This window comes from Mercenaria mercenaria, unplaced genomic scaffold, assembly GCF_021730395.1.
Source record: "Mercenaria mercenaria strain notata unplaced genomic scaffold, MADL_Memer_1 contig_2195, whole genome shotgun sequence".
Lineage (NCBI taxonomy): Eukaryota > Metazoa > Mollusca > Bivalvia > Venerida > Veneridae > Mercenaria > Mercenaria mercenaria.
In genome coordinates, this window is record NW_026460237.1 from 364 (window position 1) to 72,452 (window position 72,089).

Below are 72,089 nucleotides of genomic sequence, written 5' to 3' on the forward strand. Positions count from 1 at the left end.
TAATCTTATTCACAGTGTTTAGACTCTCTGTACACCGGAACGAAAGTCGCCTAAATCGGCATTCACTTTCGTTTTTCAAATTTTTGCGAGCAGTCGGTAGTAAGTATTTTTATGTTCATAATGTTGTCTTTCTCTGGCTAGTTGAATTAAATATTCTTGCTGTATATATTTGTCAGTGTATGATTAATGTTTTTTGCATATCGGACTGGCGTTTCCGGTTATTTTACCCATGCCGGCAAAACCTATCTGGCACCCCCATGCCAGATGACTCTCGTGCTGTTAATCACAACTACTGGTTCATACACTAATAATATATTGTTTATGTAAAGAACGAAAAAGGCAGGTACCTTGATAGTTTCTCTCCGTTCCTTATAGTATATTTCTCGATTCAAAATACGTTAGTTTACCATAAAAACATAACGTTACGCTACAAACATCAAAACTAAAGTGGAACTTTGTTATTGTGTGTAACGCAAAACATCATGACGTCACTTCTGCTTACAGACGTTAATTTCTCGCGCTTTGTGTTCATTCTCCACTATAAGAAAGAGTGCTAAAAAGAAACTATTTCTACCTTTTGTAAAATACGGTATGCAAGAAAAAACGTCTGCCAGAATAAAATGCTAACATGTATACGATATGCAAGAAAAAATATCAGTCATGTGTTTACGAATCGGATGGAAATATCCGTCCCTCGGCCACCTGCGCATGGGCGGTAATTCGGCAAGCCTCATTACCGCCCAATGCGCAGGTGCCCTCGGGACGGATATTTCTATCCGATTCGTAAACACATGACAGATATTATTAATCTGCAACACACAGTAGTTAAATAGACATTAACGCTGTAAATTAAAATTTATTTTCACCAAAAACACAGATGAAAAAGCAAAAGACGAAGCATTCAGTCTAGAAATGCCGTTTTATTTTGGAATTGCGAAGGACGTTCGTGTCAGAACCGCTTCTAAATGTTTCATTATCAATTAATGCACAGGCGTTTATACCTACAGATGTGCATTTACAATCCTGAATAGTTGAAATATTGTTTAATTTAACATGCATCTGAATTACGCACTGGCCGCCTAGTCGCAAAACTTGATTTAAAACTGTTTCATTTTTTTCGCAAAAACACTGCGCGCCTATTCAGTAAATAAATAATGAAGTGCTTGGGCTTATAGGCGCCATACACTGGACTCATTGAATTATTAAAAGTAAGTTTTGTATTCAATTTGTATTTTACTTGCGACAATCAAACATTATTTATTGATCTATTTCACCAACGATGTCCTCATCTTTTAAAAGAAATAGGATGTCTATGCGTGTTTCCGCTAACACACGAGAAAAGTATATATTTATTCCGCTCAGTGTGACAAGACACTTTGTTTTTCTTTTTTTTTTTCTTTGTATTTTTAGATCCACTATATTGCCGGAGAATAGGGGTGCTGGTCTACTCGACCCGGCTTCGGCGTCGGCTTTCTTGTTTAAAGTTTTCAACAACCTTTGTTTTCTGTCACATCTTTTTTACTTTCGCTTATACCTTACTGTAACTTCAAATTAACATTGTGCAGTATACAAACAAAGTTTTTTATGTAGGGGCCATTATACACAAGGTCAAGATCACACAAGGTGTTATACTTAGTGTTTGAAATTATTTTTTGTTTAAAAATCTAGGCTGTGCCTACAGACACATGCGCTGTCTACCTTATTACCTGGTGTAGTCAATGTTCAATTGAAACGAGTCCCGCTCACCTATTTTCCAAAGCGGTGGTAGCTTTATTCAAATTAGTTATGCATGTAGAACAGCTGATGTAATCACTAGGAGCCTTGTTCTGTATGATAATTATGTAAATACACCCTACAAAATGTATAAGTGTTGCACTAACTTGAATCCTTCGAAAAATGCTCACTTTTGCTGCCATGCATAGGGGTTACGCCATCAAATTTCTGTAATGGCTTTACAAATCATGAGAGTACGTGCAGAATACAACTTTTGGTCAATCCTGCTTAAGGCCAAGGTCATTTGATGACATTTAATATAAAATATTCGGATTTGTGAATTAGGTCAATATCTTCTTATAACTTAAACGAATTAAAATACCTTACACAAATGCAAGGGACAATGATTATTGTAAAAACAAGCTGGCCAATTAACTTCGTGACCTTAGAAATAACCTCTGACGTTGAAATTATTCTTTCCCAATAGAGGCGACTCAATGACTGAACGCGCTCCGCTGATTACATATTACTAAACCCGAGGATTGAAAGGTGGCTTTTTTAAACATGCCAAACATCTTATTTGTGACAAAGGTAAACATGCATCGTTACCTTCGAATGCATGGTCAATATGTGAAAACAAACCCCATTGCGACCCTCTAATTGTGCGCAACAAATTCACGCATCAAATGTACTCTTCAAGTGGACTGACCCGCTCAATGTTTATAGCCATTGTTTCTTAATTGCCGTATTTACTATGCCGTATTTACTCAACTGAAAGTGGTAACGGATTTACTTTGTTGTAGGATTTAGCAACTAATATATGTTAGCGTAAATACTTTGGAATAGACTTGACATTTCTGATAGTAAGAAACAACATAGTTCTTTTTTAAAGTTCTAGTTTGTGTATTTGGTACAGAAATAAACCCACCCTTGGTGCAAAATGTAACGCCCTGGGGGCAATTAAACGTGGGGATACGGAATGTCAATAAGGTAGAATGGTCTTGTCCTTGTGTCCGATCCTATGTTCCCCACACTGATGACCAGTATATTTTAAACAGCCATTACAACTAAAAATTTAGAAGCTGATCCTTATATATTTATAGAGATATGCCCTAGAACACTTACACTTACATTTACACTTACTTAAGTTTTTAAATCTAACAACAAAGTAAATTCGTTACCACTTTCAGTTGAGCGGCAATTAAGAAACACTGGCTGTACACATTGGCCCGGTCAGTCCATGTCCACATGTAGTGTAGCATTCGATGGGTAAATGTTTCGCATAATTAGAGATTCCCTATGGGGTTTGTTTTCAGATATTGTGCATGCTTTCGAAGGTAACGACGTATGTTAACTCTTGTGACAAGTAAGATGTTTGGCATCTTTCAACAAAGCCACTTTCCATCCTCCAGTTTAGTAATATGTAATCCGCGGAGGGCGTTCAGACGCCTCAATTAGGAAAAAATATTTTAACGTAAGAGGTTATTTCTAAGGTCACGGGGTTTGATTGGCCAGCTTGTAATTACAACAGCTTTCGAGGTCAGTTGTTCAGTCAAGTGTGATTTACCAATTTTAAGTGTTCCTTCTCAAGAGAAGGAACAGTAAATCTGTTCGAAGTAAGAATGTTTATGATTTACAATTGCCATAGTTCATATTGTGTACATATTAGAAGTAGCATTTCCTGGGTAATTTAAATGGAACTTCAGAATGTACATGGCAACATAACCTCTAAAAATGTTTGAACATTTGCAAAAACTGATACATCAAGAAAAGAGTGCAAACATATAATATAGAGATAGCAAGAGCAATGCGTTTTATATTGTTAATATTGTTATTATAAAGTATGTATTTGTTTATTAGATCAGACAAAATAGTCAGTGGTCAAGAATATCCAAGTAGCAAATAACTCATCGTCCTTGAATAAATAAAATGTGGAATGCTTTACTTTGTCAGTACACTACTGGCCAACTATTTAAAAGCTGCCACAATACAAGGAAATTATTTAATAATGATTAGTTGCCTTATGGAACACTTCTTCTATATAACATTTCGCAATTCATAAACAAGTCGCAGTAGAAGAAATCTTAGGTGTGCATACTTGTAGCAAACAAATAATCGGAACAGTGGAAAGGGGATATTTGTGATATTTCTAAGTATTGAAACGGATCTGCATATATCAAGTAAAAGCTACGTAGGTTTGGTAATTGATCATGCAATGTTCTTTTCAGGTTTATCGATTAATCGTTAAAAAATTGTGAGAGAGTTTAAGATAAATTTTCAATCTCGTTGCTCGTTAATTTAATTTCGAGGATTATTTATCATGATAATAAACTTTGCAGTGAATACATGGATTTACAGCCTGTTAAAGAATACATGAATGATACACCAGAATATGACCTACTGCAAAGTAATCGTAAGTATTTCTGTTACCAAGTTTTTAAATTTCACTTATTTCGTTTATAGTTTTAGATAAAAAAATCTTTCATTATCTGTATTTTGCATTAGAACTTGGAAAGCGTTTGCTTTCAGCTTTTGGAGAAACGCTTAACTCAACCGCATTTTTTATTGTGTATGGAACATAACAATCTCTACATTTATTTTGAATACACGATAAGAAGTGTTATGTTATAATCTATTTATGCCATATACTTATACATTCGCACTGAAAAGCGATTGTTTATGTTCAGGCTTCTTGGCTTAGTTTGATCCTGTCACAAGAAGGTAAAACAGTTTACATTTGAATGTCTTCTTCGTAATAAAGAAATGTTTTTGTTTCAGAATATGGTACAGCTCAGCTGCGAAGGTAAGGATTTCTTTTAAGCCTGTTGCGGTCAATGCTTACAAAAGGGTTTTTAATAGGTATGCCTAATCTCCACAACATAAGTCTTAAAGCTACTCACCCACAGTCCGGGTGAATTTATTTAAAAATAAGTATGTTCATTTCCACCAAGTGTGGTATAGTATGTAAATATGACTATTAAAATGACAAAATGTGTGTACACACACACGCGCGCACGTACGCTAGGAACAGACTTAGGGACCACCTTGGAACAGTCAGTGGCAGAACATTACTGGGGAGTTAAGTCATCGCCACAGTCGCAACTCAATATCAGTTCATATTTTCAGGCCGAGTATTTTTCTCTTGAAATTTACATTTAAGCCTTAAGGTAGTTCTGCACGTTTGAAAAACGGAAAGTGACTGCGTAACTTCATTAATCCGGAAAACGTAGAATAAAGCCTGGATTCGGCATACGGAAATGAAAATCAATTTATGAATGAATGAATCGAAACGTGTGAGTACATTTATAACAATGGCACTGTTGCTATATTTCTAAAGTCAGAATATGATATTAAAACATATGGCACGTTAACAAATCATATTAAAAATGTCTTAAAATTAACGTGAAATGGCCGGTTCCCTTTAATCATGGTCAAAAAATGTTTGAGTCTTGACAAAATTTAGTTATTTTTGGAATGCAATATGTATACGTAAAACTCCTACGATTTTTTTTTGTCGAAATTATTCCCAGTTATGGCATTAGAAACAAACAGACAACCCCATGTAAATTTAATTTAAAATGGTGTTTGTACATGCATTACTGACCACAGCTAGCTAGGTAAACCAGCACACAATGTGAATTTCAATGTCCTATAATATCACCTGTTTATATACATGTAAATTATGTGTGAACAGATAAAACAAATTGGATAAATTGATGGTGTAAGATAATTGTGTATAATTCAGTAACCAGGTGAAAGTTCAGACTATTTCCCTATACTACTTTGTTCAACACAGTCTACAATTGGCTGTAATTATTTTTACATGTATTGAATAATTATTGAGTTTGACTGTACGTAAAAATGCAAACTTTTGTCATTTTGGCCAGAAAAATATCAAGCAAAGGTATACTACAGGTAGTAAAATGCATATCTCTTTCCTTGCATATGTTCACATAGACATTTAAAACATAATTATGACACTTATTGACTTTTATTGTTCCCGCTTAGTCATCTATGTTTTTTATGAAAAGATGCAAATATAAGTTTGAGTAAATTGGCCATCACTATGGAGATACTTTAAACCTGTTTATGGTGCACCTAAGCTCGCTCTTACCCCCTCCGTTTTCCAAAATATCAACGCCATGTAAACACTGTCATATGCAATGGCAACAGAAAGTTGCATAAGAAATAAATCAAAGCCTTTATGTCTTTATGCTAAATAATAAGTTCTGCTTATTATATAATAAACTGGCGCTAAATGGTGTTTTGTACCTACTCATAATAAAGGCCGACAATATTTTTTCGCTTGGCTGCATCTTATACTTCTTATAGATTTTATAAAGACGATCAAGTCTGAACGGTACCGTATCCGTTCCCAGAAACGTTGTAACACGCCAGGTAACTAGTTCTCATTGGTGTTTTCGCTATTGACCGTTCCAAGGTGGTGTCTGCTGTGTTCTGTCTTCATATTTGTTTTTTATCATTTCATTTGTTTATCTAATTTTGTACATATACTCATCTGCTGTTACCGTATATTCATTAGCACGTGATCCTAATTCTATGTTGAGAGTTTATAGGCGATTTCGTTCTTTGAATTGGACTATGCAAAAAACATTTGCATAAAAATAAGAAGTGGAAATTTAGACATCATAAATAAGTACACAAGTAAATAAAAATAAAGTAGAACATTGTGTCATTGCAGCGTTAGATGCATGACTGTGATCAACTTGTTATTGACTTTAGCAGACCTTTGTGATGCTTGGGTATCGGTCACACAAGTGTCGAGAATTTTTAGTTTGTTTCCTTCTCAAAATTGGAGATAGGATCAGCTTTGTTCTAGCGCAAACCACGAGCGTCCTGTGAAAATGATTTCAATTGAAAAATTCATGCAGTCTGAAGTGAAATTATCTTTTTTCTATTATGTTTTGTTACAGTAGCAACCGTTGAAAAAAATAGACATTTTCATTTATGTCATGTCGGGCGATCTGTGGTTGTCCGCATTTTTATCTAAATAGCATCAAAAGGGTAAATCAATGTATCTTATAAGGATTTGGCTTTGCAATTTCCAGAATCAACTATTAATCAGAAACATATTTTATTTCCCATATATATTTAGCACTGTCTGGAGTCTTTAATTGTTAATACGTTATAGTTATACATTTCTTGGATGAATTCACCACTTTTTCTCATGATTTTCATCAACACAAATACAAAAAATCAGTACCGTCATGCCATCACTACATATTTTATTTTATATATAGTGTTGTCGTGAATCTTCCTGTGGTCCAAGTAGTTGGGCCGGTGGTCTAGTGGTAACACGCTTGATTGACAATCCAAAGGTCCGGGGATCGAAACCCGGTCCAGGCATTTAGAATTTCTGAAATGCTCTTGAGTGCCTCTCACCTAACTCAGAGTCCTGTACTGGTTATTCAAAGAAATGACAGATTTGCGTGTATCGATGCTATACACCGGGCACGTTTAAAAAACCAGACTGTCTGTTTGCCAAGAGCTAGGCTAAGTTAGCCGGTCAAGCCTTATTGTAAAAGGATTTCTCTCTATCTGTTCTGGGGGGCTTTATCTCACGTTGTCTCTCTGGCCATATCGCTCTGTCTCTGTACTTGTAGAGGATAAATTTCGCTGCGTTTGCTATATGTAATAGAAAAAGTGGAAACTCCGCAGGTCACTCAACACGACAAAAACAAAAATGTTGCATGCTCGGTTGGATGGTAGTGAAATGCAGGCTACCGTCCACGCCCTCTAGCCCCGGGTTGAGCAGAATTCAACATGCTACAAGTACAAAAATCAATTAAGAGACATCCGCAGATGTATTCATACGGCGGTGCACATGGAACCATCTATGATACACTAGCGTGTAATTCCATGAAAAGCGGCGTATGGTCCCAAATTGAAATAATGGGTTGCCCTAAACGAGATTAAAAAACTGGAATTTAGAAAGGGGATCTGAGGTTACAGAGCCTGCATATCACATGATCGGCCAAAAGATAAGATTAAAAAGCAGGCACCATATCCTAGGGGTGATTATACAATACCCTTAGCAATGAAAGCAGGAGTATTGGAACCAGCCCGGCCGAAATGTTCAAGCTGATAAACTAATGGTACCAATAACCCGACATAAAAGTATTGCTGAACGATCTCAGAAGATCAAACTATAACAGCCCTGATTGAGTGTACGGGGAGACTTTTTACGGCCGCTACACGAAGCGCCTTTTGAACGTGTTCATCATAAAAAGGGCGCAATGTAAATCTGGTATAATAATGATAATATTAGTTCTTTGTTTTTTAGAATTGTTTTTCTTACGTTATGATTATACCTTTCTTGGATGAATTCAACATTTGTTTCTAAATATTGTTCTTCTAAACAGATGCAAGAACTAGTACATTCATGTAATAATAGCATATTTATTTTCATGTGTTATTAGCTCACCTGTCACGTATTAACAAGGTAAGCTTTTGTGATCGCCCTTCGTCCGTCCGTCCACAATTTCTTGTGAACACGATACAGGCCACATTAAATCAAACTTGCACGCAATTTATATTGGCATAATATCTCGGTTATTTTCGAAAACTGGCCGTATCCCATCATAAGTTCCATAGTTATGGCCCCTTAAACGGCCAAAATTTGCTATTTTGACTTGTGAACACGATAGAGACCACATTTTGCAATCGATTTGAATCAAACTTGCACACAACTTGTATTGGCATAATATCTCAGCTCCTTTCGAAACATGGCTAGATCCAATCATAGGTTCCATAGCAAGCCTTTTGCAGCCAAATAGAGACTTCGTTTAGGGTTTGATTTGAAACAAACTCATATTCAGAATATCTTTAACAACAATATATATTGGATTCCTTGATAAATCCGTCCGATCAAGTCGTAGGTTACGTAGTTATGGTCCCTGATTGACCTCTGATAGAGTCAAAGCTTGTAAATTTTAATCTTGTGAACACGACAGAAGTGAACTTTTTCATTCGAATTTAACCACACCTGCAAACAACTAAAGTAAAGAAAAAAGATGTCGGTTCATTTCATGGGTTCAAGAGTTACTGTTCCTGAAATTTCCTATTTTGGCCCTTTCAGCCAAATAGAGGTTTATGCTTCGGTATGCGCCTAATCTCATGAGGCCAGGTTTGAAACTGGGTTATGTGGGGTCAAAAACTAGGTGAACACGTCAAATCAAAAGAAAAGCTTGTAAATACTGTAGATGCCATATTTATGACCCTGTATACAGGAAACTTAGACAGAATGTTTATCGCGATGATTCATGATTCCAATGTCAAGTTTAACAGACGAGCGATAAATGGTTATCATGACTTTCCTTATTTTCGACGTCCTGGAATATATTATAAACAATTATTGACAAATTGAATAAAATGTAAGATATAATTCTATTAACAATGGAGAAACATCTCGAAAACTTGACCCAAGTAGTCCCCGAAGTCTAATAACGTGTGTTTAAAAAGGTCTGGACGAGGATTTTTATCGCCATTTCAACTTTAAGAGATACAGTTGGAAAAACAGTTTATTGGTATTTTGTTTAAAACACTATATTTAAACAATATTTCATGTTACAACCGTTATATTGGAGATTTAAAAGCGTTCATTTAACTTCTGACACAAAATTAGTCATCAATTGTGACTAATATGTGTCGGGAATTGATGATTTTTATATCAATCTTTCATCACTTACCGCGTACGTCTAAGTCATATTTTCCCTTAACTAAAATTGTTTGGGGCATCCATGGATGAGTGGTTAAGGTCACTGACGTTGAATCACTTGTCCCGTACCAGTGTGGGTTCGAGACTTTCCCGAGGCGTTAAATTAATCACATGAGGAAGCCATCAGGCTAACTAACGGGAGATTGATGGTCCTACCAAGGTGCCCGCCCCTGATAAAATAATGCACAGAGGAGCACCTGGGTATACCCTTACCATTTATAGGTTAAAATCCGTCATATGACCTATAATTGTATCGTTGTGCCGTTAATACAATTATAAGAATATCCTTTGGAAACATAGATTGCAGCCAAGCAGAATAACAGCAGACCTGGTCTGACTGAGTTCATGAGAGATAATGGAAAGTGCAAAACCTCAACGCCGCAGCACCTGCTTAAGCGTAAATCTAGTACATAAATATTGAATGGACTCCATAATCCCAAAGGGTCAGAAAATGTGATCACACTGATTAAGTACGGGGAGACCACAAGGCACTTGAAGTTGTAATACTTATTAGAATTTGCAAGATCTTTTGGAAGCATGGAATGCAACAAAGTAGGACAGCACCAGACCCGGTCTGATTGAATATGTTTGAGGGAGGTAATGGAAATCCAACAAAATGCAGAACTGTTTATTAGAATTCTGAGTGATGTGAAGTGCCAATAAAAATTAAAGATATTACCAGCATGTTTTGTTCAGTGATTTTGCACTATGGCTCTTGTTTCTATTCTTATTTTGTTTTAGTAGAAAACATGAATGGGTTGTTTTTTTACTTCAGCGTAACTATCTGTAAATAATATATTTGTAGTGATGGCGACAATGCGATGGTTTCAAAGCAGATTCCTAACAATCACTCAGAACACACGTACCACAATACAGGTTTGTATCTTATCATGCGGAGTCTATCGATCCGTTATATCATCGCCTATAGTTAAAATGGGCTTTTCAAAACGTAGCTGAATGCAATAAATTATCAGAATAATTTTTATGTTTTCTAAAACAGATTGACTTGATAAATAGACTCTTAATGACAGATTTCGAGGCTTGATTTGCCATTTTCTTTTTCAATTTAATTTTCTGTAGATCTCTAATTCATTATCAGTTTCATTAATGCCCCACAAATGCATTTAGACCGCACTTTTGATACCCTTGTATCCACAGTAAAAATATTCGGCAAGCTTTGCCTTATGGACTCATGTTGAAGACTTTGAAATTTTAGATCATCCTGATTGATATTCATATGATTATATGAGTTTATTTTCCATCACGTTTTACAAGTAATTTCATTACCTCAATTAGAAGAGCGTTGGATTACCGTTCGGTAGAAATTTTACATCTCCTATTGCTCTCGGTGTTGGAATTATTTGACTTCCCTTGACATCAAACACCTATTTTCAAACAAGGACAAAAGTCCAACAGGAAAAGTCACATTCAAAGAACGCAACTGTCTATACAGGACACTCCACAGGGGAATATGGGTATACACGCACTCAATTGCAAAGAAATATTTTAAAAAGATACACAAATTCAAGATCTATTTCGGGCGTGAAGATGGGAAGGGTCGGGTATGGTTTATTTATAGTCTCTTTAGAATATATAAAAGTTTTTTAACTTTCATTAAACTTGTTATATTTCTTTTATTTCCGTGAATCGAACGGTTTGCTATTATTTGCATTCTTGTGCTTTTTACCTTAAACTGATATCTGAAAGATTTGATACAAATGTGATTATTCAGATCTGTTCAATGCAACACTCAATAAGACAACTGCATACAAGAAAACATACTTTAAAAAAGAAACAAAAATTATACGCCATGTATGAGAATCAAACCTACGACGTGGATTTTCCCATAGTATAATAATATAGATATTCCTTGTGCTCTACGCACTACACTTATGACAATTAGCATTTGTTGGATCATAACGTACCTGTTTTCTCCAAGATAGAAGTTGTATTGTGCTTTAGTATATTCACTATATTTTGCTTTGAAGACCTAAAATACGTTGCCATTAGAATTAAATTCATTCAAGATATGAAGTTATTTCATTTTCTTTAGCTCTGGGGCCGTATTCATAAAGCATCTTAAGTATAAGTATAAGAAATTGATTATTTACTTAAGTATTACTTAGGTTAGGAAATTATTTTACTTAAGTATATTTTTTATTCGTAAAACAACTTAATAAGTAATTCTTGTTTTTTTATTGTGGACGTAAACATTAAAAAAAACAACATTAATTTCAGACAGATACAACATGCACAATTATGTTTAAAGTGTTTTTATCTAAAAACAAAACTTTAATCGTACTCACCACGCTATTTTATTTTCTGACTTAAGTCATTTCTTACGTATCTTAAGTTTTTGCTGTTTTATGACTAGAACTTAAGTTTTTACTTAGACGTAAGTTGAAATCACCACAAACTTAAGTAAAATCTTAAACTTAAATCAAAACTTATACTTAAGATGCTTTATGAATACGGCCCCTGATGATTAAAGAGACAGGTCAAAATCATTTGAAAAATAAAATGGGAGAAGACTTTACAATAATGCTACAGACAAAGTTTCATGAAGGTCTCTCACGCGTTTCATGAGAGTTTTTTCTATTTCTATCTCTAGTGGCCCCAAGAAGGGGCGAAGTGGCACAATTTGAACAAGTTTTGGTAAGGACCTTACAATGACACCACAAGTTAAGTTTGATGAAGATCTGTGATAAAAGCAAACAATTATCTTCAGCAGGCAGATGTCGTAACTCTATGGACTTTTTCCATTAGAAGCTGTTTGCCGTTTTTCAGAAATAATCTAACGATGACATTTACTCAATTAGTGATTAAGGGAAGAGTTTGACGACTTGAATGCTACGAAAACCGGCATTTGATATGATATCGGAGAAATTAATTCCGGTGCAAGAGATACAATATCTAATATATCAATATATGTCTTGCTTTTGACGCAAGTCTATTTCTATTTTAGATAAGAAATTCGCCACGTACATATTTGTTACTTGCTTTCAAATACCTGGGTCAATGGCGCATTTGGTTGTGTCTTAGCTGTTCGATTAAGATGACCAAAATCTAATCCAACAGATGACCTTGGTTCTTTTTTTTCTAATTCTTTTTTTCACACCATTTCTTTTTTAAAGAATTTGATGAACTTAATTAATCTTTTAGGTAAATCTTGTTCAAGAATTATAAATTTTTTTGTTTTTATGTGTATAAACTAAGGACATATTCCAAAGCAATCTAGATACATGCTTAATTTGTTATGTCTGTGTACATTGTGTGTATCAGCTTATTGCGTTTTCATTCTTAAATTGAGATATTCTATGTGATTTTATATAAATCAAATGGGAGCATTTTAAAACAGAACGATTTTCAAGTGTCAAGTAGGAAAATATAAATCTAAATCTTACAAATTGATCAGTCGACCGACAACAATTTTGACACGCAGCATTCGCTATTATATACTGGTATTTTAGGACATGCATTCGTTTTTTCTTATATTATCTCGTGCGCACGACGACGTCTTATCTCGAGCGCTTTACATCTCATGTCGTGCGCACGACATCTTATATCATGCGCACGACATGTTATTTCGTGTGCTCGACATCTTATCTAGTGCACTCGACATCTTATTTGTGTACACGACATCTAATCACGAGCGCACGACATCTTACATCGGGCGCTAGAATCTTATCTCGTGCGCTCGACATCTTATCTCGTGCGCACGACATATCTCGAGCGCACGACATCTTATCTCGAGCGTACGACGTCTTATCTCATGCGCTTGACATCTTATTTCGTGCATACGACATTTTAGCATTTAGAGGTTAGCACGGCATACCTATGGCGTTCCATAGGCATACCTATGGCGTTAAAAAAAATCCAGTGTTATTTTTATCTGTCTATCAACATAAACCAACTCCCAAAACGACAAAAATGAAAGTAATTGTTAACAAATAACAATAATATATAGATGATGGCCTTGGTGGGTGATTTGTTCCATTTCGTTAGCTCGTTCTGTTACAGCGACACAATGACAAACGTCGTGATGGCGCCCCGCCAAATTTCACTCCGCCGAACGTGTTATGACGCCCCACTAAATGTGGCCCCGCTGAAAGGTCGCCCCGCCGAATGTCGCTTCACAAAATTTCGTCCCGCCGAATGTTGCCCCGACAAACGTCGCCCCGGAAAACGACACCCAAACAAGCGTTGTCTTTTTGCCTTCCAGAATGAATTGATTGTATAAAAATATGATTGGATATGAAAGGTGGTAATAGTTATGAATAATTATGGTATTTGTCAGTTTTCAACGAAGCGTTGCTTTATGTCACCCCACTATTCTTACCGACTCCCCCATCCTTAAATCCACCAATGAGTCCATCAGTGACACGGTATAGAACTTTTCATTACCCGACGCCAGCAGGCGGTGGGTTTCTTGATATGCTAAAAAAAAAACGCGTGTGGGACATTGAGGAAGTCACGTGACAGGTTTTCGATCCTGTACAGTTTTTTTTGTTCGTAGATGTGTGATACACTAATACTTTATTCAAATGATAATATATATATATATATATATATATATATATATATATATATATATATATATATATATATATATATATATATATATATATATATTATTATCTTTTTTAAAATTAAGAAAACAACTTGGGTCACGTGACACGTTTCGACCATCTTCGTAACACACCGTAAGTTACAACCATCTCGGATGACCGTGACCTAATGCACACGTTCCTTTTGTTTACATTTTTATTTCTACAATTTTCGCCTTGAATCATGTGGTAAATTTGACTTAGATACAAGAATTTTATCATTTGGTGGTGATGTAGGATTATCACGATTATCGTTATTCTGGTTAAGAAAATGTGGGTAATTTGCATAAACTATAGATATTAGATCTTTTAGTATATAATTTAATATATTTAGATTGCCATGACCTGCAGATGACCCCAATTATTTTTGAGATCATTAAAAGGGCATTCATTATCACTGATCTAAATATACATTTTTGGCGGCGGAAAAACTTTTGACTTGTAACCTATTATACTGGGCAATATGCCTACGTGCGTGCGTGCGTCCGTCCGTGTGAGCGTCCGTCCTTACGGTTAATTTTTGTCCGGATTATGAATTTGTCGTACATTTAGAAATTACTTTATGCTTTACTCAGTGAGATGAATTCGAGCAAACATAAGGTCCCAGTTGTTCGAAACTTTAACAGACTGTTAAACTAACCACTTGTTAAATTTCGATTCTTGGTGGAAAACATTAGTATGATGTTTTAATTTTACTGTAAAGACGTTTTAGTGTTTATAATCCTTAACTCGTACATTTGTTTCTCTAATCAAAATTTGTGTTGAAGTATAACTCTAAAAGTTAATCGACTGTTAGCTCAGTCTCTTGTTAAAGTTTTGAACAACTAGGTCAAGATATCTATCTGAAAGGTCAATGTCACACTTGACTGAGGGGGTTGGGCAAGGGTCATGCTCACAAGAATACAACTCACTGAGGCAAGCAAATAGTATTTTAAACGGTCGGATGACCGGGCAGGTGCATGCACACACGCATGCATATTGTCTTCTATCTGAAAATGACACTGATAGACTCACTGAAGGATTGAAGGTTGGGGTTGGGGTAAGGAATGAGGGTAAGAGTAAGCAACTTCCTCTGGTAACAATTCATCTGTCACTAACAAATGTATCATAACTATTATACCGTACTTGAAGACTGAATACTGCTTAAGCCGGTGCTAGGGGGCGTGGGCAGTGTTGCATTTTCCATTACTGCTCATGAACAGACTCAATCAAACCGAGTCTGCAATTTTCACTGTTTGCCTTGTTCTCGGTGCTTCCGAGAGATCTACTTTCCAGATTTTATTTACTTCATAACAGCGGGTGTTAAGTGTTGTGTGGCGGCCGTAAAAAGTCGCCCCGATTTCATCTCAGTGTTGTTATATTTTCTTGTCCTTCGGGATCATTGATTTCAACTCATTTAGATTTGAAGATTGAATACTGCTTAAGCCGGTGCTAGGGGGCGTGGGCAGTGTTGCATTTTCCATTACTGCTCATGAACAGACTCAATCAAACCGAGTCTGCAATTTTCACTGTTTGCCTTGTTCTCGGTGCTTCCGAGAGATCTACTTTCCAGATTTTATTTACTTCACAACAGCGGGTGTTAAGTGTTGTGTGGCGGCCGTAAAAAGTCGCCCCGATTTCATCTCAGTGTTGTTATATTTTCTTGTCCTTCGGGATCATTGATTTCAACTCATTTAGATTTGAAGATTGAATACTGCTTAAGCCGGTGCTAGGGGGCGTGGGCAGTGTTGCATTTTCCATTACTGCTCATGAACAGACTCAATCAAACCGAGTCTGCAATTTTCACTGTTTGCCTTGTTCTCGGTGCTTCCGAGGGATCTACTTTCCAGATTTTAATTACTTTCATTTCAAATTTAATTAATACCATGTCATTACGGAAAGCGAAAAGACGATGTTTGTCTGCGCGGCGTCCGGTGAGGCGAAGTTCAGATGTTGGCGACATTTGACGGTGCGACATTCGGCTTGTCGACGTTTGGTAGGGCGAGATGACGAGATAAGATGTCGTGCGCTCGAAAAAAGATGTCATGCGCACGAGATAAGACGTCGAGTGCACGAGAAAATATGTTGTACGCTCGAGACAAAATGTTGTGTGCTCGGGTTGTGATGTTGAGCGTGCGATATAAGATGTCGTGTGCACAATATAAGATGTCGTTAGTTCAAGTGCGCACGAGATAAAATTTCGAGCGCACGAGATAAAATGTCATGGTGTAAGATACCCCAGGTGCCCATTGGGGGATTATTTCAGGCACTAGAAATGATGTCGTGCACACGAGACAAGATTTCGAGTGCACGAGATAAGATGTCTAATGTTCAAGATAAGATGTCGTGTACTCGAGTTAAGACGTGATGCGCTCGAGAAAAGTTTCTACAATTTATTTGACTTCAAATCTATGTGTAACAATGCGAAACCTAAACTGTATAAACTCGTTTCTAAGTTCTTGGTAAATCGAAATCAAATGACCTTTATTGCAACATTGAATATTGATGTAAAGCAGAGTCAATACTTATATGTTTGAAGTAGTGGTGCTTCTTTAGGAAATATTTTGTGTAATATAGATGGTAACATGTTGACAATGAAAAAAAGTTTCTAGTCGCCATGGAATAACTGAGATTAGAATCAGTAACTATATAAAGCTTTGTATGATTTATAATTTTTAAAAAGGTAATCAAAACCCTTTATTAGTCCCCTACTGGCTGAAAACCAGTTTTTAGGACTATAGGAATGCGCTTTTACGTCATTATGTCCGTCTGTCCGTCCGTCCGTCCGCAATTTCGTATCCGGTCCATAACTCATCCTTGAAGGGATTTTAATATTACTTGGCACTAATGTTCCCCATGATGAGACGACGTGTCATGCTCTAAACCCGGACACCTAACTCAAAGGTCAAGATCACAACTGGAGGTCAAATGTCAAAAGTCTTTTTTCCTGTCCGGTCCAGAACTCTGTCATCCATCAAGTTATTACAATATTACTTGGCATAAATGTTCCCCATGATGAGACGACGTGTCTTGCGCAAATCCAGAACCTTAGCTTAAAGGTCAAGGTCACACTTGGAGATGAAATGTCAATAGAATTTTTTTCTTCTCCGGTCTATAAATTTGTCATGCAAAACAGGATTCAAATATCAGTTTGAAATGGATGAGACAACACGTCATGAACAAAACCCGGGCTCTAGGTCACACGTAGAGGCCAAAGGTCAGATACAAGTATAACTGTCCGGAGCATTACTTCTTCATGCATGGAGAGATTTTGATGTAACTTGGCACAAATGTTCACCATCATAAGACGGATTGTTATGCTTAAGAGCCAGTTCCCTAGATCTAAGGTCAAGGTCACACTTAGAGGTCAAATGTCAAATTCAAGAATGACTTTTTCTGGAGCATTTTTTCTTCATGCATGGAGGGATTTTGATGTTACTTGGCACAAATGTTCACCACCATGAGGCATCCTAGTTTTTAGAATAACGTCCCTTTGTTTTTATTATAAATAGATTATACTTTTTTTTTTTTATTATTGGCTGTAGGAAAAAATCGAGACCACTTCTCTATGGTACAACGTACATGTAACATCCAATTTTTGGGTGTATTTTGACCTATCTCTACCTGGTAAAGAGTTTCTTGTGGACTTATATTATATACATTTTTAGGATTTATTTCCCTTTGTTGTTACTATAAATAACGTACATTGTATATGATATTTTTTTCATAATCGGCAAAAAAATCCATATGAAAACAACAGTAGGTTTCGATATATGCACATTTTAAACCAAGTTATTTGTTATAACTTATTGTATATGTAGTACAATATTGTTTATACATCATTGGTAGATATCAGTGTATTATGTTATACTGCAGTAGAGAAAATTAGGTGCCTTCCAGTAGGGGACTTTGTATTACATGGCAATACTTCATTCACTTGTTGTTATAATAATAGATTGTACCACATATCACCGATAATAAGCCTTAAAATGAATAAAAGCAATATGTTTGAATTTGTAATGTTGAAATGTTTTTAATTGCAGTTTCTAACGCTCATATTCAATTTTTGAGTAATTCTTCTCTAGTTAGCTCGAGATAAGATGTCGTGTGCGCGAGAAAATTTAATTTAGATTCATGTCTTAAACATACCACCGTGGTATAATGTGAACTCATATTGATAAAATACTGCGAACCTTTCGTGTGTGTGTGTGTTTTCATGCGTGCGTGCGTGCGTACGTTAGAGGCGTAAATGCCACTTAATATTTGCGAAAATGTCATGAAAATGTAACATATGAATATCGTTCCCTAAGTGTTGAAATTGTTGATATATTCTAATTTATTTTTCACAGTTATTAAATATCGTATTTTTATTTTTTATCTTTTTTGCCATAACAATCAGTGAATCATTTTGTACAAAACTATATGAATGAGAATATTCGACTTTCCTGCAAACAACGAATATTTCTCTTAATACACAATAATAATGCAATGCAACATTAAATACGAATTGGCAGGTAGGCAAAACTATCCTTCTGGACCTCTTTCAGTTTGATTTTCTTACTTATTTTTTTTTACATCGTATAAAGCAATATTGTTTATTATTTTTCGGGATTTTCATAAATTTTGATAAAGTGGTCCACATGTTTGTTATTGTTCTTACATTGAGGATGTCGTGTGTAGATATTCAACAACTCTGTGCTTTATCAATATTTACCGATATCTTATATTTTTATCAGTTTGTTGTATATTTACAGTTGAAGAACAGCAACACGTTGATGATACAAAAGTTTATGAAAACCTGAAGTTATAAAAACGAAATAGACACTCCAGCAGATATGTTATTTTTAGATAAAAGGCATTCAATATTATGTCTTTATGTGTTTAACTGAGCAACAAACATTTGAATACTTAATGCCTTAAAACAATATTCTTCTGTTGTGCTGTACATTAAAACCATTCGCGTATGAAACTATCGTTTTAAAAGTACAAATAAGGTAATCTTCTAACATGACCGACTCGGTTAGATTGAGCCTTTTCATAGACGGCAGCATAAAACTATCGAAGAATATTGTTTATTACATGTATTTTATAGAATATAAATTTAACTTTATATAGTATAATTTCTCACATTATCAATATACGACAGTGCTTTACCCAACTTAAGCTTTAATAGAATTTTATACAGATTTTAAAAATAGTTTAAATGTGAGTCTATGTTAATGTAGCGTGCTTTGAAGAATGAAGTAGTTAATCTGGTACTTATACTCACTTCACTGACGATGCTAGCATTGGGAATTGTAGTTTGTAGATTGTTTGCTTAGTGTATTTATATTGTATTTTAATACTGTACTAGACTTTTGTTCGCAATACGATTCTCGAAATATTTCTGTATTGAGGTTTATGGGATTGAACTAGGTCACTAAAGTAAACGATAGAGATGTCAGAATGTTGCCTTTATAAAGTTAAGTTCGTTCAGCTTTCTAGGTTCACATGAAGATCCTTATATTAAATTAGAACAAACGACCTTGTTAATAATATAGATGCCAAGTTTTCTACTTGATCCTTATGAAACTTGGTCCTTATTAGATCTAGATCAAAGCTGACAATTTTAAAATTATCTAGGTATAAAAGCGATTTTACAAAGTCAAATTATTGAAAAGATTTTACTTTATGTAAACCGTTTTGTCTAACTTGTTCAAAACATGGTAAGTGTAGGATTGGCTTGACCCCAATGCCTTTAAACCCCAAGTTTTCTTCGTGTAGGTTACTGACCGTACCAAGACAGTGCTCCTATTTTCAACCTGCTTTGTGTCCGTTTCGTATAAAATTTTATACATGTATTATGTTATGTATATTTCCTTTTAAGTTGGTTGGGTTACTTCTCTTATTTCTCACCCCGTCCCCGCCCTCTTTTACATCCCAATTTCCTTTTTACTATGAGTGAGGTTATGAACCCCGTATTTACTGGACGGAGCTGATGATTTTGCCATCGCCCGTCCCTAATCGGTGTCTCACTGTGTCCCCTTCACCTTTTTTGTTCGTTTTTAGCCAGGTTTTTAAGAACAACTGGTTATTAGATTGCCGAATGTCGTCCGGGTTTCTGCTCATAAACTTGGGTTAGGAGTGACCGATTACAATAAAACTTGGTATATAGATAGCTTGCATAGAGACAGAGTGTGAGATTTCATATGAGGTTACTAGGTTTAAGGTCAAGGTCACTGTTGCTAAAATAGTAAAATAGTATCCGCTCAGGTGTGAAAATGCAAAACCTTAACTGCTTTTTAGCTTAGGTAAATCGAAATTAAATGACCTTTATTACTACATTGAATATTGATGTAACGCAGAGTCGATACTTATATGTTTGAAGTAGTGTTGCTTCTTTAGAGCGACTAAACTACACATTGTGGTGTGAGATTTTATAAAATCAAACGTTTCCTAGATTCACCTTTATGTTGCATATTTGATGTTCTAACAATTTATTTTTCATCGATTTCTGTTGAAAATTGTTGAATTCTTAATAAGGTAAAAATAGAAACATTCATCTACTGTTTCTGATAAGGGTTTCGCGGTTTATAAAAAACGGAATTCCGTTCAGCGAGATTCAAACATCACGTGACAGTGAGAACATGATAATCAATAGAGAGCAGAAGTATAGGTTTCGCGTAGTATTGTTGCGTTTTGAAAAAAATAACTTAAAAATGAATTTAAGTCAGTACACTACGTTTATGATGCAGTTAGCGATTCCTCGTTGGCCAAGCGGAAACGGTATTTGCAGTATACTTTTTCGTTGGGAGTTCGATTTCCAAACCCGTAAAAAGGTTGTTTTTAAAACTGTATATAATTTCTTATTTTCAATACGATTCAACGAAAGCAAAACAAGTTAGTTAATTTAGTTCTAACTTATATTTGTCAATATTGACACGTAGTTATGTTTAAATACACTGCGCTTTTAATATGATTCTATGTTTTTCAAGGTATCCTGTGATATTTTTAAGCTGTACGTGTTAGTTTTATACATTTTATATCAACCTTGTGAAGATCCTACCGATTTCATACGAAAAGAAGAAATAAAGCAATGAATTAGAAACCAGAGAAGAACAAACATACACAAAGTATGTAATGCCAAAAAGAAAAATGTTGGTCGAATGCAAGGTTCGATCCGTCAAAACTGTATCACTACAAAATGAGTATGTATCCATCCACTCAACCTACTTTTCCATCAAGCCAATTGTTGATTTCCATCGTATATCTTTATTTTATGTATATGTATTGCTTAAATTAAAAACGACATAATACTGTGAGCTACCTATAGATACGTGTGCGCTCTATTAATAGTGACGGAAACAAAACATACGTATGCGCAATTTTGATTTGCTGCCCACGTGCTTAAAATGACTTAAATTATTGTCGCGTCTCGTTCTATATTTATATCAATGTTTACAAAATAAAACGTTGCAACGGTTTATAAAATTGAATGAGAAAATCTGCGAAAACTCTAATGCTGGGAAGTAGAAACTAATCAACCATTAAGTTTCATATAAATATATGAAACAGTGGCGGCATTTTTCCTTTCGATCATTATTTTAAAAATCACAATCACAATATGTGGGTTAGTCGTTTTAACCCTTAGCTTGCTTAATTTCTAAAATGGACTGGTCAGTCTTTCAATTTAGGCATACCATTTATCATTCATATGGGTTTACAGACTGAATAGCAAACAGTGCAGACCAATGAGATGTGCAGGCTGATCTTGGTCTGCACTGGTCGCAAAGACAAAATCACTTGCCACCAGCTGGCTAAAGGTTAATAAATGTTTTGTATAGTATAGATGGTAACATGTTGACCATGAAAAGAATTTGCCAGTCGCCACGGAATAATTGAGGTTAGAAATCGTATTTTAAATCAGTGACTGTATAAATCTTTGTATGATTTATAATCATTAAAATGGTAATCAAAACCCTTCCTTGTTGAACAAAAAATGGTAGTACCACATATCACCGATTTTAAGCCTTAAAATCTGAATAAAAGCAATATGATTATATTTGTAATGTTGAAACGCTATTAACTGCAGTTTCTAACGCTCATATTTCTTATTTGAGTGATTCTTCTATAGTTTGCTTACCACAAGGTGAGATTTCTACATTAAATTACGATGGAACGCTGCTGATAATAAAGCATAAATAAGACAGTGATGAATGATCAATGTCAAGCGGTACAAGGATAACTGACAACTCACTATGATCAGAAATGTAGGTACGAACTGCTCGCTATATAAACAGTGCAAATATAACACATTATATAATAATTTGTCTGAGACCAGATATACGAAACGTGGTGAGAATGCTTGAATCTATAAAATTTAAATCAAGATTAAACTAGGTCAACCGGGGTTAGAAAGGAGGAGTTAAATCATTAACACAAAATTTTTAATGGCCGTATTTTCTGTCAGTCTACATGAAACCTAGGACAGAGATTTGACTAAATACTAGATTTTGGCAAAAGATGCTTTCTTTAAAATTGAAGTTTGCTCATATTATGAACATTAGAGTATGAGCTTTTGTTTAATATATATACCTTTTTAAAATGCTAAATCAAGAAAAGAACATGTCCGAGTCGGGAATCAACCCGGTTTGCTAAGGCAATAAAAACGTTTCTTCATTTACCAATGCACCATAGAGGAATTTGTACTCAAAGAGCTGGGGTGTAAGTCAAATATTAGAAGAAATATCAGCATGTTGTTAGATTAGTTTCAGAACTGACTGGAGGTAGGTCACTAGATCAAATGATAGAAAGAAATGTTAATACTTCCCATTGTCATTGTCAAGTTTTTGCATTAATGGGATCAAATCTATGTTAGACAAACGACATAACCCATAACTATGGCCATCTTGGTCAGCAAAGAAGACTTTGACATCCAGCAAGGTGAATCCTAACATTTTGAGCTTTCTTTTTTCTATCTGTTGTGAAAAATGTATAGATAATATATGTGAATGTATATCTAAATGTTGTTCTAATTTCTCTTATTGTGGTACTTACTAAATAAAAATAGAAATAATCGTTTATGTGAATGTTGTTTACATTTATACTACGTATACAACTAATACAAGTATTTTGATGGTATACAGTATCCTTCAAATATATTGTACAGACAAAATGGGACACATTTTATAAATGCATCGGTCAGAAGTACGAAATCTGAGAAATTTTCGATTGAAATTCATACCGTAACGGTAACAACTTTCAGAAATATTTTCTTAACACATCTGAATGCACACTGAAAACTGGCAGTAGTTAATAATTTCTTTTCTATGATATTATATTCTTATGTGATCTGTCCAATGCAGAACTACGAACTACCAAGTATTTTCTTATCATACTCATACCGTGATAACATATTTAAGATTTGAGCTATAACAGACTGTGGTTAAGTAATATTTATACTATGATGATATATTTGAATTAATTATTAAATAATGTCCCAATAACACACAAGAGACAAGTTTAAAGACTGATCTTGTGGCTTTGTACAGCGTACATCACTCGGTTTTATTGCGTGTTACCGTTTATTAGTACATTTTATGCTAGTTTTTCTGTCTTCTGTCCCGAACACCCCTCCTTCCCCCGGGTTGCCCGTCCCTCATACATAAACAAGAAATTATTGGAATGAAAAATGACTGAAATAAATGACAAAAAATACGTAAAGATGATTGAAAACCTCCGCCAGGTTATTTTGTAAGCCACAAGCGGTTCAGGCAATTTTCATCCTAGATTTCAGAATTTTGAGGCGGGTAACCAGCTGATGTCAGACATTTTCATTGTCAAAAATTCGGAAGCGGATGTTTCCACCAAAGAGATAGTTGTAATGCACAGGATATTAAGTTTCAGTATTGCCAAAAATTAGGACTTTTACGTTGTTATGTAGACAATTAAAAAACATTAATTTAGAACAGTGATTTTAGATAAGATTTATGTACAATAATTTTATTTCCTGTATATTCAAATAAATAAAACTTAGCAGGGGAGAATTATTACGCAGCAAAATTTCATCAAATTTCTTCAGACCGTTAATATCTAATAAGCATGCATCTTGCAATGTTAAGCTTACAAGTTTTCATTCAGAATATATATCATAAAACTTCAAACTACAACTGATGGTGTGATTTAGTCTTAATTATGTTTGGTTAAGGATCCCTCAAATGAAGAATTATGAATTAACATAACACGTATGCAAAAGTATATTGAAACTATGTTATATTTAGTTTCAAAAATGATATATTTTTCAATAATTGTTTACCAAGTTTGCAACATTTTCGTCTATGTCTTATTAGGCGACTTGTGGTTTTCCAGTTTTTTCTATGTTTTAATATTATAAACACTGTGGATTTTGCAGAACATACTTCAGATATTTTTCATTTCTATGTTAATTTTCATTCCCATGTCAATTTTGCCATATAATACAGGCCTTAACATGCCTTAAACAATCTTTATACTATGTGACGTAACTAATTGGTACTAATACAGTTTTCCTTAACTACACAATTTAAGGTTTGGTGTAACATTTATTTCCAACAACATTGTTTGAACAAATAAACTTGTTTAAAACTTTTATTTGATAAAACATTTGCCATCTAAGTAGTATAGCATTATAAGGCTATTAAGCCAATCTGACTCTAATTTGACCTTGTCTTGATTCTATAAGTGCACTTTGATCTTACCCTAAACTCAAACTGACCACTGCTAACCCAGTACCCTTGGTACTGTGAAAACCTTTAGTAAATTATGATTAAACACTTTTGCCAAATTTCTACCAAAATCCTGCCACGAAGGCAACAATGTGGCAGTTGCTGCCACCTTGGCAAACTTTTGGCAAAACTTTGACAGATTATTTTAATTGATAAAATGTAAAGGTATTTAAACTTATACTGAAAAGTAATTTATAATTGTTTGTTTATTTTTTCTTTGATTATGAATATTTAGTATTTTGTACAGTAAATCATAAAACGGTACATTGTTTTGTAACATTTTAATGAAAAATAAACAATAGATTATATTTTAACGACACCGGTGTCGTTTTTTTTTCAACAAGTTTATCAATCAATATCGTTTGTGAAGCGGCAAGTTTAAACAAATATCGGCTTAATGTAAAGTTTTGCGACACCGGTGTCGTTTTATTGATACTACAAAGTAAACATCACTGCGAAAAAAGGGTCAATATACAGGAGTGTACGGTCCCGTATATTTCGAAAATACGGGAGTATACGGGATGTATATTACAAATATACGGACCTAATATACGATCCCGTATTCGGAACATCTAGTATACGGGAAGTCCGTATATTTGTCATTTCCCGTATATATGCAATATACGAACTTTTAAAAAAAATCCCTAGAAATGGTGTTTATTCATGTCCTGCTTTAACATAAGTTTCATTTTCATGTATTCGAAGGGTCTTGAGATTTTTTTCCGTATACTTTCCGTATTTTAGAATATATGGAACACGTATACGAGCCTGTATATTCCGAATATACGTAGTATACGGATCCCGTATTTTTGTCATATACGGACTGTGATGGCATCTAATATACGGGGCATTATACGGACTTGTATTTTTCTAATATACGGGCTTCGGATTTTTCCGTATACGCATTATATACTAAGTATACGGATCCCGTACTTTTGTCATATACGGGGCATATACGAAACTGTACTTTTTGATATCGGGCTTCGGACTAGTCCCGATATGCATGGTATACGCATATACGGACCCCGTACTTGTGTCATATACGGGGAATATACGAAACTGTATTTTTTACTATACGGGCTACGGACTAGTCCCATATATGCATGGTATACGCAATATACGGATCCGTACTTTGTCATATACGGAATGTATACATCTGATATACGTGGATATACGAACCTGTAGTTTTTTATATACGGGCCAGATTTTTTCCCGTTTATGCAAGATATGCAGAGTATACAGATTCCATATTTGTGTCACATTTAGACTGAATTTGGTTTTCGTATTCGGGGAATTCACGGACCAGTATTTCTAAAAGATACATTTACCAGACTTTTCCCGTATATGCACTATGTGTAGTATACAAATCCCGTATTTTTCTTTTATGTGAACTGATTTCGTATATGGGCACACACTGAAAGATGACAAAATGAATGTCAGTCATACCTACAGCAGAAAACGGTATGTTAGAAAAAAGCAAGACAAAGACAGGGTATGAGAAAAAATTCATATTGTTATTAATTGGAGACATGTCAGATTAAATTAACATTTTATTCAACTTTTTAAATCAGTTTTTCAAACGATTATGAATCATTTTCATTTCTTGTCCAAATGAAATAAGCAGAATTAAAATGTGAGTAATCAATAACATCAAGCATTTCTTAATATGAGCCGCGCCTTGAGAAAACCAACATAGTGGTTGCGGAATATTCGATGATAATAATAATGTATCAGTGTATACTTGTCTAATCTGTGGTAAAATGAAAGAAATGGTACTAGTTTGATTGAATGTTTGAAGATCGAATTTACAGACATACTCGATTTCATTCCTAACAAATGACCACTCTGTTTTCAGAATGATTGGTTTTTGCACGAGCGAATGTCTATTCGTGCACGTGAACAGGCCTGGCTAGAGTAACAGAAAAACGGTAGACATGCAAAGATAGACCTTCCTACGAGATGTTTATTGTTCTCACAGTTTAATAGTCTTTAATAGTCCTTAATCAATAATCCTAAATGCACAGGATATACTTGACGATAAAATTCTACAAATGACATCTACGGAGTAAAATATTGAAAGGAGGTTCGATTAAAAAGCAGAATTATCAGTTCATCAAGGATACCTTTTAAGCTGTAGTTGTCAAATTATGAAACTTAAAATAGGAATTTTCGTTTCTATAAACTATTTAAAAATGTCATATATAGAAAAAAGATGGTCGCGCCGGGAATCGAACCCTGACCGCAGTGGCAATAAATACTTTTCCGCTGTCGTTACCAATAACGCAATTGAGGGTTTAGTGTTTAATGCACGTTAAATATACAAATTTTATCGTAAAAATTAGATAAAACATCTAATTCTCATGTGTTTCCGCAACACTATAGTCTGTCAGTATACGTAACATATACACCATTAATTTCCATATACATGTATCTAAAAAAAATATAATGCCGTGCCATGAGAAAACCAACATAGTGGGTTTGCGACCAGCATGGATCGAGACCAGCCTGCGCATCCGCGCAGTCTGGTCAGGATCCATGCTGTTCGCTTTCAAAGCCTATTGGAATTAGAGAAACTGTTAGCGAACAGCACGGATCCTTGCCAGACTGCGCGGGTGCGCAGGTTGGTCTCGATCCATGCTGGTCGAAAACAATATGTTGGTTTTCTCATGGCACGGCTCAATTATATATTTTTTGTTCTTGTTGGACGATCTGGAGGCCAGTGCCTTTTTTAAGTATGTGTTTAAAAATTGCGTCATTTCATAAATTTATTTTAGCCCCAAGATTGCATATTGTTACATTAAAAAAAAAAGAATTTAATTGTGTCAAATGTTTAATCACCCTTTAAATTTCATTGTGTATTACAATATTGCCTGGGGATAAGAAATATCCGGTCAGTGTTGTTTCAAGCTTGGTCATAAAAATATGTTAACCCACTTACTACAAGTGATAGGTACTTTTTATGGTTTTATGCTTTTTGCATTGTAATATACATATCACTTTTCTTCTTCTGTCCAAAGAGCTATAAAAATATATTTTATACTTCTTTGTTCTGTCTTTATATCGTCTTTTTTTTCTCTCGGGGATTTAGCTTTCATGATTTTTGCACTCATGTCATAAATCTTATGACAGACGGAGGAATCAGTACAAACTATTACCCAACCTTGGACATGTTAATAGAGTTGCATATACTGAGTGAATATCGAACAGTAAAGCTCCTGGCCCAAATTTCACGAAAACACTTAAGGTATCATTATTTTTACTGGGGTAGGGGAAGCACAATGGTAAATAGATCGAATTCTTAAATGGTGACAGCCCCCCCCCCCCGCCTCCCTCCCCCCCCCACCCCCACATTTTTCTCCTTTTTTATTTTTGGAATCGATAGTTCGATAGTGTATGAAATCATGTACGCTTTTTCAAAATTGTTAAAAAACAATCGGGCAGTTTCAATAAATACAGGCGTCTTTACGCAAAATTTTGGGTGAAACTCGACGTCAGTGTTTTGCGTTCAAAATCGTTTGCCTCCAGTATGACGTCTAATTAAACTTGACAAATTATATATCTTCGGAGAGATAATTTTAACACAACCAATTTTTGCCGTATTTTGTTGTATATAGAAACGCTACTTAGAAAACCTGTTAAGTACATCATTTTGCGCCCTGCTGAAAAAAAGACGTTTGTAGTCATATTTGAAGATTTTACAGCTGCAAAATGGAGTAAAACAAAGAACTGAAAAAATACCAGTCAATCGGAAATATCGTTAACTTTAGTTTGTGAAAATGCCATAATGGTCCGTTGAAAATCGATTTAAAATAACAGACTAAGCTGAGCAATTACTTATTGTTTGTACATGTATGGTCCTGAAAGTAAATGTTTGTTTTAGATGTATAATATGTAACGCTTTTTAAATATGTTAGATACAATATTCATATTACTAAATATTACTTTTATTTGACGATAAATAAAGTATTATATACATATTCGACTTGTTCCGCATTTCACTTTAATATTAATTCAAACTTCATTCAAGTACATCGTTTAGTAAACCGTTCGCCTGTTAATGCATAACATAAAGAATTATAATTTTAAATTCAACTAATAGCTTTGGTCATTATAATATAATGACCAAAGCTATTAGTTATCGATTCACCCCACCCCCAACCCGTGTTACTACAACAACAACACTTAGTACGGAAATCGACAAATTGGATTATTTGTTCTTAGGTAAAGCTCTCCCGCTTCATTGGTTTTAAATGTGTTACTAAAAGTTGGTAATGCAAAAGATCTGTAGTATGTATGTATTTTTAGGTCACTATAAAATTCTTAAAACTTTAAGATTAATAATCAAATTCTACATAATATGATTTTTTATTATTACCAACCTTGTTTTGATATAATACTTTGATACTAATAATCTGTAATAGTATTAATTTCTTCATACTGACACTGATATTTTCACAGAAAAACATTTTCTCTCTAGACAGAGGCAAGATGTTGTAATTTTTTTCAAAAGTGCCATCTAGAAAAAAGCGTTATTTTGTCAGATTACCGTTACTCATTTTCTAAATATAAAAGATTGTAATTATTAACTTCATTAATGCATTTCCGTGATTCCAGTTTTGATCGAATGAATGAATGTGCGTGCCGCCTTATTCATTCTTAAAGAAGTTAGCCTCGGCTACCTAGCTTCTACGAAATAAAACTTCTATCAGGAGTTGTTTTTGTCCTTGCAACTTTAATCTCGTTTAACCCCAATGGTATTAAAACTATTAATCAAATGATTTTTGCACGATATTTTTTATTTCAAAGAGTTTGCAACATGAACTTTTGGTGACTGACATCCTTGTAGACTATTGGATGAAAGAATGAATGAAATAATAGTTAAATGATGAGTTGTGAAAAAAATGAATGAATGAATGAATGAATGAACTATTTAACGGCTATTCTGAATTTCTTTCTTATATTAAAATTACAAAATTAAACTGACCTTTTCGTCGCTTCTGAATTTGTTAAAGCAATAAAAAGCAACCCGTGTTTCCGATTAATTGAAATATAATTCATGGTCTGGTTTGTCACAAAAAAAAATCAGTTTATTAAAAATTAAAACATATTAAATCAAATAAGTACTTACTCGTGAATTCCTTTCCCTCTGAAATATGCAATATACAGAGAATATTATCGCGTGCGATCACTTGAGCCAGATGTTATCGCCTCGGGACATGAACGCGCGAAGCGTGTTCTCAACTGATTGGACGGAGGAAATCATATATACCTAATATCTATGCATTTAAGATCCCACTTAATTTGCGCTAATTTGTGGCATTCATCGAGTTTCTGATATTGTCAATTTGCAGGTAGAAAAATGTTAGAAATTGTCAGACTGGATTACCAGGCTTAGGGTACATGGGCTATCTATCTGATTTAGTTATGCATACAATTATTATCAATTAATTGCAGTAAAACTGTTCGGCAGAAATTATATGTACAGTTTATTGTCGTGGAGATGGGTAAATCAGTGTAAATGCTTATATCGTTTGATTTAATGAAAGACACTCATTAATCTTTGCTAATATTTTTCGAGCGTTTTCGTTAATTTTAAGCAATATTTGTATTTTTTACTGTTAATCAGTGTCACGTCATCCACGTTACCACGGTTATCATTTCTTCTTTAATCTAAAGTAATGTGTTGTTATCGCTACCTGTTTTATATTTATGAATTTTAATTATTTTCTCTTAAAGTATTTATTTTCTAGTACACTACGCTTGTGACAGGTAATGTGTCTTTTTGTCTAGAATATTTTAAATAATCGACCTTTTTACAACGGGTGAATATGATAACTTTTAATAAATGGACCATAAATAACACGGTGCGTTTGACAAATAAGTGGAAAATTTGCAAATAAAATTTAGGGGAAAAGGTATGGCCAAAACGCTTTGCCGCTCAGCTACCTGCACATGCGACAGTATAATATCAACTAAGAATTATATATGTAATATTTGTATCGCTATTTATGTTTGGACATTGAAAATGAATTTACGGAAATATATGAAATATTCACATGTGCTAGGCCAATACTAAAGGACACTACATCCACGAGAAATAAAATAGTCTTGGAACAGTGTATACTGCGGTGGAATAGAGGGGACATTTTATTTATCACGTGCGCACGTGTTAGCACCACATTCGCACATGTTAAATACTACGTGCGAATGTGTTGATTAACACGTGCGCACGTAATAAATATCTTAGCTAACACGTTCGCATGTGATAGCTATCACGTCCGCAGTTGTTAGCTGACACGTGCGAACGTGAAAAATTACCAACGAAACTAATCGAGATATCAGCCTTTTTTCAAAAACAAGAAACACTTACTTCGTAAATTACAGCTAACTATAAATAACACTTCCTTATGAAAGACATCCATTTAGAAAAAATGCAGATCTTTCACGCTTTTCATTTATCAGCTAACGCGTGCGCACGTGTTAGTTATCACATGCGCACATGGTAGTATAACGTGCGAACGTGATAGCTGTCACTTGCGCACGTGATAGTTATCACCCGCGCACGTGTGAATTACCACATACGCACGTGGTAGCTAACACGTGCGCACAGAAAAAATAAAATATTTCCCATGTCCTCGCTATGCCACCGTACTATACATAGAACATCTGCAGAATTACTTCGGAACAAAAGTCAACGGATATGAAAATATTTTTCGCTTAATAATTTATAATTAAGTAACAGCTGAAAGTGAACATTGAACAAAAAGGTATAAAATACATATTTAAAATTTATAGCTCTTTGAATTATATTAAACTGAATGACTTCGCTTAATTATGTGCTTTCTTTATTACCAAAATGCTATGTTATCTACATGTTGGTTTAAAGGTCCGACCTACCCGCAGTGGGTCTCCGTGGCCGAGTGGTTTAGATCGATGACTTCAAACCAGTTGCCCATCACCGATGCGGGTTCAAGCCTAACTCAGAGTCTTGAATTCTCCATGTGAGGAAGACATTAAGCAGGTGCTCGCTTGTGATGAAATAATGCACGTTAGGGCACCTGGGGTATTCCTCCACCAAGAAAACTGGAAAGTCGCTAAAGGACCTATAAATGTGTTAGCGCAACGTTAATCTCAACAAAAAACACACAAAAAAACCAACCTACTCGGTCGGTAGCAGACGATACTGTATTAAATCGAACGAAAGGCGTTTGTTCGAATCTTTGGACGCAGACGCATTATATCGATTATTTTGCGTCTGTAAAATATTAGAATTGATTTCATAAGTAAAGTATCAATACATGTCTTATATACATTTTCATTCCAAAATATAAATGGATTAGTTCCTCTTTTTGTTCTATAAATATTTGCATTGTATGCACAAGCGTTGGAAAGGGGCAGAAAAAGAGTTAATTTATGCTTGCATTTGATTTTTACAATGGCGATGATCCGCGGATGTATTTATCACTACAAATAAATAGGGATGAATTGATTAATCTTTTTCTTTTCTCAATCGGCTATATAGATTAAATGTTAAAATAAACCGGGAACGCGCTATGCATATCGGTTAACTTTATGAATGAAAGTAAATACCACTCCTGTTTAAACTTCCTTGTTTTGTTTGATCTAAATCCGATACGTTTGCACTTTACTCTTTACAGTTGATTTAATATAAGTGTTTTATTAAATTTAAATACATGTAATATAAATGAGTTTACAGAATAAAATATATTGTTTGAAAGAAAGAAGATTTACTGAAAATATAAATCCTCATTATGTTACAGCAAAAAACGGGAAAAAATGATAATGGCTACCTGTTCATCTTGTGGAAGAATGAAATCAAAGTTTGTTAAAAGTACAGGGGGTAATTTAGATATTCATAAAGCAATGTTACCTTTATTACCTAAGAAAGATTAACACTCCCAGGCTACAGGTATTGTGGGCCCGGAAATTCTTTAGATAACGGACCTCCTGTCAATGAACTGGATGCAGTATGCAAAACCCATGATTTTTGCTACGGCAGTGATGTAAAAAAGAGTATATGTGATAAGCAAATGCTTTCCAACTTAAATAAAACTCAATCAAAAACATTTGGAGAAAAGATTGCAAAACATTTAGTTGTAAAACCTGCAATTAAAACGAAATACAAACTTGGGCTAGGACGTAAGTCCCCGAGAGCTAGAAGCTCACTCGGACGAAAACAAAAGTCAAAAAACGGAAAAAATGGGTAGAGTATTTACTCAAACAGACCCCTGAAATAACTGGAGTGATGAATTAGCAGAAGAATTCATAACCAAATTAACGAAAATTATAAAACGAAAGTGTCGTTAATGATATTGATGATACTTGGTCCCGCTGATTTAGTTGATATGCAAGCCTTTCAAAATATAATAAAGGAGTAAAATACTTGTTAACCGTTATTTATTATTCAGCAAATATGCATGGGTCATTCCATTAAAGAATAAAACTGGGAGATTCTGTTACAGAAGCATTTGAAAAAATAATTTTAAAAGGTAGAACACCAACAAATTTATGGGTAGATGAAGGAAAAGAATTTTATAATAAAATGTTTAAATCATTTTTGAATAAAAATAAGATTAACATGTATCATACATTTAATGAAGGAAAAGCTGTAGTAATCAAAAGATTTAATAGAACACTTAAACGAATAATGTGGAAATATTTTACAGGAAATAATACTTACACTTATTTAGATAATTTGCAGGAAATGGTTGATAAATATAACAAAACAAAACATTCTAGTATAAAAATGACACCAACTGAAGCCAGTAAAAACTTAAATAAATGTACTGTTTACTTTAATTTATATGGTAATTTAAAGATACCAAAGAGTAAACCAAAATTTAAAATTGGTGATTGAGTTCGCTTAAGCAAACTTAAAAGGCATTTTGAAAAAGGAAATAAACCAAACTGGACAGAGGATATATTTATAATTTTTGGAATTAATAATACAAATCCCAGAACATACACTATTAAAGATTTAAATAATGAAATAACTCAAGGTTCATTTTATGAGCAAGAACTTTTACCTTCTACACAAGAGGTTTTTAGAATAGAAAAAGTTATTAGACGAGACTATAACACTGCGAAAAAAGGGTCAATATACGGGAGTGTACGGTCCCGTATATTTTGAAAATACGGGAGTATACGGGATGTATATTACAAATATACGGACCTAATATGCGATCCCGTATTCGGAACATCTAGTATACGGGAAGTCCGTATATTTGTCATGCATATACGGGATCCCGTATACGCCGAATATACATAAATGTATATTTCCCGTATATATGCAATATACGAACTTTAAAAAAAAAATCCCTAGAAATGGTGTTTATTCGTGTCCTGCTTTAACATAAGTTTCATTTTCATGTATTCGAAGGGTCTTGAGACTTTTTTTCCCGTATACTTTCCGTATTTTAGAATATACGGAACACGTATACGAGCCTGTATATTCCGAATATACTTTAGTATAGGGACCCCGTTTTTTTTGGTCATATACACTGTGTTTGAAATTTTAATTACGGGGCATATAGGGCCCTTGTATTTTCTAATATACGGGCTTCGGATTTTTTTCCGTATACCATGTTAGGGTGGTAAAACGGATCCCGTATTTCTGTCATATACGGACGTATTGCATCTAATTACGGGGAAAATATACGGACTTGTTTTTTTTCTAATTTTTCGGGCTTGGGGTTTTTTTTCCTTTTTAACCGCTGATTTTAAAACCAAGTAAAAAACGGCCCCGTACTTTTGCAAATGGGGGGCATATACAAAAACTTACTTTTTGATATAGGGCAAACGGACTACCCCGTATATGAAAGGGTTAATACGAATTTTACGGACCCTTTCTTTTTGTCATTTTGGGGGAAAAATACGAAACTGTATTTTTTACTATAGGGTAAAAAACAAAGCCCCGGGTTTTATTGCAGGGTATATACAATTTTAGACCCCGTATTTTTGTGTCATATACGGAATGTTTTTGCATCTTTTTAACGGGGATATAAAAACCTGTTTTTTTTGTTAGGGGCCCCGGGTTTTTTCCCCCCTTTTTGAAAGATTTTCAGAGTATAAAGTTTCCCCATTTGTGTCACATTTGACTGAATTTGGTTTTCATTTTGGGGGGGAATTCCGGACCGGGTATTTCTAAAAGTTCCCTTTTAACCAATTTTCCCGAATGTTTGGGGTAGTATCAAACCCCGTATTTTTCTTTTATTGAATTGATTTTGAATAGGGGCACACACTAAAGATGACAAAATGAATGTCGGTGATACCTCCCGCAGAATAGGGTTTTGGTTAGAAAAAACCCGGGAAAAAAAAAAGAGGGGTATGAAAAAAAAATCTATTGTTTTTAAATTTGGGAGAATGCCCAGTTTAAAATTAATTTTTTTATTCCCCTTAAAATACTTTTTAAATTTCATTTTTTTTAAAGGGGTTTTGAATCATTTTTCATTTCTTTTCCAAAATTTGAAATAAGCAGAATTAAAATGGGTAATCAATAAATCAACTTTTTTTAATTTATTTTGTTCTTTTTCAAATTGAAAAAAACCCAATTTCGCACATTTAATTCTGCGGGGTTTGGGATCAACAAAAAAAGTTTGAGTTTCACTTTTTTTTAACTATTGTCTGTACATGTTTTCGTTATTCCTTGAATACTGTTTACCGCTATGGGCTTTTCGATTTCCCGTCTTCTAAAAAAGCATACACCCCTCCAATTTCCGAAGATGTATTTTAAAAAAAGACGAAATTTTGGTTTTTTTTCTGTACTGGAAAAACGAATGTAAGCGGGTTACAAATGATAAAACCATTTGGGAAAATTTTTCATTTTCCCGATCTCAATAAGTAAAGTTTTTAAATCTGTTGTTACAAAAGGTCCCTAAAAAGGGAATGGTTAAATCCGGCTTTTGTCTGTTTCTTTTTAAATAAAATGTAAAAAATTTCACACATTGTATATTCTCTAGAAAATGAAAATAAATAGCCCGTCCCCTTTTTCTGTTTTAAGAAAACAACTCTTGTTAAACCTGGTTTAAAAAAAAAGAAACGCTTAAAATTAAAAAAATGGACTCTTGCAATTAAATAGATACTGATTATTATTCTTTTAAAAATGTGTGAAAATTATGGAATAAAAAGACATGTGGGCGGGGATGACGAAAATCATTAAGTTTTCAGAACGCCCATACTCATTTCTTTTTGGGGGAAAAAAAAATTAGTTCTTTAAAGGGGGCCCTGTTGAATTTAAATTAAAAGGGTTATCTATGTTGTTTTATTTGCATTTTAGGGGTTTTAAAACAAAAAAATTCTATCCCCCCCCAAAATTATTTTTAATAAAAAAAATGCAGGGGTTTCATAGTCCCGGGTCACACTTTTGGCCCCGGTCAATCCTCCCCTCATTTTGTTTGGTTTGTCTTAAAAAGGGACAAAAATAATAACAAAAAATACGGGAGAGCCCCTTTTTCAAGAGGGGTTTCCCGCCCAAAAAAACTTCAAAACTTAAGTGCGGTAATGGGACAAAAAACCCCCTTTCCCCCATTTTTTTTTCCCCTCCCAAAAAGGGAAAAAACTACAGCCCGGTTTAATTTAAACCAAGGCTGTTTTAAACGTAAACTATGCAAAATTTTGTGTTCCAAACCCTTTCCGCCTTACGAAATCCCCCGTGTTAAAACTTATTCAAAATGCAAAAAAATTTCTTTTGACGTTTGGATAAAATATATCAGAGTGACATAAAACTTTCCCCTCGCATCCCAGGGGTTTCTACCGGGGGTTCCCCCGGGATTTTGACGAAAAATCGGACTGAGGGAAAATTGCAAAACTGCGTTGTTAAGCTTTTTTTTTTAATTTAATTTTTCAAACATTCTTTAAATTTTTGTAAACGGGAAAACAAGTTCTGAACGATAAAATTTGGGCCTCAAAACGTTTAATTTTTGGGTTTTAAACAATTTTTGAAGAGTTTTCCAAAATTTTCCAATCTCGGGGTTTTCAGTATAAAAAACTTAACAAGTAAAATTTTTCATCTTTAAGTTCCATCTTTTTTATCATTTTAAAATTTTAAATAAAAATGCATCTGAAAATTTCTGGATTTAAAATTATCCAAATCTCAAAGTTTAAACCTAATTTAAATATAAAAAAATAATATCAGGGTACAATAAAATTTTACATTATTTCATATTAGAGTTGCCGAATTTTGGGGAAAATAATTATGAAACCGGTTTACAGGTTAATCTGTGGAAAAAATGAAAGAAAGGGGTTTTTGTTTGTTGAATGTTTAAAGATCGAATTTACGGACTCCCTCGTTTTCCCTTTCCTAAAAAATGACCATTTGTTTTCGAATGATTGGGTTTTTTGCCGAGCGAATGCCCTATTCTGCACGTGAAACCCTGGCAGAGTAACAGAAAAAGGGTAGACATGCAAAGATAGCCCTTCCCCGCGAGATGTTTATTGTTTCCCCCATTTTTTTTTTTTTTCAAAATATATAGCCCCCCGGAAAAACAGGCTTTAATTTTCCCTTTAAATTAATATTCCTTAAATGAAACAGGAAAGGGTTTGGGACGAAAAATTCTACAAAATAACATCTAGGGAGAAAAAATACTAAAAGGGAAAGTTCGATTAAAAACAAAATTTAAATCATTTCATAAAGGATTTTTTTAAGCTGAAGTTTGAAAATTTTTGAAATTTTAAAATGGGGAATATTTTTTTCAAAAAAACTTTTAAAAAAATGTCATATATAAAAAAAAAGATGGTCGCGGGGAAACGAACCCTGACCGCAGGGCAAAAAAAATTTTTCCCACTTCTTTTAAACCTTTTATAACCAAGGGGGGGTTTTTAGTTTTTAAATTGCGCTTTAAAATTTTATACAATTTTTATGGGAAAAATTTATTTAAAAAAAATTTTAATTCTCATTTTTTTCCGAAACCCTTTTATATTTGGTCAGTATACGTAACAAAATTTAAATAAAACCATTAATACCCAAATATATAAAAAAAAAATTTAAAATGCCGTCCATGAGAAAACCAAAATAGGGGGTTTTGCGACCAGAGGGGATCGGGGACCACCTTTGCGCATGTCCTGGTCTAGTGGGATCCATGCTGTTCGCTTTCAAAGCCTTTTGGGGAATTAAAAAAAACTGTTAGCGAACAGCAGGGATTGAGCAGACTGCGGGGAAATGGGGCGGGTTTGGGGCTCAAACCCACGGGTCAAAAAACCTAAACTATTTTGGTTTTCTCAGGGCCCGGCTCAATTATATAATTTTTTTTTGGTTCTTGTGGGCCGATTGGAGGCCAGTCCCCTTTTTTTATTTTATTTTTTTAAATTGCGTTATTTCTTAAATTTATTTTAAACCCCAAATTGCTTTACAGTTACATAAAAAAAATAAGATAATTTAATTGTGTAAAATTTTTTAATAAACCCTTTTAAAATTTTTTCATTGTTTTATTCCCTTTTGCCTGGGGATAAGAAATTTTCCCGTTCGTTTTTTTTAAACCTAGATCCCAAATTTTCCCAATTATTTAAATTTTTACTTTTTTTTTGACAAAAATTTAAAGTATTTTACATATTCGACTTGTTCCCATTTCATTTTAATTTTTTAAATTTAACTTCATTCAAGAAACATCTTTAGTAAACCTTTTGCCTGTAAATGCATCAAAAAAAATTTTTAAATAAGGGGACCAAAGCTATTATTTATCGTTTCCCACCCCCCCCCCCACCCCCGTGTTACAACAACAACACTTTTGTACGGAAATGCCCAAATTTGGGGATTTTTTTGTTCTCCCCCTTTAAATGGGTTTTTAAAAAGATTTTTACTAAAAATTGGTAAGCAAAAAAAACTTAGTAGTTTGAAATTTTAGGACACTATAAAATTCTTATAATTTTCAATTAAAAATTTAAAATTTTCTACATAATAAAATTTTTATTTTTCCCAAACCCTTTTTTTATAAAATTATTTTAAAAAATAAAAAATTTAGCATCACAACCGCTTACATAGACTAACAAAGCCCTTAGAGAAAAATAATCGGGAATAGTTTTAATTTTTTTCATACTGACACTGATTTTTTTCGAAAGAGAAAAACATTTTTCTTTTCTCCCAGAGGCCAAGAGATGTTGAAATTTTTTGCAAAAGTGCCATCTGAAAAAAAACGTTTTTTTTGTCAGATTACCGGGGAAACCCCTTTTCTAAAAATAAAAAAATTTTAATTATTTAAATTTATTAATGCTTTTCCGAGATTCCCCGTTTTTTAAACCCAATGTAAGAACTGCGTGCCCCCCTTATTTTTTCCCCTTAAAACCCAGCCTCGGGTACCTAGCTTTTTAAAAAATAAAACTTCTATCTGGAGTTTTTTTTTTGTCCTTTCAACTTTTTATCTGGTTTTAACCCCCAAAGGTTAACAAATGATTTTTTCACATATTTTTTTTTTTTTTCAAACACGGGGAACATCAACCCCTTTGGTTTCCGGGAAAAACCCTTTTAGACTATGGATGAAAGAAGAAAAAAATAATTTTTTAAATGATTAGTTGTGAAGAAATGAACAATCGAATGAATGTTTTAATGAACTAAAATTTAAAAGGCTTTTTTTCCCCCAAATTTCTTTTTTTTTTTTAAATTTAAAATTACAAAATTTAAAATGACCTTTTTGACGCTTCTGAATTTGTTTAAAAAAAATAAAAAAACAAAACCCCGGTTTCCCATTAAATTTTTAAATTAATTCATGGTCTGGTTTTCACAAAAAAAAATCAGTTTTAAAAAATTAAAAAAATTTTAAATCAAATAAACTTACTCGGGGACTTCCCTTTCCCTTTTGAAATATTCAATATACAGGGGTTTTCGCGTGCGGTCCTTGAGCCAATTGTTAAACGCTTTTTGGTTTTGAACGCGTGAAGCGTGGGCGAAAAACGTGTTTTCCCAACTGATTGGATACCCCAAAATCTATGCATTAAAGACCCCCAAATTTTTTGCGTAAAATTTTTGTTAATTGGGGATTCATCGAGTTTCCCGTTAAATTTTCAATTTGCAGTAAAAAAAATGTTTGAAATTGTCAGATGGATTACCAGGCCTTTTGGGGGAAATGGGTACTAACTGATTTTTGTTTAAATGCATACAATTATTATCAATTTAAAGTTGGCAGGTTTAAAATGTTTTGGGAGAAAATTTTATGTACATTTATTTTTTGGGAGTTTGGGGAAATCAGTGTAAATGCTTTTTATCATTTTTTTTTAAAAGAAAGACACTCATTAATCTTTTCCAAAATTTTTCGAGCGTTTTCGTTAATTTTAAGCAAAATTTGTATTTTTATTTCAGTCAATCAGGTCACGCCCCCCACTTACCACGGTTATCATTGCTTTAAAGTAAAGTAATGGGGATGTTTTTGCTACCTGTTTTATCCCTTTTTAAATTTTTTTTTTTCTCTTTAAAATTTTTATTTTATTGTACGTTTTGAAATGGTGATTGTCTTTTTTTTTGTCCCGAAAAATTTTTTTAAAAAAAATTTACTTTTGTACAACGGGGGGGAATTTTTGGGTAATTTTTTTAAAAAATGGACCTAAATTCCGAATTTCCCTTTTTTACAAATAAGTGGGAAAATTTGCAAATAAAAATTTTGGGGGGGAAAAAGGGATGGCCAAAACTCGAAAACCCCCCTACCCCGTTTTTGGCAACAAAAAGCTTTGGGCCCCCCAGTACCTGCACATGCGAAGTAAAAATATCAACTAAGAATTATATTTTAATATTTTGTATCGCATTTTTGTTGGACATTTAAAAAGAATTTAGGAAAATTTCGAAATATTCCCCATTGCTAGGTCAATACTAAAGGACCCCAAATCCACTGCCACAGTGTATAATACAGTGGAATAGAGGGGGCATTGGAAACATTTTTTTTTAAACACGTGCACACGGTTTAGCCCCACTTTTGCACATGTTAGTTTTCACGTGCGAATGTGTTGATTAAAAACGGCGCAGTAAAAGCTACCCCTTTGCTTAAAAACTTCCATTGGATAGCTATCACGTTCGCAGTTGTTAGCTGACACGTGCGAACGTGAAATACCCAAAAGAAACAAAACGAGATTTTCAGCCTTTTTTTTAAAAACAAAAAAACACTTTTCTTTGTAAATTACAGCTAAATATAAATAACCCCTTTCCCTTTTAAAAAACTCCATTTTAAAAAAATTTCGAAACTTTCACGCTTTTTTTTGATCGCTAAAAGCGTGCGCACGTGTTTTTTATCAATGGGGAAATGGGAGTTTAAAAGTGCTGTCCCCTTTTTTCACGTGATAGTTACACCCCCGCAAAGGGTGAATTACCACATAGCCCCGTGGTTTGCTAACACGTGCGAAAAAGAAAAAAAATAAAATATTTCCTTGTCCTCGCTTTGCCACCTACTAGACATAGAAAAAACTGCAAAAAATTACTTCGAAACAAAAGGGCCCCGGGTATGAAAATTTTTTTTTCGTTAATGATTTAATTTATAACAGTTGAAAGGAACTTGAACATAAAAATATAAAAACATATTTTATAAAACCCCCTTTGAATTAAAATTAAACTCAATGCTTTGGTAGTTAGGGGCTTTCTTTTTTACCAAAAAGGGTTTTCTACATGTTGGTTTAAAGAAATTTGACCCACCTGGGGTGGGTTTCCGGGGGTCCCCGTGGTTTAGACGATGACTTTAAAACCTTGCCCATCACCGATGCGGGTTCAAAACCCCCTCAAATGTGTTAAAATTTTCCGTGTGAAAGGAAAAACATTAAGCAGGGCTCGTCGCACGATGAAAAAAATGCACCCTTTTGGGGACCTGGGGGATTCCTCCACCCAAAAAAAAACAGGAAATTCGCTAAAGGGGCCAAAAAAATGTGTCAGCGCAAAGTTAAAACCCAACAAAAACACCAAAAAAAAAAAAGATTTCCCCGGTCGGTACAGACGATACTATTAAATCGAACGAAAGGCGTTTGTTCGAAATTTTTGGGCGCAACACCCTTTATCGATTATTTTTCGTCTGTAAAAAAAATTAAAATTGTTTTTATAATAAAGTAAACAATACATGTCTTATTTTAAATTTTTTAGTACACAAAATTTTTTGGATTTGTTTCCCCTTTTTTTCTATAAATTTTGCATTGTATGACAAACGTTGGAAAAAGTGCAAAAAAAAGTTAATTTATGCTTCAAATTTGTTTTTTTTCAATGGCGATGATTTTCCCGGAAGTATTTATCACTACAAAAAAAATAGAGATGAATTGATTAAATTTCCCTTTTTTTTTTCTCAATCGGCTATTTTGTTAAAAGTTTAAAAAAAAATCGGGAACGCGTAGATGAAATGATGGGGTTTTTCATGTTTTTTATTTTTAAAATTTTAACCCGTTTTTGGGCCGGAATGTTTTTTTTTAGTTCATGTCCCTTTTAGATTAAAAAATTTTTTTTTTCAAAATTGGCATTCCCTTCTACCCTCAGTAAAAAGTTCGAAAACGGGAAAAAAAATTTTGACCATTGAAAGGCCGGAGAATTAATTTTCATTTTAATATTGATTGCAAACCCGTATTTTTGAAAAAAAAAATAAATTAAATTTTAAACCCCCTTTTCCGGCATATACGGGAAAAATTTTTTGGGGTTGTATACCAAGCATATTTCGGACATATACGTCCCCTTTTTTTCGAAAAATACAAATTTTTTAAATCCCCTATTTCGGAAAATACGGGAAATATACGGAGTTGTAAAACGAAGAAATACGGGGAAAATTTTAAACCCCGTATTTTCAAAATTTTACAAACTTTCATACCCGGTATATCCAGAATAACGGGAAAAAATACGGAGTTGTTTACAAAGAATATAAGGGAAATATAAAGTCCCCTATTTTAAAATACAAAATTTTTTTAATCCCGTATTTCTGGCTATAGGGAAATAAACGGAGTTGTAACCAAGCAAAAAAGGGGAAAATACTGCCGTATTTTCGAAATAACAAATTATTAAATCCCGTATTTCCGGTAACGGGAAAAATACGGGTTGTATACGAAGAATAAAAAGGGAAAAATTTTTTCCCTGTATTTTTTGAAATATAAAACTATTGATATCCCCATATCCCGAATATACGGGGAAAAAATTTTCGGGGTTTTTATATGAAACATTTTGGGGCAAATACGTCCCCTATTTTCGAAATATACAAATTTTTTTAAAACCCTTTAATTTTCCCACCTAAAACGGGGAAAAATACGGAGGTTTTTATTTAAAGAATATACGGGAAATTTTTAACCCCGATTTTCGAAAAAAATACAAACTATACAAATCCCGTATATCCCCGAATATAGGGAAATATACGGGGGTTTATATGAAACATTTTACGGGAAATATTCGTCCCCCTATTTTTGTAAAAATTTGGATTTTGTATTCCCCTAAAACCAGACCCTATACGGGGAAAATACGGGGGTTTTAAAACGATCAGAATAACCCTTTTTAGAAATTTCCCCTTTTTAATAATATAAAGGGGTTCGTAAACTAAGAATTCCGTTTTTTCATAGTAACGGAAAACCGTTTTTTTATTATATACGGGCTTTTAAATATACAACCCCGACACGCCCTATTTTTTAGTTTTTTCCCCTATTTCTTTCCCCTTTTACGGGTAAAAATACGATCCCGTTTCACTCCCGAAAATTAAAATTTTTTTTTACGTGTAAGAAAAAACAAGCTTTATAAAGGGGAAGGGTTATTTGTGAAACATTTAATAGTTGGATTCCCGAATCTTCGATTCGTTAAAAAAACCAAAGGTTTAAATTTTTCCCTTTAGTGTAAATTTGGGAAAAAATTTAATTTAAAAAAAAATATATTAAAAAAAATGAGTAAAAAAATTTTAATTTCTAGTGGAATAGAAACAATAGATCAATTTAAATTTAAAACTTAACTAAACTTTCTGCTGCTTACAGAAAAGTTATTGTTTTGTGGGGAGAGTGAAAACAGGATTACAAATTTCGAGGTATTTTTTTTGTTCGGCTTTCATTAGAACAAAAAAAAAATATCAAAAAAGGGGAAAGCCAAGCACCCAAAAACGCAGCCCCCTTTGAGTTTGAAAAGAATAACAATCCCTAAGGATGAAAAATAACAACATTGATTGAAGGCCCCCCTTGTTCCAGCTATTCCCATATTTTTTAGCAGTTGCGGCGCTGTTCCCCTCAGTAATTTGTATATTTATTAATAGACTAAAAGTTTTAAGACAAAAAAGCTATTTTAAAAAATTTCATTTATCACAAAAAAAACAAATTATAAAAAAAGCACGTTTGGGGAAAAAAAAGAAAGAAGAAGAGAAAAAAGTTTTTCAAGATTTTTTACAATATGTTAGAATGCAGGAAGAAAAAAATATTAAATGCCTTTAAACGTATATAAGGAAATTTAAAACTTAATGGATTAGAAATAAAAAAGAAGAAGATTTGTTTAAAATTTAGATTGGTTTTTAAATTTTTTTTTTCTAAAAGTTTTTTATATAAATGAGAAAATTTATATCAGTTATGGAATATTGCATCGGAAAAAGTACGTTTTAGATATTTTAAAAGAATATTCCAAATTTTAATATAATTCCAAAACCCAAAGGTCCCAAAATCAATTGCCCGGGCCGCGGGCTACCAGAAATTTTCGTCGGGCTACCAAAAAAATACCGGGGAAGCCGCCGGGCAACCAAAAAATTTGAATTTGATCCTTATTTTTAAAAAAAAAAAAAATTTATTTGAGGGGATTGGGGTTGTTTAATTTGGAAACGAGAAAAATTACCCTCAGGTATTTTAAAACCTTGTTTTTAAATTTTATGTGTTTGCCCCAGCCCAAAATAATCATCGAAACAACCCAAAAAGAGTTATTGCAACCAATTGGATACTAAAAAAGAAAAAATATATAGAAGCTTTTAGCAGCATCTAAATTATTCTTCTGGGTTAATAAAAAAAGTGCTGTGATAGAAAAAAAAGAGTAAGAAATGGGGAAAAAACGAAAACTAAGGGGGGAAAATTTAAAATTTAGATTTTTATTTTTCTTAAATTTTCTTTTTTGTTTTTTGCTTAAAAGAATTTTTTTCTAAATATAAATATAGATGGCTGTCGGAAATTTAGGATCTTTTAAAAAATATATTTAAAAAGTTTGAAATTAAGGTTTAATTAGACAAGATCAAAAATCAAATTTATTTAACTATAGAAAACTCATTTGGGGATTTTAAAAAGAACTTAAAACTTTAAAAAGGTAAAAAAAATGTTGTTTAAAAAAAAAACTTTCGCGAAAATTTTGTAAACAGAACAATATTTTAAAACACCCTTTTTTTCAAACAAAGGCTTTAATTATTTTTAAAATAAATAAATAAAAACACTTTACGTCAAACCCTTTTATGAAAAATAAATAGAATTGGTAATTTGGGTTTTAGAAAAAATGGCTGGAAATGAATCGTTGATGCCCATTAATAAAACAAAAAATTTTAAATATACCCCTGGGGTGCTTTAGTTTTTTAGAATTACCAAAACTTACAAAATCAAAAAAAGGGTTAATAAATTTTAAAAAATGATATAAGAAAGTTTTTAAAAAGGTGTCATTTTGGGTTACAAAAATTCCCGTAACAAAAATTCTGAAAAAGTTCAAAAAGCATATGAAAAAAATTAATTTAAAGGGGAAAAAAATTTCCCGTTACTTAAAAACAAATACCTAAAATAGAGACTCGAAGATATTCATTTACGATATTTGGTTATGGAAAAAAACCACAGTATTTTACCATTGTACATATCAAAATACCAATATGAAGAACACTGTACTGTTGTTTTTTTAAAAGACAAAATAACTGATGACGACTGAAATGGGCTAAAGCCCCGAGGGTTCCAAGGAAAAACCTCCTCAAAGGGCTGTGTTCAACATTTTTTTGGATTTAAAAACTTTAATTTTTTAAAATTTTTAAAAAAACAAAATGTAAAAATAAAAAATTTTTTAAAAATTTTGTTTTTCAATGTTTTTCTCAAGAAAGAATATTAAAAGAAAAATTCCAAATTTTTTTAGCTATTAATGGGTTCAAGCTATAAAAATGCCAAAAAAGGGAAGTAAAATACATTTTAAAAATTATCATAAAGGCTTAGCAGTACCTCTTGTAATTTATGCTGATTTTTAATCAATAACTAGAAAAGTATTTACTGTTTTACCATCACCTGAATTTTCATTTACTGAACCATATCAAAAACATGTAGACTGCGGTTACGGTTATAAAAATGTTTGTTGTTATGATGATAAATATACTAAATCAACAGAAGTTTACAGAGGTCCTAATGCAGTTTATAAGTTTATTAAGAAAATGCTTGAGGAAGAGGAATATTGTAAGGAAATATTTAAAGAACATTTTAACAAAGATTTGAGAATGTCTAAAAAAGACGAAATTGAATAAAATTATTTATAAAGCAGAAATCTTGTCACATTTGTGGAAAAGAATATAAGAAAACTGACATTCCAGTACGAGATGAAAAACAAAGTTTTCCGAAAGGACCAAAGGTCCGAGACCACTGTCATATAACAGGAAAATTTAGAGGAAGTGCTCACTCAGAATGTAATATTATTTTAGACTAACACACAAAATTCCTGTTATTTTTCATAATTTAAGAGGTTATGATGGTCATTTTATTATGCAACAAATAGGAAAATTTAAAAAAGAAATAGATGTTATTCCTAATAATATGGAAAGATATATGGCATTTATGGTAAGTGATTTGATTTTTATAGATAGTTTTCAATTTATGTCTCAACCATTAGGTAACTTAGTAAAAAATATTCCAGAATTTAAGTATACATCTCAAGAATTAAAAAATGAAAAAAAATCGAAGCTGGAACATTTAGTTGCACTTGAATTATTAAAAACAAAAGGTATTTATCCATACGATTACATGGATTCATTTAAAAAATCAAAGAAACAGAATTACCTCCTAAAAAAGAGTTTTATTCAATTTTAAATGAAACACACATATCTGACAACGAATATGAACATGTTAAAAATGTTTGGAATAAATTTAAAATTAGAACAATGGGAGAATATCATGATCTATATTTAAAAACTGACGTATTACTTTTAGCTGATACATTTGAAATTTTTAGAAAACTATGTTTGGAATATTATAAACTTGACCCTTGCCATTACTTTAGTAGTCCTGGGTTAGCTTGGGATGCAATGTTAAAAATGACTGGAATAAATCTGGATTTATTTACTGATACTGATATGTATCTTTTTATTGAAAAGGGATTGAGGAGAGGAATAAGTTATATAGCTAATCGTTACAGCAAAGCAAACAATAAATATATGAAATATTATGATCCTGAATTAGAAACTAAATACATTATGTACCTCGACGCCAATAACCTTTATGGTTGGGCCATGTGCCGACCTTTGCCCTCTGGAAATTTTAAATGGGTCACTTTAAAACAATATAAGAAGTTAATTGCAAAAGGTAAAACTAACGTTATAATTGAATGTGATCTTGAATATCCAAACGAATTACATAATCTTCACAATGATTATACTTTAGCTTCTGAAAAAAATAAAATACCAGACGAATGGCTTTCAAATTATAGTAAAAATATTAAAACAGAATTTGAAATAGGAAAAAGTAATGTAAAAAAATTAGTTCCAACTTTAATGAAAAAAAAAAATTATGTTGTTCATTTTAAAAATCTTGAACTTTATACACAATTAGGATTAAAAGTAACAAAAATACATAGAATATTAACTTTTGATGAAAGTCCTTGGTTAAAAATGTATATTGATTTTAATACTCAAAAAAGATCTAAAGCAAAAAAATCATTTGAAAAAGACCTTTTTAAACTCATGAACAACTCGGTATTCGGTAAGGCGATGGAGAATTTACGTAAAAGAATCAATAATAAATTAACACATAATGAAAATATTTTATTAAAATATATCGCAAAACCTTCATTTGTTAGTTCAACAATGTTGAATAAGAATTTGTTTGATATTCATAGAATAAAAGAAAGTTTGTTATTAAACAGACCTTGTTATGTTGGAATGTGCATTCTAGATTTATCAAAATATTTAATGTATGATTTTCATTATAATTACATTAAGGAAAAGTATGGAAGCTCAGCAAAGCTTTTATGTACTGACACTGATTCATTATGTGAAATAAATACTGAAGATGCATATGAGGATTTTTATAAGGACAAAGATTTTTTTGATAATAGTGATTATGATAGTAAGTCAAAATTTTATTTTGATTACAACAAAAAAGTAATTGGAAAATTCAAAGATGAAGCTGCCGGCATTCCCATTGCTGAATTTATTGGATTAAGAAGTAAAATGTATTCATATTTATTACAAAATGAAGTTAACATTAAAAAATGTAAAGGAATTAAAAAAACATGTTGTTAAGAAAACAATAGTTCATGAAAATTACAAAGATACTTTGTTTAATTCAACCCAAATTAACCATACATTTAAAGTTATTCGTTCTGATAAACACAATCTTTCCAGTTATGTTATTAATAAAACATCTTTATCATGTTATGACGATAAAAGATATATTCTTAATACGGGTATTAATACATTGGCCTATGGTAACAGAACCATAAATTGTTAACTAAATATTCTTCAGGTTTAAAGAATTAATATAAATTACATCATTTGTTTGAAATTGATTAGCATAATTAATAGAAATAGATTCATTTCTTCTTTTGGTTTTTGTATTATAACTTTGAAGAATTTTATTTTCTTTGTTTTTTAATTGGATACTCCCTTCTCCTGTATCTTTTTTAATTGCATCAATAAGAATAATTAATGTGCAATTTTGTTTAATTGTTACATTATTACCATTTAAACTAAACCAGGACTAGCATTTACAACTTTCCATTGAAATAATCCACTATCGGTATCTTCTGTTGCAGATGTTAAAAACAAAGGAGGTTTTCTTATTATTTGTTTTTCTGTTTTACTTCCTTTTTCATTTATATTATTGAATATTCCCATTATATAAAAAACAATGAAATAAATGGAAATTGATCAATTGACTAGGTAAAATCTTACATAACTTCCTGGTTCTACAGTATATGGATCACCTGGAGGCACAGGCACATCAATCAATGGAATAATGTCTTCATGAAAAAATGTAAAATACATTCCTTTGCTTAAATTAATTTTGTTTAATCTCAGGTGATATATACTCTTTTCCATTTGTCTGATCACCCCGCCAGTCAAAAATAAATTTAAAATTAAATTTTTCAGCAACATAGCGGACTACTATGTTTTTGATAATGTTTACTTCAATTGTGTAATCCCCATCTTGTTGGAATAGAAATACATTCTTTTCAACTCCATGAAAGATAACAAGTTTTTGATCTGTTTTAATAAACTTTTTATAATCTATAATCTTATTGGCTCGTATTCCAAATAGTGCAAAAAAAAAAAATCCGTATCTAATACCTTTTGTTATAACCGTTTATCTTCAATGTCATATCTTTTAGAACCAAGATATTGTTTTACATGTAGTTGTCTGCTATTGTAGTATTCAAAGAGAAACACTTCACGTCTTACTGTTTCTAGTTCTTCTTCCAAAGTATTATAATTTTCATTAAGTTTAAGAATTACTTTAGCCAAATCATCAACTCGTTTTGTTGTAGCAACTTCAGAAGCAGACAAATTGTCAACAGTATTTTTTGTTCTAGCTAATCGTGTTTCTTGTTTTAAAAATGCATTTTTTACTTTTGTAATTTCTTCTGCATTAGTGGTTATTGCTTCAGTATTAGAGGTAATTAACTTTCCTTGTTAAACTGATTTTTCAACTACAAAGTCCAGTTCATTTTTTTTTTTTTTTCAACTTTAGCATTAAGCTGCGCAGTATCTTTTTGTTATAAACCTGTAAGTGTATTTAAGTCTGCTTACTTTAAATTGTGACGTGTGTCGACATTACTAATCAAGATCCGAAGTTGTTTCTTAAAAATTTCTATGTTAGAATTAAGCTCTTTTTTAAGGTTATCTAATGCTGTGTCATGGTCATCACCTCTTTGTGAAGCTGCCTTTTCCAATTCAGATTTTTATTCTGCAAATTTACTTGAAAATGTATCGAGTAAATCTTGATTCTTTTTTACCATTTCAGTATTTAGTTTATTTATTTCTGTTCTGATTTCTAACTGATACATATTTTGTAACTTTTTCTCGGCTTCAATAATCTTGTTTTTTAGCTCTTCATGTTTAATCATACTATCTTTTAATTCCTGAACTTGATTGTATAACTTTTTAAAATTGGTTCTGATTTCTTTTTTATGTTGTCATCTGTCAAATCAGATTTCTCTTCAAGTTCTTTAATAGAATCAACCATAGCTTTCATTTCTTCTTCAAGTTTACCTTGTAATTGAACTACAAAAAATGTATTAATAATGAATTGTTTTTTAAGTCTTTTGTTAATTCTTCAATATTCTTTACTTCTGCTTCTAGTGTCTTTTTAATACTTTTATTATCTTCAAGATTATAGTCTTCTATTACACTTTGATTTTTTTTAAACACAAATCGTTTTGAAACTGCATCACTTGGTTTATCTGGATTTCCTAGGTTGATTATTTCATTACCTCCCATATCTAATGCTCTGTTCATTGTGTTATCAAGTTCCTTATTTTTATGAAGATATGAGTCCATGTCCTTTTTAAGCTTTTTGAATTGTTTTTTATTAACATAATCACTTCAATCAATATCAAATTTAACTTTACTTATACTGTCGGGCTCACTTATTTGTTCTATATTATTAAAAACTCCCATTGTATTATACCAGTAAAGTTTTTTCTTAAAAACTTCCTTGGTTTGTCAACATATAAGAAACCATATTTTTGTTTTGTTGCATTAGCAAACGAGTTGTTATCTATATTTTTTTCATTACAAATCATATCATTTTCTCTTTTACCCGGATTTTCAAACAAGATATAGTGTGAACAGTTAATTCGAATATCTTTTGGTGTTTTATAGTAAGACTGACTTAAATAAATAACAGAACAGGTTTTGTGACGTCCTTGAATAAAGTATTTTGTTATTTCATTTTGAACCTTTTTTTTCTTCACATATAAAATCATCAAATATTACTACTTTTTGTTTATCTGATTCAAGGTCATTAACATCAATTATTTGGCTGGGATCAGCCGAATATCCAAGTATTTCATTTGGATTTACTTTAATTCTTTTTGTAATTTTATTTAAGTGGTCTATTAAATCCTGATATTTAGATTGTTCTAGGTTTTTAGCATATTATAAGGTATAATTTATCATAATATATAAGAGGGTTTCGTAGCATATGCATTAGTGTATTTGTTTTTCCTGATCCAGAAGATCCACATATTAACATTCTAAAACATGAATCTGGCATAAAAGGATAAAATTGTTTGAAGTTATTAGATTTATCACTTTTTGTATCATAATTTGGAATTTCCATTATATAATAATATTACATTATCTTACATTATCATACATTATCTTACATTATCTTACATTATTATATAAATGCTAGCAAAACTTAAGAAATGAGAGAAATAAACAACCTAGTTGAACAAAAAGTAAGAGCTAAAAGAGAAGAAATAATGAGAGATAAAATAAGAAAAGCTACTAAGCAAGAGATGTAAAGTGAAATTTATAAACCAATTACTGAAGGAATAGAAAGCCAAAAAGAAGAATTGAGTCAGTTAAAAGCATTACCTGGGATTAAAGAGCAATTAGCGTTACTTCCAAAAAGGTTTGTTGATAAAATACAAGAAGTAGAACAACAACAAAATTTGGCATAGTTATTGGAAGAACCACCGCCCCCAGAACTACAACAACCATTATTACCACCATTTCCACAAAAACTAGACGACAAAGAGATTGATAAAATACTGAAAGATTGTGGCAGAGAAAAAGAATTTGATATATTAAAAGAAGATGAGTATGATACAACCGAAGAATCAAAAAAAGAAATGGGTGCAAGACCAAAAAAATTTAAAGTTTATCTTAACAAAGAAATTGATTTAGAACTTTTAGATAAAGATAAATATTGTGCACCACAAGAAGTGTTTGTCTTTTTTCACACCGAATCTGAAAATCCTGATGAAAAATAGACTACGGAAGAAGTAGAAGATATCATAGAAAATGTACCAAAGGATATTAAAAAATTGGATAGTAAATCTGGTGCAATAAGTAGAATTAAAAAAACCTCAGAAGATGATATAGAGAGAAAAAACAAAATTATAGCCAAGTCAAATAATTTAAAAAAATATAGAAAAACGCTCAATGATATCCTTAATTAAGGAAGATATATGGAAAAGGGAATAAATCATCACAATCCATATAAAGTTTCACCAAATGGGCAATATGGCAATTTATTGATTGATCTTAATAAACTTTATGGTCAAAACAAATTAATTGCAAAGGATCGAACAACTGGAAAAGAAGTAATTAACACTAAAGTAGATATTGATTTAATTGATCTGATTAATAAAAGATATAAAAATAATAAAAAACATTCAATACTTACTAGAAAATATTTAAAGAATTAACAGAAAAATCAGGATTACCTATCAATAAAAGATCCATGAAATTTAAAAAAGTAATAAGAAGACAAGGTTATGACGTTTGTCCATGAAATCCAGAAGAACTGGTTAATAACTTAGAACGTATTTGTGGTTCAATTGATGCTGGAAATAATAATGAAGAACTAAAAAATGAAGGTATTAGCATAATTGATAAACTATTAAAAATGAATAAATTGTTACCAAAAGAACATGAAATGTTATATAAAAAATATTTTTCTTTAATATAAATGGAACAAAAAATAGTGTTAAGTTCTGAAGCTGTTAAAAACGATAATAAAAATACTCCAAGCGATTTTACAGTTAGATTCAGTCGTTCTTTAATTTTAGATAAAAATAAAACATATGTTGTTGGTTTGGATAGTATTAACACTACGACTTACTCTTGGCATAATATTAGTGATGAATTTGACAATAAAAGAATTCGTTATAATAATGGTAAAGAATGGGAAGATATTATATTTATAAATGGTTCTTACAGTAATACGGACATTAATAATTATATAAGGGAAACATTAATAAGTAATGGTGATTTTGAATTTGATAAATCAGACATTGCTCCAATAAGTTTGGAACTTGATTTAAGTAGTTTTAAAATATTAAATTCAATTCATGATAATTTTATGTTGGATTTAAGAATGTCAAATTTTCATACATTGCTTGGATTTAAGAAAAAAGCTTTGAGAAATACTGAATGGGGAACTACAACACCAAATATAACTAACTCTGTGGATACAATTTACATTCATTGTGATCTTATTGATAATTCACTCGTTGATGGTAATTTTAGTAATATTATCTATGCTTTAAGTACTGCAGATTTAACAAGAGCTTATCCATTTACAAAAGAACCAAACAGAGTCGGATATTCTGAAATTAATAAAAAAAAATATAAATTCAATAAGAATATATATTACAGACGTATTTGGTAGAATAATTATTTTTAATGGGGTTGAAACAAGTTTTACACTAATTTTAAAAGAAATTAATTAATTATGAAATTATAAAATTTAGTTTTATATGAAATTATAAAATTTAGTTTTATATAATGTACAAGAAAGTTTATGATAAAAATGAAGGAATATGCTCAAACCGGAGAAGAAATTATACATGGTAGACCTGAGGTCTCCGGAGATTCCATCTCTGGTACAGGTATTTTTGACACTTTAACAAAATTGTTTTCATCTTCTGTTGCATCTTCAATTGGTAGTGATGGAAAAAAAGCTCTGGAAACTGCAGGAAAAACTGCACTTGAAAGTGGAACAAAAAAGATTGGAACGGAAGTCGGAAATTTAGCTGCTAATAAAATTACAGAAAAAAATCAAAATTTTTAAAAACCCTGTAACACCTGCTCCTCCGGTCAAGCCTCCGGCGAGCTCCGCTGCTGTTGGTAATTTAATTGCTAAGGAATTACAAAAAACAAATTCAAATAATAAAGAGGAGGATATTAATATAAGATTAAATAAATTATTGTCAGGATCTGGGGCTTCAGCTCAGCGTAAACGTATTAACAGATTAATTTATAAAAAAATAAAATAATGACAATTTGCTAAAGCCTAGAGCGAATACGTAAGCGATACGAGCTATGGCAGTGTTTCTTACGGTCTGATAAAATAAAATAAATCTGGGATAATACTGAACTGTTCTGTGAAGTAATTAAGTTCTAGTGATAAATAAACATAGTGTGCTGGATTATAGTGCATAAACTGTTAGTAAAGATGGATAAATCGAACAAAAATGAGCAAAACATAAACACTAGTGAAACAGATCAAACAAATATGGCGGACACACGTACACAAAATTATACACATGACATTCCCCTGGTATTCATGAAGGAAAGTGCCCTATTTGGTAACCGTACTCCAACCCAGGCCGAGTGGATTAAACATGTGGACTTATTTTGTGCAATCGGCCAAAAAATGATGAAAGTCACATAAAAGGGCTTCAACGTATACGAGGTATGTGGCGAATATATCTTGATAACATTGAAGATAAAGTCACCTTGATGGCCGAAGGGGTACCTTTAAGGGGAAAGATAGTCCCTGTACTAGGTACAAATCCTGACCGATTAGACGGAGAGAATACCATTCGCATCAGAATAAAGAATATACAACTTTCAGTGGATGATAGTGTAATAACAAGGCAGTTTACATTGGTTGACATTGATCCAATCTCGTGCTTTCGTGATAAATTGCGAGTACGAGGAAAACTCACAAATTGTGAAACGGGTGATAGAATCATAACTGTAAAGGCTTCTTCCCTGAAAGCGCCCCTTCCCAAATTTATGCGTTTTGGGAAGTTCACAGGTCGTGTGATTCATTTTGGACAACAACAACCTGAAAGCGTTAGGCCAAAGAAATGCACTAAATGTTTCGAGTCCGGTCATGTGTTCGCGGAGTGCAGCAATGACTGGGTGTGCTCAAAGTGTAGAATTAGTGGTCACAAACAAAGTGAATGTTTATTGAATGCTAGCGGCAGTGGAACCGATTCAGATTCGGATGATTCAGCTACAGAGGATCGGCCCTCTGAAACTGACGATAACAAGGAAAGCGGGGAGGACATGAACCAAACAATGAAATTTGTTCCCCAAACGTCCTCACCAAAACCCACTGAAGATGAACCGTCCGAGATTTCCGTGAATCACGAGCCATCTACCATGGCTAAAGTGCAACAGCATATGGATAAATTCCTGAATAAAACTGAAACGCCGAACAAGGGTAGACAGTTAAGCGTGACAGATAGATCACCCCCGACTCCCACTGAAACTCTACATGATAAACAGCAGAAAAAGAAAAAGAAAAGAAAATAATTGACTTTACAAATATTAAATGTTTCTTGAAAGTAAACTGAACATTGATGACGTTTTACGGACTATGAATACTGAATTATGGATATACTCTATGATTGAAAGAAACTTTAAAAACATGTATAGACATGTAAAACTGACACAAGGCTGTATTAAATACAGTATATATCTACAATATGTACACTTTGATACTTTTATTTGAAATGTATAATGGTGTATATTCTAATACTAAGCGTTTGGACAATCATTTGTTTGTACGCCTGTTCAAGACACTGTCTTCTCCTTCATGTTTTATAATGTTAAAGGAAAATAAGTTCCGTGTCCATTGGCGTATATTATGCAAATTTGCATATATTATTCTTTTTTTCATTTCGTAAGATGGATAGGTTGCAAAAATTTGCTGATTGTTCTGTATGCGCTTTTAAATATGGTTGTAAATGCACTCTCATCCAGAATCATACAAATGATTTTTTTGACTCTGCACACTAGTGTCGAAAAAAAAATAATTACGTTTATGACTCATATAAGAATACTGTATATGTGTAACAGTTGGTAACTGTATAAAGTGTATAAAGTATACGTACCCCTGTGTCGGACAAATAGTAACATTAATAGTAACAATTTACGCCTTCCACGAAGTTTTCGTGCGTTACATTATATTATTGGATATATTTAGTACACTCCCATTTTTCGTTGAAATATTTAAACATATAGTATTCGACAGGTCGTCAATTTAATAGTTCTTGCTGAAACTGTAAATAATGTCACAAGTATTTTTTTTTTGTACGTATGCTTTACGATGGCTATTATTTACTATATATGTATTGTTGTATACTTCAAGACATCCTTTTAAAATTAGTACTTGATATTAATGAGTGAATCAAAACTAAGTTTCTCAAACAATCACTTTATTTCTTTAAATGCACAAGGTTTAAACGATAGAAAAAAATTGTCAAGGATGCTGGCATGGTTAAAGCAACAAAAGGCACAAATAGTCTTTTTACAAGAAACTCATTTTTCACCAACTATTCGAAAAGATTTACTTTTACAAACTTCTGAATGGGATGTATTCCATTCGTTTGGAGCAACAAACAGTAGGGGATGTTCTATCTTTATTCTAAAACACATTAATTATAAACTCATTGATGAATTTTATGATGCATATGGTAGATACGTAATTTTAAACATTGAACTGAATAATAATACGTATACACTCGTAAATATTTATGCACCAAATGATAAAAAACTCAGAAATACATTCTTCAATAACTTAAGTGATCTAATTTCAGAGAGCTGTCAAGGACTTAAACTAATAGGTGGAGATTTTAATGATACTGAACAACAAATGATAGAGTATGTAGATCTCAAAAAGAAAATAACATTAAGAATATTCCAGTAGAAACTCTGACAAAATTGATTAAAGTTATTAATTTGATAGATATATGGAGGCAAACAAATGGAAAAATAGAACAATTTACTTGGCGTAGAAAAAATAGCATGGAAAGGAGTAGAATAGACTTTTGGTTAATTGATGAAAATATTGTACCCCTTATACTTTCAACTGATATTAGACCAGCCCAAATACAATACACTGATCACTAGCTATCTCTTTGAAATTGTAAGTACCTGACAAACGTGGACCAGGCTTCTGGAAATTTAACAATTCCTTATTAAATGATGAAAATTATATTTCGTACATTTCAGAAGTAATTAATTCCGTATTAGCTTCAAATATTAAAAATGAGCAGATAAAATGGGAAATTTGCAAGTTAGAAATTAGTGAGTCTTCTATTAATTTTTCAAAAAAAGTATCACGGGAAAGACATAACCAGTTATTCAAACTAGAAAAGGAACTTAAAAAGTGCATTCAAATACCTAATCCTGACATTAATCAAAAAAACAGAATACAAGAACTTGAAAAAGAAATTGAAAGTATATATAATCTCAAAACAATTGGAGCACAGGTTCGCTCTAGAGTATCCTTTCTTGAAGAAGGTGAAAGAAACTCTAAATATTTTTTCAGTTTAGAAAAGTCGCGACAATGTAGAAAAGTAATAAACTCTCTTGTTGTCAATAATAAAATAATAACAGATAAAAGTGAAATCTTAAATCAAGAAGTGTTATTTTATAAAAACTTATATAGCTCTGAAACAAGCGATATAAATTCACAATCATACCTTGATGCTAGTTACTTAGAAAACAAGTTAACTAATGAGCTTGCAAACAAATGTGAAGGTTTATTAACACATGAAGAATGCACTCTAGCTATTAACGAAATGAAACTAAACAAAAGTCCGGGGTTAGATGGCTTATCCGTTGAATTTTATGTAAAGTTTTGGAATTTGTTGGTAATTTAGTCGTTGATGCCCTAAACGAAGGTTTTAAAAATGGCGAAATGTCTAGATCTCAAAAACAAAGTGTTTTTTCCTTAATTTACAAAAAAGGCGATCCCGAAAACATTGAAAACTGGCGACCGATCTCGTTATTAAACATTGACTACAAAATAGCAGCTAGAGTTTTAGCTAAAAGACTTCAATATGTCCTTCCAAAAATAATTAGTCTTGACCAGCAAGGATACATAAAAAATCGATATGTTGGTTATAACATTCGTCAGATTCAAGATATTATCGATTACGCAGACCTTACTGAAATTAATGGTGCTATTCTATTTTTGGATTTTAAGAAAGCTTTTGACACAGTAAATTGGGCCTTCATGTTTCATGTCTTAAACAAATTTGGCTTTCAAGGATCCTTCATTAATTGGGTAAAGACATTATATAATAATATATCCTCATGCGTAATTAATAATGGGTGGAAATCTGATTTCTTTAAAATCTCACGAGGTATACAAGGATGTCCATTATCAGCTTTACTCTTCATTATTGTAGCCGAAATTATGGCAATTAAAATCCGTAAAAGTCAAGATATAAATGGAATTGCAATTAATGTTAAAGAAATTAGGCAATTGAAAATTACTCAACTAGCAGATGATACTACACTTTTCTTGAAAGACAAGTCAGAAATTCCTTTTGCAATTCAAATTATCGATGAATTTGGTGTATATTCTGGTTTAAAACTGAATAAATCAAAAACTGAAGGTTTATGGATTGGAAAACTGAAGAATAATGAAAGTACAAAAGAATTTGACATCAAATTTACAAATAAATCTGTCAAAGCACTAGGTGTAACCTTTGGAAATAACAGACAAGAATGTGATAAACTTAATTGGGAAAATAAAAATTGCAATGTCAATCATTTCTTAATAATTGGAGTAAAAGAAATTTGACAATTTATGGCAAAATTCTTGTAATCAAGTCTCTAGCGTTACCAAAATTTACATATCTAATACAAAATTTAGAAACTCCAAAATATGTTCTATGTAAGATTAATGCACACTTCTTCAAATTTCTTTGGGATGGTAAAAACGATAAAATCAGGCGAAACATTACTATTGGGCATAAATGTGATGGGGGACTCGACATGATAGATATAAATATATTCTCAAAAACAATGAAAATAAAATGGGTACACAATCTTTTATCACATGAAAACGCGAATTGGAAAGTTATACCACAGTTTTTCTTAAATCAATATGGAGAGAATCTTCTGATATTTTTCATGAACTTAGATTCCTATAAGTCACTACCACGTACTAAATACACAATTCCTAATTTTTATGAAACACTTATAGATGTATGGATTGAATTCAATAATAGCAAAATCGATACAATTAAATCAGAATCTTTTCAAGAAATACGTAAACAAATACTCTGGGGCAATCGTTTCATAAAATATAGCGGCAAATGTCTTATATTTAAGTCATGGATAGACTCCAAGATCATTTTCGTTAATGATATAATCTCAAATACTGGAGAAATTGATGTTAATAAAATATTAACTCTTCTCAAATCTAAGCATAACTGGATAGCTGAAACTCAAATCATTAAGAAGGCAATACCAAATTCATGGAAAACGAAACTAAAATCAAAAGATTCGTACTCAACAAGGGTAAAGACAGAATTAGCTTTATTTATTGAACCTAATAAACCTTTAAAATGAATGACAAATAAAATCATATATGATATACTTCTAAAAAGAAAATTTGAACGCCCATATATCCATAAATACTGGGAACAGCAGTTTGGTAAACACATTATGTGGAGTTCCTTCTATTATGTTTTAAATAAAGTCACTTTAGACAACAAAGTAAAACAGTTTAAGTACAAACTTATCCATCGTATTGTTGCTACAAATCTTAATTTATTTACTTGGAATATATTTGATAATCCGTTTTGTAAACACTGTAACTGTATTGAGGATTATTCGCATTTTTTCCTAGACTGCAGATATCTGATAAATTTCTGGACAATCATTTCTAACGTCTTCAAAAAATGTGGTTTTTCCAGATCGTTTAAAAACTTAGAAAGTATCGTCATTGGTTATAAAATTGAACTTAAAGAGTATCAAGGCGTAAATTTATTATTAAATACCATTTCGTATTGCATATATAAAACCTATTTTATTAGCGATAGACGAACTAAATATTTAAATATTAGTAATGTCCTGTACAATGATATTATTGTTCTAATAGACTATTTGGAAAAAAGAAATACAAGACTACCTATTTTGAAAACCTTTTTGAAATACATGTAATGTAACAAATGTTGAATAATACTTTGTCACACATTCTATACATTTATATTTTCTTTTATACTGCTTTTTATATTGTATATGTTAATTTGAAAAAATAAACGGGTCGTTCTACAGATGTAAGACGATTCCAAAAAGAAGAAAAAAGAAAATAATATAAAATATACATGTTTAGAACAAAACAGTATTGTGAAAGATACGAACTAACTCCTATTCAGTTAGATGCACCTTTAATTTCTGTCTTGGGAAATAATGTTAAACAACAAAAAAAGTGGATATCATTTTACAATTAATGATAGAAGTTCATATTTTGATTGGTTTAATGGCTATTTTGAAGTAAGTTTTAAAGTAAATAAACTTGCTGATGGTAATAATTATGCTTGTGGAGATCAAATTGCTTTAATTAATAATGTAGCTTCAATAATTGATCAGCTAATAGTTAAACAAAATGGAAAAATTGTTTATGATTGTAATAATTTATACAAGGTAATAAATGTTAAAAATTTAGGTTAACTATCTAAGGATTACGCAGAATCAACTGAAATAAATGAATTTATTTATTTAGATACTACTGCTACTGCTGCTGCTGATGATAATCCAGGTTTCAAATTTAGAAAGAAATTAATCCAGGGTGGTAATGAGGTGAATGCTAAAATTCCGTTAAATAATTATTCTTTTTTTCAGGGTTTGGAACAAAACATGTTACCCCCAAGTCAAATTCAAATAACATTACAATTAACAAATGATGATGAATTTATTTACAGAGCTAATGCTGCTGATGCAGGTAGGGTAATTGTAACTAGATTAATATTGTGGGTTCCACGTTTAATTTTTAATCCATATGGACTTAATTTAATTTCTGAAAGATATATGAAAGCAACAAGTTGGAAATATCTTCGTGAAATGTATTTGTATATTTACAACGACCTGACAAAAGAAATTCACAAGAACATAATCCACATTTATTAGATACATTTAAAATTAATGCAGCAAATAATAATTGCAAGCTAGAATCTTGCCGTCTTGAAGTTGGTAATGGTGTTTTTTATCCAGAAACTGAATATACAAGTATATCAAGAATTTATGATGATGTTCTTAATTATTATTATAAACAAAATAATAAAACCACTGGAAGTCTCTTAAATTTATTCAATTTTAAAGCTTTGTTTAGATTTGTTCATTTTAACTTAGAATTAAAAAAGAAAGGAATAACAGAAGATCCTAAGCACATTACATTAACAGCTAAATTAAATACTCCACCAGCAGCTAATATCCGTGTTTATGCAATTATATTGTATGAAGAAACAGTTGAAATAAATACTATTGGAAATGAACTTGCTATTGTGTAAATAAAATAAATTTTAAATATATAATGACATCAAATTATATTGAATATAAAGTAAATTGAACAGATGGACAAAAGAAAAATTTAGCACAAGCTTATAATAACAAAATTCCACATACTTTTAAATTAAAACATGAACAATTACGTGGAAACTTCCCTTTCCTTTTAACAAAAACACAAATTATTCAAATTAACAACTCTTTTAGGAATAAGAAGGGATTAGAAATTACAATTTCAAAAAAACAAATGTCCAGTCAAGGTCAAAATGGCGGTTTTTTAGGAGCTCTGGCTGGTTTGTTATGTCGAACAGTACTTCCGATAGCTGCAAAAATAGCTTCAAAAATATTAGGACCGTTAAGCGTCGGAGCTTTGACAGGACTTGCCAGTACTGGTGTAAGTAAAATACATGGAAATGGTATGATTTCGGTAGCTAATGATAAAAGAAACATAATATCACCATATCTTACACCTAATCAAAGAAAACAACTAGTGGGTTCTGGAGTAATTAAATTAACACAAAATCAAAAACAAGACGGCGGGTTCCTAGGTATGCTGGCTGCTAGTCTCGGAATACCTTTGATTACATCCCTATTAAGTGGTAAGGGAGGATCACAGTCCACGTGGGTTGCAAGCAACCGACAAGGTCAGGGTATACAGATCTATTCTCAACGGATACCTTACAGACGAATTCCTATAGTAAAAAAAAGTAAAATTTATAAACAAACCAATTTCTTACTTTGAAATTGAACAATGGGTAAAACATTGAAAATTAAAAACTTTAGGGGTGTATTTAGTAGAAGTAATTTACCAAAAACAAAAGAATCAATTGCTGAATGTGGAATAATCAATTTGGACGACTCTGTTGGGCCTGGAACACATTGGGTTTGTTATGTAAATAAAATATACTTTAATCAAACCAAGGGTTTTCTTCATAGTACTTTGTACTTTGACCGATTCGGACTTCCTCCACCAAAAGAAGTAATTAATTACATCCCGAATGTAAAATACAATAACATACAATATCAAGACAAAACAAGTGTATTATGCGGTTACTATTGTTTATTTTTCATTAAAATGTTACAAAACAAAGTACCGTTTTATGATTTACTGTACAAAATACTAAATATTCATAATCAAAGAATCAAAGGCCTGAAGGGCCTGAGAGTCGGCTAATGATTGATGTACTGGTAGTATAGTCTACCAGTTTCAGTTTGGTTTTAGTTTTTTTCCCCAACTGAACAGAGATTTTGTTACAATAGATGAAATGGACATTCAATCGATGCCTAGTAAAACTTTGATTGACATTATACAAGTATTTAAACCCAATATATTTCTCTAAAATTGAAGAGTGGTTCGCAAAAATAAAAATGTTGAAAGTACAAACTACAATTTGACAGGTGACACTAAGATACTGCCCATGACTATAAATATTTTCCAGTAAACATTTGCCTCCGGCATTACCAAAACAGGCAATTATCGGCTGGTATATATTCGCACATGATAAAATTTGAATATGAAAATTTATATATTGAAATTTTATAGCTCGGATTGCCACATACAATTTGTAACGGATGGACGAAAGAACTGTTCAGATATTTTACAGATAAGGGGCCTGGCAATAACCGTGTCACACGCTAGGTATTGTTCAATCATATTATAAGGGATATGAATTTAAAGTATACTTACTTTTGCGTTTAAAGATATGTAAATGTTGCTGAGTGTCAATATATAGTGTCATGAATGTTTACACTGACAGGAAAATTGCGCATTCGAAACTAAGAGAAGTTACTCGGACTTACTACCAATTTCGGAAAAGATAACTAATATTAATAAATGCAGTTCTTTTTTAGTTAAATCCATCATTTCTTCTATTTCAGACCTGTTAACCCCTTCAAAACCATGTCAGTAGTCCCCAAGTCTATGTACTTTCAATTATCCGTTTTGATTCATGTAGACAGACAGGCCCAGACTGGGCTGAAAAAATGTTTGAGCCATTTTTACGTGGTCGGTAGCAGGGTGGGTTTGGGGAGGGGTGTTCCTTCCCGCTTTGAACTGCAGTCAGATTTTGAAATGGGCATTGTGGCAGGTGGTAAAAGGGCAAATGTATCAAACTGTAAAGTGGCAATATGGGGGGAGGGTGTGGGAGGATACCCCCTCCTGCAATTAGGGGTTGGGGTATCACCACAAGGAAATTTTGAAAATGTAGACCCTTGATACAGCCTTTGGTGCGATTTCTAACTGAAAATTTTATGTTTCAATTTCTAAATATTACCTCTAGATTCTTTTTAGTATTACAATATTCAAAGTATGAATGACTGTCACTTCATATTTTTACTTTCAGGTCATGCACTAGAATATAAGTCTGATATTGATTCTATGTATGTATTATAAAAATAAATTCTAGAATCATTTCTGTTACAATAATATCTATCATGTCTGTTACTTTAATGTTTAAATTTCATAACACAGCTCGATATTTACCCAAAATATTATATCCGGATATGATTACACTTTCTTTTATACCGCCAAAATCTCCAGTTTCAACAATATGTTTTACAAATTGTGATGATATGAAGACAGTTTAGCAGCAATTGGCAGTATCTGACATTGAAGTTTACGGTGAAATTATTTAAATCATTTCATAAAAAAAATTGTTTCGTTTCGTCAAAGCACTCTAACATAGACGATCTACTTTCGATTTCAAAAACTACAAGAAAATACAATTTAATGTTTCGCCGATTTGTTTATTTCTCGAAAAAAAAGAAATAAAATCATTTTTAAAATCAGTAGTAATTAAACAAATCAGTAAGAGCTCTTTCTCGGGATAATTTATCCGCTTACTGACTGCAAAAATCAAGCCATGTGTCATCATGAAAAGCAGAATGGGTGACGGTTTCATTTTTTTGCGAACCAGAATCGTAAGCAAATTATCCAAACCAGTCAAAATTGTAGAAAGGTTACAATCTAGATTCTTTCTAGTATTACAATATCCAAAGTATGACTTCACTTCATCTTTTTACTTTCAGATCATGCCTCAGGACTAGAATACCAGTCTGACATAGATTATATGTAGGTGTAATAAAAATAAATTCTATAATCATTTCTGTTACAATAATATCTATCATGTATGTTACATGAATGTTAAAATTTCATAACACAGCTCGATATTTACCCAAAATATTATATCCGGATACGATTACACTTTACTCCATTTTCAACAATATATTTTACAAATTGTGATGATACGAAGACATTTAGCAGCAGTTGGCAGTATCTGACATTGAAGTTTACGGTTAAATTACCTCTTATTTAAATCTTTTCATAAAAAAGTTGTTCCGTTTCGTGAAAGCAGCCAAACATAGACGATCTACTTTCGATTTCAAAAACTGCAAGAAAATACAATTTAATGTTTCGCCGATTTGTTTATTTCTCGAAAAATAAGAATTAAAATCATTTTTAATATCTGTAGTAACTAAACAAACCAGTAAGAGCTTTTTCTTCCGATAATTTATCCGTTTACTGACTGCAAAATTCATGTGTGTGTGTAGAAACCCACGCAAAGTTTATAGAAATCATACGATGCGTGTATACGTTCAATGTGGGAGAATTAAGGCTGATCGGGATCGGCTATATTACCTAACGCATCCAGACGATTCAGATTTTGTTTTTAAAAAAGCATTGTGTGCATTTCTGTAATTCTATATACGTTTTTATACGCTTAGAAATTATTAGACATGCGTATTTGCATTATTTCCAACGTAATTTACGCTAATACGCATCTTATCTGGAGCCCTGTGGAACTATTTTTTGTCTTTCGCTGGATGTTACGCAAGTTTTGTAAGCCTGCGCAATTCATAAAATGCACATTTATGCTTAATGAGTTACATTCGAGTATTGCACAATTACAAGTCATAAATATGACAGATTACATCGTATATTGGTCATAGCAAAGGGAATTCACACAACTTAACTTCATTCATGCAGTGAACTGTTTGAAGTTTGAGAAATCTAATGGAACTACATCCCTTCACTGTGTTATTTGGTCCATTTAGACTTAGAGAATCGCTGGATAGCAAGGACTCGTCAAAACGATTTCATCGTTTAGCCGACTCAAAAAATGAACAAACAATTATAAATTACTTTTCAGTATAAGTTTAAATACCTTTACTTTTTATCAATTAAAACAATCTGTCAAAGTTTTGCCAAAAGTTTGCCAAGGTGGCAGCAACTGCCACATTCTTGCCTTCGTGGCAGGATTTTGGCAGAAATTTGGCAGAAAATGTTTAATCATAATTTACTAAAGGTTTTCACAGTACCAAGGGTACTGGGTTAGCAGTGGTCAGTTTGAGTTTAGGGTAAGATCAAAGTGCACTTAAAGAATCAGGACAAGGTCAACTTAGGGTCAGATTGGCTTAATAGCCTTATAATGCTATACTACTCATCTATTATTGTATATGGACAAAACAGGCACACTAGATTGTCACATACAATGTCATATGTCGCGTTGATTTATCAATAGCCTTAAGAGTAATATGCTTAAGCCACCAAAATACTGCCACTAACTAAGCAAGCATTTACCGTGCGTCCGCGTCCACGTCCCGATTTGGTTAAGTTTTTGTATGTAAGCTGGTATCTCAGTAACCACTTGTGGGAATAGATTGAAACTTCATACACTTATTCACTGTGATAAACTGACTTATATTGCACAGGTTCCATAACTCTATGATGCATTTTTACCAATTTATGCCCCTTTTTCGACTTAGAAATTTTTGGGTAAGGTTTTGTGTGTAAGCTGTTATCTCCTGGTATCTCAGTACTCACTAAAGGAAATGGATTGAAACTTCACACACTTGTTTGCTGTCATGATCTGACATGCACTAACATGCTACTTTGCATTGTTTCAAAATTATGCTCCTTTTTTGACTTAGCAGTTTTTGATTAAGTTTTTGTACGTAAGCTTGTATCTCAGTATCCGCTAATGGGAAATATTTAAAACTTCACACACTTGTTCATTGTCATGATTATGACATGCAGTGCAAAGGTTCAATTACCCTACTCTGCATTCTTACAAAATTATGCCCCTTTTTCAACTTAGCAGTTTTTGGTTAAATTCTTATATGTAAGCTGGTATCACAGTACCCACTAATGGGAATAGATTGAAACTTCACACACTTGTCCACTGTCATGAGCTGATAAGCATTATGCAGGTTCCATAACCATGTTTTGCATTTTTACAAAATTATTCCCCTTTTTCGACTTTCGTATTAATACATTTGACAAGGCTGTTGAATAGTCGAGCGTTGCTGTCCTCCGACAGCTCTTGTTTAGTTAGCCAATGATACTACATCTTTTGATATGTTAACGTTGCATTTATATTTCAATGTTTTTATCTCGAAAGAAGAGTTTTTTAAGCTTAAATATAGGGTTAACGCACGCTTTTTCGTGTAACAACAACTGCAGAAACTCGAGAAATTAGTTGGTGTGCTCGAGCCCGTAGGCATAAAACACAACTAAAGTCCTGGAAATATTGCCAAAAAAACAAAAAACAAGACTATTCAGCTGATATTTGCCGATCGGAGTCGGCCGTTTCAGGTTGTTATGGACACATGTTATACTTATAAGTATTATGATTTCCAGGGCATACAGAAACAGTGCATATTTTATACATGTCGAACGGACATTCTTGACATGTGGCAATTTCTCTAATAAAAGATATTTGTATAATAAGTATGATTCCCCCTTTTTCGATACATTGGTAACAAATTTCGCTTTACCTCGCATCCTGTCTTTACACAATTTGCAAGTGAGGTACAGAACAAAACACAATTCTGCTTAGTTTAAATTGATAGTCCCTTACGCCTTTTTAAATGTAATTATTTTCGTGTTATAGAAATCGGTATCAATACCCATATTCTTCATATCCTTAAAAAATGAAATCTGCCTACAACGTACAAAGCTTTGCTTTGCATCCCACCCCATTTCAGTCAAAGATTGATAAACACAAAACATTGAATTTTTCCAGCATCGATATAATCACCTAAGACTGGATTTATAAACTCAAACATGGTTGGTTAGATTTACATATAAATTACAAAATATATAATAAATACATTCTGTTCATCAAACGTTCATATTAATTATGGAAAAATCTTCAAACCTAATGCTTCGTGATGTTTATGCTTTACAACATCAATACATCAGTAGCATATCCAGCACTTTCACCAACAGCGCGTGCTTACGAAAATCTCCTTGTTTGTACACGTTTTTCCCTGTTTGTGCATGCCCGAAATCGGCAAAAAACAAAGGTTTTATGCAAGATTGGTGTTTCATTAGATCAGTAGTTATCCAGGTTGGACATTTCTAAATAAATTTATGGGGATTCTTTAGTGTTCCAATAGAACAAACATTTTTTTCCTGTTGTTTAAAGTTCAGTAAAAATATCAGATACGGAAAAGCCACTGCGATGTTCCATTGTATGTTTTCGGACCGGCACACAGCTTCATAAAATTTGAATATCACAAAGGGGGGGGGGGGGGTCCCAGTTAGGTGTCTGCGCAAAATGTTTTTTGATTTTTTTTTATATTTTATGACAATACACCTACATGTATTAAGTTTCATTCACAAGTGTTACTGTTATCAGTTTTGACTTACTTTTATAGAAATTCACATTTGAAGTGGGTGGGGTAATTTGACATGTAACCACCTAGGAACACAATCTCCGCCGCGTTTTTAAAAATGGTTCAAACTTTTTACCTGGAACTTTCGTGATAAAATAACTATGCAATGGACATTTACACACCATGTTGCGTTTTAAATTGTCTTGAATACTTTTTTCAACACAGAGCCACAAAGTGGCCTAATCAAATTTACTGATTTTCAATGGACGAACTTCACCAAAAATCTAAAACATTTTTTATTAGTTGAGATATTTAGGTGTTATTTTCAGCAGATATTGTAAACTAAATAAACATTAAAATGACACTATATCAGTACACTCTGATTAATATTGGAAGAGTGGTACACTCTCAAACTAGGGAAAAGTGGGTGGGGTAAATAAACATTCGAAGCTAAACATTCGAAGCAACACAACTATAGGAATAATAATTTTGCAGTTCAAGAAATGGCCTCAGATTATCTACTACTATCTTAATTATGCCCCTATGAGTGGTAGGGGCATATATATTTGGACTTGTCCGTGCATCTGAGCGTCCGACCGTCGCCGGAAGTTCTTGACGCACCTAGCTAAAACAGTATTTCATATAAATTGATGAAAAATTGCACGAGTCTTTATCGTGATATGTACTTGCGTACCTTCTATTTTTTGTCTGGCTCCGCCCCTTATTTCCAGAGTTATGGCCCCTGACATAGTCAAAAACACATATTTTCACCTTGTGACACGCCTAGATCAGAAAGTATTTGATATAGAATGTGTCTGTAGGACATATGGTGTGCCCCACCTGGTACATTTGTCACAAATAAGGGGCAATAAGTCAATGATTGATGTTTGCAGTTTTAAGGGGATATAGCCTCAACAAACATTTTATACAAAGGATTCATTATTCTAGGCCATATACCTCTTGAACTATGAGCATCGCAAACAAAACATCCACAATTTTGGCTATTTTAAGGGCAATAACTCTGTAATAAGCACTAAGGTTCTCAAGAAGAATGCCAAGTGTGCAAGGTAACATCATAATCAAGACTCATGCAGTGCTTCATGAATTTACATCAAACTTTCTGAGCTAGGCACGTCATTAGATGAAAATGTGCATTTTGAACCATTTCAGGGGCCATAACTCTGGAAATAGGGGACAGAGCCAGACGACAAATAGGAGGTGCACAAGTTCATATCATGATAAAGACTCATGCATGGTTTCATCAATTTATATGAAATACCTTCTGAGCTAGGCGCACAACAAGGTGAAAATTAGCATTTTTGACTATTTCAGGGGCCATAACTCTAGAAATAGGGGGAGGAGTCAGGCGAAAAAATAAGAGATGCTCAAGTTCATATCACAATAATGATTCATGCAAGGTTTCATCAATTTATATGAAATACTTTTTGCGCTATCCACATCACAACGTGAAAATGTGCATTTTTGACTATTTCAAGGGCCAAAACTCTGGAAAAAGGGTGTAGAAACCGTAGAAAAATAAAAGGTGCGCAAGTTCATATCATGGCTAAGATTCATGCAAGGTTTCATCAATCTATATCAAATACTTTCTGAGCTAGGCGTGTCACAAGGTGAAAATATGTGTTTTTGACTATGTCAGGGGCCATAATTCTTGAAATAAGGGGCGGAGCCAGACAAAAAATAGAAGGTACGCAAGTACATATCACGATACAGACTCATGCAATTTTTCATCAATTTATATCAAATACTTTTTGAGCTAGATGCGTCAAGAACTTCCGTAGACGGACGGACGCTCAGACACGAGGATGCACGGACTAGACCAAATATATATGCCCCCACCACTCATAGGGGCATAATTAAGATAGAAGTTGATAATCTGAGGCCATTTCTTGAACTGCAAAATTATTATTCCTATAGTTGTGTTGCTTCGAATGTTTAGCTTCGAATGTTTATTTACCCCACCCACTTTTTCCTAGTTTGAGAGTGTACCACTCTTCCAATATTAATCAGAGTGTACTGATATATTTGCATTTTGATGTTTATTTAGTTTACAATATCTGCTGAAAATAGCACCTGAATATCTCAACTAATAAAAACTGTTTTAGATTTTTGGTGAAGTTCGTCCATTGAAAATCAGTAAATTTGATTAGGCCACTTTGTGGCTCTGTGTTGAAAAAAGTATTCAAGACAATTTAAAACGCAACATGTTGTGTAAATGTCCATTGCATAATTATTTTATCACGAAAGTTCCAGGTAAAAAGTTTGAACCATTTTTAAAAACGCGGCGGAGATTGTGTTCTTGGCTGGTTACATGTCAAATTACCCCACCTACTTTAAATGTGAATTTCTATAAAAGTAAGTCAAAACTGATAACAGTAACACTTGTGAATGAAACTTAATACATGTAGGTATATTGTCATAAAATATAGAGAAAATCAAACAACATTTTGCGCAGACACCTAACTGGGACCCCCCCCCCCCCCCCCCCCCCCCCTTTATAAAAGTTTCGTTTTTCTTACTGAATTACTTTAATACACAGGCACTAAAAGATCTACCTTTATTTAAAATGCATATTTTAGCGAAAACATTAAACATTTGTTACCATATGAAGCATAGACGAGTTAATTTTTCTTACTGTTGATCATAGATAAAACAACCAGAAATAATTACAGTTGACTTTTTGTCCACGCATATGTTTCCGTCATTTAGAGTGCAGACTTAAATTAACCGTGCTAAGTTTTACCAGGCAGGCAAAGAAACAAAGAAAATGTCAAGACAGATAAACGTTTCTGTTGTGTCACCAGGACTCAAGCAGAGGTGTCAGATGGTACCGCACAAACCCGGCAAAAAATACCGTATTACTTTCTGGAGCTAAATGTCACAAATTCAAATAGTTCTTAAGATCTGATTAACAGACCATGATAGAACATCCCTTTTTCCTACACCTACATTTCCTGAAAGTTCTATGTATATATTCAACTGGCGAAATAATTGAATGCAAGTCCCTAGTAAAATGCCAACCGGTGATGGTTTGCCAATAAAGACGCCCACACAATAAACCCGTACTTTCTATCTGCAAAGTTTACAATCGTTTGTGTATAAACTTGAAAATCATCATATTTCATGCAGAATGCATTCTAGCAGCGAAAAAGTGTGATTAAAATATCCGTTCTATATGAAAATGTGCAAAAATGGAAAAAATATGATCGACTTAAACAAACCTCTTTCGACTTCTACATGGAATCACATTTTGTGACTAATTACTGACCTTATTTCTGTAATCTACACATTAGGTGGCAGATAAGTATTTTTGCTAGATATTTAAGCAAGGCCACGATTCTTTTTTTTTTTTTTTTTTTTTGGTAGGTAATAAGTACAAAAAATCCACTTCTGCTTTACATTGTTGTAATATGGCACAAATGTAAGCTTTAAAATAAAAGCATTAATTTTGGCATATATGGCGATCCTTAAAAGGAGCAGACATTACAGCTTATCTCAGACCCATTTTAGAATCAAGAAGATTGAGCAGTCTGTCCTTACTTCCAACAGATGCCACCAAACACTAGTCAGGGTACATTCATACAATTAGACCAGGTTTTCATATAAATCAACTCTCAGTACAAAATGTGACTTTAGACTGTTTCCTTTCCGAGAGGAAACCTAGTGATAACAAATACATCAACAGACAGATGAACTAAAATGCATACATTATGATAATCTGACTGGAAGACCCCGGTTCAAACCTCTGATGATTAGGTATATGTAAACTATAAGGTGTTTTGTCACAAAAACATATGTCTACCCCACCCCCCCCCCCCCCCCCCCACACACACACCTATGTATACCTTTATCTGTGGCGGTCATTTTATGCAGCGAAGCAGAACGTGTTGGCGGTATGAACAACTAGGCTTGGTACTGATCACTCCTGTAAAGTTTCGTTGAAATCCAGCCAGCAGTTTGACCTGTGAAAGCCGGATAAAATTTTCTAAAAATATTTTGGTCTGGTGGCCATTTTTTTGCAGTGAAGCAGAACATGCCAGAGATATGCACAACTAGGCTTGGTACTTATCACTTCTGTTAAGTTTCTATGAAATCCAGCCGGCAGTTTGACCTGTGAAAGCTGGACAAGATTTTTCTGTTTTTAGCTCTGGTGGCCATTTTGTGCAGCGAAGCGGAACTTGTCGGCGATAGCACAACTAGGGTTGGTACTGATCACTCCTATGAAGTTTCGTTGAAATCCAGCCAGCAGTTTGACATGTGAAAGCCGGACAAGATTTTTCTGTTTTTAGCTCTGGTGGCCATTTTGTGCAGCAAAGCGGAACTTGTCGGTGAT

At 32.7% G+C, this 72,089-nt stretch overlaps 1 long non-coding RNA gene across 1 annotated transcript; it reads left to right on the forward strand.

The window, feature by feature from the left end:
• The first annotated feature begins 4,049 nt into the window (after window positions 1-4,049).
• On the forward strand, window positions 4,050-23,099 carry LOC128552242 (uncharacterized). The gene is made up of 4 exons (XR_008369021.1): window positions 4,050-4,126; window positions 4,492-4,516; window positions 10,257-10,327; window positions 18,792-23,099. It is a non-coding gene; the product is annotated as an uncharacterized LOC128552242 (long non-coding RNA).
• The last annotated feature ends 48,990 nt before the right edge of the window (window positions 23,100-72,089 follow it).